The 72089-nt window shown below is 38.2% G+C and overlaps 1 protein-coding gene and 2 pseudogenes across 1 annotated transcript; 2 read left to right on the forward strand and 1 right to left on the reverse strand.

The window, feature by feature from the left end:
* The first annotated feature begins 8097 nt into the window (after nucleotides 1-8097).
* LOC148942477 (uncharacterized) lies at nucleotides 8098-15643 on the forward strand. The gene is made up of 2 exons (XM_089102719.1): nucleotides 8098-10057; nucleotides 15603-15643. The coding sequence occupies exons 1-2, from the start codon at nucleotides 8098-8100 to the stop codon at nucleotides 15641-15643; spliced, it is 2001 nt and encodes a 666-aa protein (XP_088958845.1).
* A 187-nt stretch (nucleotides 15644-15830) lies between these two features.
* On the forward strand, nucleotides 15831-16880 carry LOC148942478 (uncharacterized; annotated as a pseudogene).
* Nucleotides 16881-46766: 29886 nt separating this feature from the next.
* Nucleotides 46767-47810, reverse strand: LOC148942479 (uncharacterized; annotated as a pseudogene).
* Nucleotides 47811-72089: the final 24279 nt, after the last annotated feature.

Raw genomic sequence — 72089 nt, forward strand, 5'->3', positions numbered from 1 at the left:
ATATATTTGCAATAATGAGTGGAATGTTTACCATATTAGAAGCTGATAGTGGAGTTGGTAGGAGTAGCAATGGTACAAGAGCACTAAACATTGCGGTGGAAATCGCGAGAGGATCACGGCTTCGTCTTGAATGGGATGAAGTATATGCAAGATACGTGCTATCATTGAGCAAATTCAAAATGGAGGACCTTAGATCCTATTGTCTGCCCTCGGACTTCCTTAGAAAAATTCGAAGTGCCAACAATACCCTAATCATTGTTAATAGCAGTCCGTCGACTGTGAATACCGGCCATTGGTTGTGCATCTTTCAAACAATGAAGACGATTGAATTTTTTGATCCTCTCCGCCTACCCTATACATTCTACACTCCATACATTAGCAACTATATTTAGAGCAGTGAGAAAACTATTATTCAAAATCGGAAGAGAGTGCAGGATCTGACGACTAAAAGTTGCGGTTTCCATGTGCTACTATATTTCATGTTCAATTGTCGCGGCTATACTTACAAGCAGTTTCTCAACATTTACGTAGACAATCCACGTCTGAACGACTTTATGGTGGAAAATATCCTCTCAGACCTGTAAAATATTGATTTTAGTGCCCCACGAATAATGCGCTTAAAAAATGTATACGAATTTGTTTATTAATAAAGAAAAATATATATACAACAATGTTTTTATTCTTCAATTTAGATTTCTTCTTCTTCGGTGTATAGGCAACTGTCGAGAACCACTAATGCTGGTAGATCATTTGAATCCACTCTATATTGATCTTGATTGGCTGCAAAGTTGGGGTCACATTTTCTACAGTACAATGTAACTTCACTCTTGTCGTGTCCCTATGTATAGTCAATGATACTATTTGCATTCTTATTGTGAAATTCACGTGTTTCAATTTGTCTATTTGAAGCAATAAAACATACAGTGGTTTCAAATGGTGAATCACATTCGGTAACTGCCAAATAAAAATCACTAGGTTTATAGTCATAATAGGCAGTGTTGTCACAACGATGACGTAGAAACCAAATTATCTTGTTACCCCAACAGTTGAATCGTAGACCTGATTCTTCCACCCAAAATAATTTAAAACCACGACGATACCAATCTCGTAGAAATAATTTAGGGTTCTTTCTAATCATACCAGGATAAGTATGTTCCCACTGATCACATTTGTTATAGTGGCAATTGGAGCATAGTTGCGCTCTAGGGTGAGAGTCAAAAATCTCTTCAAGACATGAATTACATCCTATAATTTGTACTGTGCATATCCTCTATGTAATTTACATGGATTCTGCACTTTTCATTATATTCATCAATAACTGTACAATTCTTACATGATGACCAACTGCCAAGGGTGTACATACATAGTGGACATGTATAGAAAAGTTTTTGGTTTCCGGTGTCAACTCTCTCACAGCTAAAAAGAAACTGATCCAAGTTTGATAAATTCAGAGGGGGATGAGAGAGGAGTAACTTTGTGACGTTGCATAACCCCTTTCGAAGGGGGAGCCATCTAAATAAAATATAAGGCAATGTTATTAAAAGTATATCCATGATATTACCCTCCTTTGTTTCAATTAATATGTCAATAAATTGAGTAAAAGCATTTGAGCCATGTCATAAAAGCTTCATACAATAGTCCAACGGGGGAGAATCCTTCCCTATTATATTGTCAAGTGTTCCCTGAGAAAATATCTTCTGTTGAAGAGATAACTCAAGAAAATCGTCATCCAAAATCAAAGGTTTTTCCGTAATCACAAGATTCAACCTAATTCTATCTTTCTCAATTTTATCCATTTTTAATCCTAACACTCTCACTGCTGACTCTAGACTAACCACGATTCGTTCTACTTCAAGAATATTCGATAACCTATGAAAATCTAACAAAAAGAAAGGGAATGTTTTCGACTTCGAAACAATTTTATTGTGCGTGATCATACAACAGTAATATATTACACATATACAATTACCGATATAAATTATTGTCCTCTATATGCTTCACTATTAGTGGAGGAAAAATACGGTTTGACCTCGGGGAAATTGCAACAGAATATTTTTTCACACCAAAATGTTCAGAAAAATCAGCTTAATCACACAAAAAAAATCCCCCCGAATCCCCCTAGCTCAATTACCCGAAATCCCCCTTGAAGGGGGAAAATAAGGGGGGGGGGAATCAGAATTTCTATTTGGACGTATTTTTGGGTTTAAGTGGTCGTTTTCTATCAAATTAAGCATGAAGAATCCGAATCCGACGTGAGAAATCACGTTTTCCGTACCCCAGTATCAATTTTCACCTTCACGAAACGGGGGGGGGGGGGTAAAGTACCCAGATCAATATTTGCCGGAGTCCTGCGGCTAAAGGATAATTTTATATCAAAAAAAGTACCGTATTTCCAAAAATGAGGTCAAAAATTAGTTTTTTTTTACTATTTACCTCATTTCCACCTTTAAGGGGCCTGTAATATGAGGGGTTTCTGAGTATAATATCTTGAAAAACCAATTCTTTAATCGAGGTCAAAACTTCAGATCAATCAGTTACAAAAACAAACGTTTAGAGCTCAGGTAAATTAATCACAAAAATATTTTGATTTTAAAGCACAGCTTAAAGCTAATTCTTCTTCCTGCTCGTCTTCGTTATCGTCCTCATCCTGTCTTGCTGCACCGTTAGTGCATAACGCCCCTTTACATTCCCCTCAGGCAAAGCTGCAGGGCAAACCGTTCCGACGGCAGGTGCATCTGAGCGACTCGCACCCGCCGGTGCACTGGCACCAAACCATCTTCAGTAGGCTCTCCGGTGCTGGTAAAGCATCTGTCATAATGGGAAGATACATATTCCGTGACGAAGAGAGGCGCCAACCCCACTATTCAGGCTTGCCACTGCCAACCCCACACGTGTCTTGCCACTTCATTATTTGAAAATAGCACCTGCAAAAGGGATACTTTGTGATAGCCAAAGTCGGTTGAAGCCGTTCTGCTCGAACAAAAGTATTTGTACTTGCAACCCGGATTGTGAATGCTTCCACCCAGACCTCCTTCAGGGTCTTCTCATTGCTTTTCCCTTTGCATATGCGGAGCACAGCCTTCTTTCCAGCTTCGACACTCTTCTGGTGTTTGGATCTTGGTGTCGTAAAGATCTTGCAAGCATCCTTAAAAACCCCATCTTTATGTGACAAGGAAACCACTGCTGGTTTCCCTACGCCGTGAAGTCTAAATGCTGAATCGCAGCCAGACATTGCTTCGCAAACGAGTAGATTTTCTGCTGCTTCGGTTCCTAGTTTGTTCTTGATCCTTTTTATGTCGTACACTGATCCATTATTTTCATGTTTGTCTGTCTGTATAAAGATATCACATGCATCAAGCTTGGCATGGTACAGCAGAAGGACTAATAGGTCGGTATCATTCCCAATAAAAGTGGTCGATGAAGTTTCAGCGCAACTCACTTAAGTTTGTACAACTAACGCATCGGCATCATCCTGAGCATGAAGAACTTTGCATCCTAAGTTTACCAGCCTTTCAGCAAGTAGGTCAATGAAACGCTTTTTATTTTTGGGATTTCTCTGTAATTCATCCTTACTTTTGGTGATGCTCATGTTAGGAGATAATTCAAGCGTGGCACACGAAAAACCTGTGGTTCTCTTTAACTGTGTGCAATTTTTGGTCGTCAGTATATCAGTGTAAGAGTCAAAAACTACCACTGTCTGGCCAAGATGTCTTGTGACATAATCTACGTAAGATCATGTCACCTCAGAATATGTGGATACGGCAGTCCACGGGATTTTATAGACTAGCCAGCCACTGTCCAAAACTCTCTGGGAGGATGACAGTGTCATTCGACCCTTAAGTCCCTCAGTTTTCATCGGTGCATTTGTTAGAGAGGCTTTGTCGGCTGTCCTCATCACCTCGAACGAACTAAAGAGCGATGGTGGAAAAGTACAGAGCTCGAACGACAGAACCTCATTCAAGTCAGAACCATTGTTGCTAGCCACTCCAGCTAGGCGTTGAAAGATTAGAGCGGGGTCGACCATTACCCTCTCGCTATTTATCACCACAGATGACTTCTCAGCCATATTTACAGCTTTCTCCTTTCTCCTGAAAACATATTTGTCAATGTCTTTCGCTTCCATATCCTTCAGAATCGTTTCTCCCACAGATTTGGCATCGTCTGTGTTTACAGATGATGAAGCACGGACAACAGTAACCACGTTCAACAGCAGTGATTCCTGCCTGAAGGGTTATAGGGGCTCAATGTGTCGAACTATCTTTTCGATGTCCGCCATGTCTCTAGCTCTCCTCGAAGATATCCCTTCTGCATGATTTTCAATAGTCAACTCCACGAGGCCAGTCAGTTTCTGCATGCGTTCGTTAACTAGAACCAAAGTAGGCATAGCAGATGCCCAAATTGTCTGCTGTAATTCAGTCATGCCTCTATCTCTCGTCAGGCCTCCACTCGTGTTCATACTTCTCACTAACGTCTGTTCGATCACCAAATCAGGAGAAAGTGCTGCCCAGTAGTTGTCAGTTCTTCGGATGAACAGGTATTCCTGAACGTTCTGTACTGCCCTGGATTGTCTTTCCTCAACTGAACCATCGACTGCACTAACAGCAATGTAGACGTCGTGTAAAGTTTGTGGCCGGAAGCAGAAAAGTAAGGAAGCAATTCCAACAACGACTGTAGATAAAGCTCAAGGTTGCCACTTCGTTCACCTCTCAGGTTCTTTCTCAGGATTCCAAGTAGGTCCATATACTGAAACCAAAGACAGGCAGTTCTGGACTCGGATAATCATTCTTTTGCACTTTGAACTATTTCATAGATAAGCTCTGCTGCTTCCGATACCTGCACTTTTTCGATATCATCTCCTTCAAGGAGAGACTCGTACGCCGTTTCGCTCTGGTAGCATGCCATTGCCATCAAACGCTCTGTTTCCAGCTCTGATGATAAAAGGTTCACATAAAGGGCTACCTCCAAGAGACCATGGCCTCTCACTGCACGAGATTCAGGTTTGCCTTGTAACATACTACGCCCAGTATTAGGTGCGTATACTTGAATTATGATTTCCAAAAGTCCCGAGTCAGCTATAAGGAAGCCAATGGCTCCTAGGAAACTCATGCGTGTCTGAAATTCACCTAGAACAACAAGAACATTTCTTAAAGCACTTTTGGCAGGATCTGCATCGACGATACACTTCGCCTTCCAGTAAAGCGGTGGGTCAAAGATAATGACAAGAGTTTTTTCCAGCTCGATTAGCGCGCTCGTTAGCAGGTATAAGTGTAGAATAAACACAGGAGATATCGCTTGGGTTGTGGTTAATCCTTGGCAAAAAACGAATTTTGGAGTCCCGGATGAGGTAGCTTTTGGTGTATTGACCATATAAAGGCGGACCAGCTCATGTATGAGATTTGAAAAAGCCAGAGATGCGCCAGAGCGTTTCAACCTCCATTCATTGTCATAAGTGTCACCATTTTTTGTCAAGCAAACAAAAGTCCTTGGTTGCGACTTGGCGGGTTTTTGGTAAGTGTAGAATGGCATGGTGCCGATTGACTTCATCTCATCTCCACTTACTTCTTTTATTGGCACTGAAAGCTCCGTTGCCGGAAACTCAGGTGTAGACACTTCAATAAGACCCATTCCATGAAAGGTATTCAGGCCGTCGATAGTAACAATATCATAATTGACGTTGTCTCCTACATACTGAAAAAAAAATGTGCTTTCTCTTTGGACTCTTCCAACAACGTTTGATATACTGCTCCACATCTCTCAAATCTTTTTACCTCTGAGTACGAAGAGCAGAAGCCGAGATTGTGCAGTTTGTCAATTAAAAATCGCAGATCCCAGTTTATTCTTTTGTCTTTTTTTTGCGGAAGTAAGAAAAAAAAACGGTACAAACATTGTATATAGCCTCGAACACGCCAGTCTTCTATCAAGTACTATGGTAGATGTCTTCACTGACTATAAAGAATGACACTAAGGAATGGAATCCGCAAACTGAGGGGGAGTGGAAGGGGATTCTGGAATACTAGTTTGAAATTAAACTGTTCGAGACTAGTATTCTAAGGTGCCATTCCTAGCTTGATAGGAAATGGTGAATCAACCGACAAATGATTAAAATAACTAGTTCATGTTGGTGAACTTTCACAGCCGTTTTAGGTAAGATGAGGTACTTGACCACGTAAAATCAAGTTTTTAACTTCATTTTGGAATTCGGCGCCATTGATTTCATAGGGAACGACTAAATAATCCAGCAGCCTCATAATTTCAAGTTTTACCCCACCACCATCCGCCCTTTATGGGTGGAAATGGGCATTAGGGTACTGAAAAATTAAAATCTGAATTCATATTTGGATTCAGCATGCTTGATTTGATAGGAAACAACTATTTAAACTCCAAAATATTTATAACCCCAAAAATCGATTTCCCCAAACATTTTCCCCCCTCAAGGGCGAATTTGGGATACTTTTGCAGGGGGATTCGGGGGGATTTTTTTTTTGTATGATTAAGCTGATTTCTCCGAACATTGTGGTGTAAATAAAAAATTCTGTTGCAATTTCCCCGAGGTTTGACCATTTTTTTCCGTATCTTTCCTCCACTATATTGCATTTAAAGCACTTTGAAGTCTATTCACATGTGCTATATCAACTTTTGCAGCGAAGCATAATTGGTCCTCTAATTAAATTTACTCAATGATAACACATCTATTCTGCTATTTTCATATAGCGCCATCTTTGTTGCCATCACTGTTTCTTCTGAATAAGTGAAGTTACATAGTTGCCAAATATTGCATAGCTGCCAAATTTAGACAGCATATTTTGCCCTTTTCGGCGATATAATTCGATCTGCATTTTTCGGAGATAGCCTGTGCAGAAGTGAGCAACAACGAACATTCAAGAGGCCGTACAGTACTAGCGGGATTTTTTATCCTTAAACTGCTGGGATAAGGTGATTCGTGTGTTGCACTTCCCACGGGTCTTATCTACCGCTAAATCTTTAAAGCCTTAATTGCTCTTGGATTGCGTAATAATCATTCCGTAGCAAAATGGCGAGCGTGAAGCTTGTGTTAAATGCTGTACTGAACTTTGTTGAGCGGGCGATGAAGGCTGGAAACCCGATAGACATTATTGTCAAAAGTGCGGTTTCACATTTCTCCGATGCGGATATATTGGAAGCGAAAAAGGTGATTTGGGATGAAGCCGAATATGCGACGAGAGTGACTGCAAGAGACAACAGTTCGGATAATGTCATTGACATAATGAAAGTTTTTAAGATGTGTGACGAAAAAAACATTTCGCTCCCGTGGTTCGTATTACACCAACCTGATGACGTACCGATTATTCCAGGCGAAATAAGTGCAACTTTGACGAGAAAAGTGGGAGAGCTATGCCGAAAGTTCGACAGTTTCGTCGAGTCTGAGTACCAGCTGCGCAATCCCTATCACTCACGCAAGAACAACGGAAAGCATAAACAGACTTACGCCGTAGTTCTCAAGAATCCGCCCCAAGGACTGACTGATCCCGAATCACGGAAAGACTATTTAAATTGACTTTGCGGACAGACAAGCAGTGACATCGTCGAACTGAGGCCTCGTAAGAGTGCTTGGAGCGTTCTCGTGAAAGACAAAGCGACCGCCGATTCCATTGCAGAGGCTATTACCAGTACCGATAATTCCGTTGTCGCGAGAGTAAAAAGCCCCTCTTTCTTCGGGATAATTCGCCACGTCCCTGCTAGTATTTCAGAAGAGGACTTACGCAGTTTAGTGTCGAAATGTGTCGAAGCTTCTGGAATAGGCAAAACCAGGTCATTCAAACTGAAGTTTGATTCGCGTGAAGACCTAGAGAGTGTAATCAAGTCTCCCCCCGTGATTGGGTATGAGCGGCTGCCGATTCATGAATACAAATTTATGCCATTCCAGTGCTACAAGTGTCAATGCTTCGGCCACGCAGCAAAGACATATCCAAATCCGCCAAAGTGCTCCCGTTGCGCTGGGAAACACTCCAGCTCAAAGGACAATCCCTGCCAGAACCCCCTCAAATGTGCTCTATGTGGTTCGGCAAACCATCCCTGTTACAGTTTTAAATGCCCTGAAGCACAGAAAGCGTTAAAACAATGAATAATCTTGAACTTAAACTTGTATCATGGAACATGAATGGTGGAATTCTGGCTAAACTACCTCTGGTTGAGCAATTAGTACAAGAATATGACGTAGTCTGTCTACATGAGCACTTTCTTAAAGCAGAAGGACTTCAGCTTCTTGAGGTCAATGACTGTTTCAGCGTATTCAGTGTTCCTGCAAAGCGTTCTGGCAGAGGTATACCCTCTGGTGGTATTTCAATACTGGTACGCAGAAGTCTTAAACCTTCCGTGTACAAGCAGTCTGAATTCTTCGTCGGTGTCCGAATTGCTGATACAGCCCTATTCTGTGTCTATATGCCCACGGATTCTCGTGACGATGAATCTGATGCAAGATTCAATGTTGCTTGTGGACAGATTTGTGGAGCAGTTGACGGATGTGTTACGCAAAAACTGTCATGCATTATAACCGGAGACATGAACTGTAACCTGTGCGACAACAGCCCGAGAACTCAGGTTCTGGTTGCTGCCTGTGAAAGTCTCCGTGTACTTGAAAATGACCTGGACTACACGTATGTACATAACTCTGGCTCTGTATCCTCCCTTGACTCAATGCTGTGCTCTGCAGATGTGAAGACAAACGGAAAATGTAGGGTAAAATTAAGCATCTGTGCTTCCGACCACCTACCCATCTCGAATGTGTTCTGTGTCACTAATAAACCTATTCAGCCCGATGAATGTCACCGTAAATGGGTGGTAAAATCTGAGTGGGGAAAAGCCGACTCTGCGCTTTTCAAGTCCGTGTATGATAATATACTTGAAAAGACAAAGGTCCCATTTCAACTGCTTCAACAAGGTTTGCCCGTTCCCGATAATGAGAAGCAGATACTCCTGAAAAATTACTGTGCAGAAATTACACATGCCCTAAACTGTGCCGAAAAGGCTGCAGTTCCGACACGAAAAGTTCGAATCGGAAGTGAAAATCCACAGTGGTCTCAGAATGTACAGTTGTCCGAGTCTTGTAGTCGATCTAAATTCTGGTATACACTATGGAACGAGTGCGGGCGCCCTCGTCAAGATGTCTTGAATGATATCAGGCTATATACTAAGCGAATGTTCGCCAAGACCCTTGCTAAACACCGAACCGACTTAATGGACCAGAATTGCAAAGTGTTTGAAGGTGACCCAAATGCAGTCTGGAAGTATATTAAAAAGAAAAGGAATCCGAAATCTCGCAAAGAAGAAATTTCGCCAAGTGAAAGTGATTGGAATAAATATTTCACCGACGAATTCTCACCGCCGAACAAGGCTCTCGAGGAAGAGTTCGAAAAAGAGCTCGACTCCCTCCTAGCGTCAAATGAACGAAGTGTCGGGTTCGTTGTGACTGTCTCTAGTATCCGTCATATGCTATCTAAACTGAAAAAGAAGTATTCTCGAGGTGATGATAATATTTGTGGAATGCATCTGGCTATTGGGGGTGACAGTGTGTTAAATCACGTTGCTCTTATGTACCAGATGATCTTTAACTGCGGTCTTGTCCCCGATCTTTTCTGTGTTGGCGTCGTTACACCAGGTCCCAAAAAAAGGAATGATACCAGGAACTGTTCATCATACCGCCCCATAACTGTTGCGCCAGTATTCTGCAAACTCATGGAAATGCTTGTTTTTGGTGACCTAAGTGAAGTTTGTTATACTCCCGATTCGCAATTCGGGTTTAAGAGTGGTACTAGTCGCGAGCATGCTCATTCGTTGATAGCTAATCTTTTGCTCAGTGCTCACGATAATAATGATACACTTGTTCTAGCAAGCCCCGTTGTGCGTAGAGCATTCGACTCCGGTATCCACGTACAAATACTTAGTTCTGCTTGTAAACGCGGAGCTGACCGTTCGGTTGTCGTTGCATGGAGGAGCATTTATAGGAGACTGAGAGTGAAGATTAAAGTCCCCACTCATCGTGGTATGGTGGTATCCACCGTAGTTATACCTGTCCATAAAGGTATCCGGCAAGGCTCCATTACTTCCCCTCCTCTATACAACAACAGTATTATCGTCCCTCAAGAATCTGCCAAAACGTGCTGCATGTATCTAGGTATAGACGTGTCGCTCATCAATTACGCTGATGATATGCTTAACGCACGTAGGTCTGTTTCAAGGGTTGAGGATAACTACAATATATTGAGTGATGAATATGCTAAGATTGGGCTAGCTTTTAACGCTGCCAAAAGTGAAATAGTTGTTTTTCGTCGCAACGCGAAAGATTCGACCCCGATTAGCGTGCTCCTAGGTGATACTGCGGTGAGCTCAAAGCCATCTATCACTTACCTTGGACTGCCGATCGCTTCAGATCTGCGGTCTACTCGTGAAGCACTGGTTGAGCATTTTTCAGAAAAGGCACGCAAAGCATACGGACTACTCCTACCCTGCAAACGTATGTATAACCACCATATACTCGGAAGGCTTTATTCTGTGTTCGTTATCCCGCATGTTCTGTCACTCTTGCCATTTTGGTCTCTTTTCATCGAAACAGATAAGCACTCAGTCTGTTAGGGTTAATATAAATATGCAAAATATATGTTAAGTGTTGCGCCCGGGAAGGGAAAATAAAGAGTTTCGAAAAATTACAGCGTTGCGGACCCGACTACAGCAGCTACTGAGCGAATCGTCCGATTTCGGCGGTCGCTCAATCCAGATCATTATATGTACCGAGCTATCGTAGGATAGTTTGATTACGAGTTTAGTATGCTGTATATAGATTGTTATTGAAGTCTTGTTGTTTCTCTTATTGCGTTTTATTTTTCTCTTTTTTTTTTCTTTTTTTCATTACTCCGTTGTGTAACCTTGTGTTATTTATGATGGGAAATAAAAACCATTCATTCATTGCTGCTGCTGCCAACTCCACTATCAAATTCTAATAGTGTAAACATTCTACTCATTATTGCAAATATATCTCAATGAATAAATAAACGAGTAAAGTCAAACTGTTCTCACTCCTTGAATTCTATTCTCACACTAATATGAACTATACTGAAAATCTTTCCTTATATTCACTACATAACTTTCCCGTTATTATTTCTAAGTCCCTGATTGGCTTAGAAAGAGGATGTGGTCTTGTACGTACAGGGATTATAGGCCTCTGATTGGCTGTAATCTTGTACGTACAGCGCTGGCACTCCTTCTACTACTGGTAACTTCTATAAATTACCCATACTCTTTGGGTTGGACCAAAAAACATAAACGTGCGGGGGGGGGGGATGAAAGAAAAGAATATAACAGTAAATGGATTTTTTTTGTTTACTAGAAAGAAAAAAGGACAGAACGGCTTGATTTATTAAGATCCATAACCATGCTGTTGAATAAGGATATACCCTTATATATTTATTCACAACGAAACAAAAACAGTCAAACCGACACATTATACAGAGAACAGTTGAAGGTCGACAAAGTTGTGATTAGTTAGTGAAATTTTTTGACAAAGGCAGTATATGGCACACCTACACAAAATTATTTTCTTGGAAAATTTATATTTTAGCAAGAGGAAAATTGGGAGAGAGAAAGAATTGCTTTCTTTTTTTACATCAGTAAAATCGTACACTTGAATGAGGGCAGACCCATGGGCGCCCACAGGCTGAATTTTAAGGGAAGGGACCTTTCCTGGTCTAATCGGCACTTCCAATGCTGTATAATAGAAATATAAAAACAAAATATCATAGGCAGCATGATAGTGCTGGGCATAATATATTATCTATTTTTACTTTGTTTAGATCAGGGTACTTCCTAAAGGAAGAAATGTCATAGAAACTTCAAAAAGGGTCCATGGAAGGCAGCCAGCCCCCCCCCTCCTCCACGGCAATCATTTCCCCAAACACACCCAATCAAAACTTTGATATAACCATCTTATTCTGCGTAATTTAAAGGTCCGAAAATTATGAATTTAAGGATGACACCCCCCTCCTACAACCATCAGAGCAAGGGTTGTAAGTTATGCCCTGGGGGGATATAAGGTTGTGCATAGAAAGGGAGGTCGTATAAACCTCGGAGGGGGTTCATTTTATTAATAATCAGAAGTTCTACTGGCCTTATTAACAGTAAAAAGTGATTGGAGGTCATCCAGACCCCCCCCCCCCTACACCAATCAATTCCCCAAACACATCCGATAAGAATTTTTGAGATACCAATTTTGTTCAACGTAGTTGAAAGGTCCAGAAATTATGTCTTTGAGGATGACCCCCCCCCCCCGTAGCCCTCAGGGCAAGGGTTGTAATATACGCCGTAGGACATATAAGGTTTTTATAGAAATGGCGGTCGTATAAACTTTGGAGAGGGCTCATTGGATTGGTAATGAGAAGTTATAGTGCTCTTTTTAATAGTAAAAGTGATCAGAGGGCACATACCCCTCCCCCCACACACAAGCACACACACACACGTCGTATTTTCCCGAAACACATCTGATAGTAATTTTAAGATGGCCATCTTTTGTCGTAGAAACTTCGAAAAGAGTTTATTCGGTTGGAAATTGAAGGGTGCCCTCTTTAATAGTAAAAAGCGATTGGAGGGCAACCATTCCCCCACGCCCATCATTACCCCAAACACTTCCAATCAAAATTTCGAGATAGTTATTTGTTTGAAGTAGTTTAAAAGTCCAAAAATTATGTTCCCCCCTCCACAGTCCTTAGGGCAAGGGTTGTAAGTTATGCCCCGAGGGCATATAGGGTTTTTACGGAAACGGTGGTCGTATAAACTTCCAAGGGGCTCATTGGATTGGAAATCGGAAGTTTAAGTGCCATTTTTAAGAGTAAAATTTATCGGAAGGCAGCTATACCCCCCCCCCCCATCATATTTTCCCAAATGTGTCCGATAGAAATTTTGAGATAGCCATGTGTTCAAAATAGTGTAAAAATCATATAAGACAGCATTTGGGGTTGACGCAACCCCCCAGAGTATGTAGGGGTAGGGGTGGTCTTGTGAACTTTAGAGGAGACCCATTTGATTAGAAATGTATCGTTCTAGTTCAATTTTAAGAGTCAAACATGATGGAGAGAAAATAGCCCCCACCTCCCTGATATCCTCTTTTTCCTATTTCCCCAAACACATTCGATCAAAATTGTGAGATAGCCATTTTGTAACCAATAGTCCAAAGAGAATATAACAATGTCTTCAGTAATCAAATATAAGAAATATTTAAGCGGAAGTTGAACTAAATCAAAACAAACTATGAGCATGTGGACTTTCAAAAAGGTGACAAAGCAATATCTCAAAAACAACTGATATTATTAAGCTACTACAACTACTACTAACGACTCACCGCAGCACCAAGCCGCCCGAGGCCAACACAGCTACGCACGCTCCTCCTCCATCCCAATCTATTCAAAGCCTCCCTTTTTATACCATTCCACGAAGTTCCCACTTCCTTTAAATCTTTATTTATGACATCCTCCCACCCCAGACGAGGACGGCCGGTTTTCCGTTTAGCCCTAGAGGGTTGGCCGAAAAGAACAATTTTCGGCAATCTGTCATTCTTCATCCCAACAACGTGCCCTAGTCATCTCAACCTTTCTTTCATTATAGCCCTAGAGAGCGGTATTGAACCACATTTTTCGTATAGCCTATCGTTTGAAATACGGTCAGTCAGCCGAGTACCCAGAACAATCCTCAAGCATTTTCTCTGGAAAATATCTAGCAAATCTTCATCGGCTTTTCGGAGCGCCCATGCTTCACAGCCATATTTGACCTCTGTCATCAATGTAGCTTCTAATATTCTAATCTTGGTTCGCGGACTTATCTTCCTCTTCTTCCAAACTTTTTTTTTAACTGTGAAAAAACTCCCTGAGCCTTGGCTATTCTACTTTTGACATCTTCACTGCTCCAACCGTCTTTACTAATAATACTACCAAGGTAAGTGAATATGTCCACCTGATCAATCTTTTCATTACTCAGCTTCACCTTTTCATCTTCACTTATTCCTAGCCTTAGTGACTTAGTCTTCTTAACATTAGCCAGAAGGCACTATGTGTATACTTTTAATGCTACCACGACAGTTACTGTAACTAATGACACTAAGAATATCAAGATGGAACTTTTAGGAGGCGTTTAGGGGGAGTTCCAAATAAGCAAAAAACAGTATGCATTCAGGTTTTCAAAAAGGCCTATAAGAAATATCATAGGCAGCACCACTCTTTAATAGCTAGAAATATCATCCAAACATTTAAAGAAGCTAATTCGATTCAAAATTAAAAGTCATCGTGTCCTTTCTAAGGGTAAAAAGAAGTTGAAGGGCAATCAGCCCGTCGCTCAAGCCGATTTATTTCCCAAACGCATCCAGTCAAAATTTTGAGACAAGTATTTTGTTCAGCATAGTAGAACGGTCCAGCAAGTATGCCTTTAGGGATTGGGCATGTAGACCCCCCCACAATTATGCAATAGGCCCATTATGCTATGTAAATATATGCTACTTTAAAACTAAATCAAAAGGCATTGCGTTTGCGGTTGCCAATAAGACACTTCAGCAATATATCGAGAACGACTGGGGGTATTAAGTTGAAGCTTTCGGGGCTACTACCACTACTTCTGTTCTTACAATTTAAATAAATAAATAGAGTGTAAGTGTATCCAGGTTTTCAAAGACCATAAATAAAATCTTTTGGGAAGGGTATTAAGTTTTTTTTTCAAGTAACTTGAGGAGGTAAAAATTAAATTAAAAATACTATTTATGTCAGGATAAAGAACTGTTGAAAAATTTTCTCCCAACATAAAAATAGCAAGCCAAACTATAGATTCTTATAGAAAAAAAAAACAAAAAAATATAATTTTTTTTCATGGAAATGACAATGTGAATAAAAAACAAACAGAAATTAATTAAAAAAACTTTGCCCCAAACAAGTTTTGCAAGTAAAAGTAAAGAGCTCAATCAAGCCAAAATGGACTGAAATAAAGTCAAATAATCATCCAAGCTTAAAACTACCACAAATCACTATCAATAAATAAATGAAACCCAAAACGAAGAGAAATTAGACTAAATAGCCAAGTCAAACTCGAAACAAGCAAAATTTACCATTAGTTGGGCTGATAACCCCCATACCGTCTCAAGACCAGAACATAATTTGCGCATTACTAAAACAAAATACGTTCAATTTTTTTTTTTTTTACTTAAATAAATACAAAAAATTTAAGACTGTAAGGAATAAATATCCGTATAGGCATATTAAACTGACAATCCACGGTCATTTTTTTTTCAGTAAAGATTAACTTATGTTCTGGTCTTGAGAAGGAATGGGGGTTGTCATTCCGTTTATTGTAATTTCTGTTCGCTTTGAGTTTCATTTATTTGTTGGTAGTAATTTGTGGTAGTTTTACGTTTGGAAGATTATTTGACTTTATTTCTGCCCATTTTTGGCTTAATGGAGCTCTTTTTCAGTACCAATTCAGTCTCTGAACTGGAAAGAACTAGTTTTTTGAAGCCAATCGGATTTACTTTTATGTTTTGTTATATTGCGCAATTGCGATTGAGTTCATCCCAATAAATCAGCTGTTTATTGTATTGATAGCTGATAACTTGGATTTTTGGATTGTTATTGACTATATTTGATTAGTTTATCTTATTTCGAAGGACTATTTTAGTGTAAAATTGGCAGTTTTAAGGCCTGTGCGTTAACCGACTTCACACAGGTTGGATTTGAAATCCACTCGGATGCATTAGTGAGGCTCGGCCCTCACTTAAAGATAAGTCTTTTTGTCTTGTTTATCGGCTCATTTCAAACAGATTTTTCATAATTATGCAGCGTTTTGAGCAGTTTGATGTTGCGCTGGCTAAATTCAAGAACTACCCCCTTTGGCCAGTAAGAGTTATTCAGAATGGAAAGGACTCAAAAGGGAAGCCTACGTACCTCGTTTTTTGCTACGAAGTCACGATGAATTCAGGCTCATTGATGTGAATCTTCAAAAATACGACCCTAAAACGACTGATTCTTCCTCACCTGCTGTTAAAAAAGTATTTGCCGAGCTTGCAAATACTCCTGAAATTTATCAGGTTCTTTCAAAGACATTTTTAGCCCTGAAAGCTAGAGGTAAAGTAGGGTCCACCTTGGTTTCTTCCAGCGTTGCCCCAATTTATGAGCAATTAGTTGCAATTAGAAGCCCAGCTAGAGAAGACAAAAAGTGATTTGCTTGAAAATATAACTCGGAAAGGGACTGAAATATTTAATGATGCAAGGTCAACGAAAGACCCTGCTTAGCTAATAATCAGCCAGGTTTATGAAGCAATCACACTCGAGTTTAATCCGAAGTTTGCAGAAATTGAGCAGGCCTTAAAAGGTCTGAGAACTCAAATTGAGAACCTCGAGGACAGAATATTTCAATTTGAAACAAAGCTGAATGATTTTTATCAGGAGTTCCTACTCGACAGGCTTGTATTTCATGGGGTCAAACAGTTACCCAGTGTGGAAAGCCGCAAGGTAATCCTTCAAATTCTGAACTGCAAAATGTCTCTGACTGAACTGTCGCCTTCTGATCTGATCAATGTGTACCGTCTTCGCCTGAATAAACAGGCCCTACAGACTGAAGAAAGTTCTACTAGAGTTGCTGCGGTCATTGTTAAATTTTCAAGCAAAGATGTAGCCCGAAGAGTGTTTAAAGCAAAAACTAGACTTGCATCTACTGGTATTTTTATATCGGAATCTCTAACAAAGCGTCGCCGGGACATTTTGAATGCGGCTAAAGACATTTACGGTCCGCGTAATGCGTGGTCAGATCAGGTTCAGATATTGGCAAAGCCTAGTGCAGGGTCAGCAATAAAGAAAATAGGGTCTATTGCTGATTGCATTTAGTATTAGAAGTTATGTTTTGTTTGTTTGTTTTCGTTTTTTTTTTGTTTTTTTTTTATATAAGCTGTTTTTTGTGTGTGTGCGTTTTCTTTTTTTTTAGGTATGTTTAGTATCTTGCAGTAGTGCAGTATTAGTATGATTGTTGTGCTTTATTTACTTATTTTTATTTTTTGTTTTTATTTATAGCCTCTTTGTTATTTTTTATTTGTTTTATTCTGTGTGTTTTGCAATGCAGGTTTGATACATAATCTCCGTAAGTTATATGAATTTTTCTAACTCAGGCTCTGGGGATTTTTACTCCCTTGATGGGCGTTTACTTCAATTACAAAGAAACCCCTTAGATGTTTTGAATTAATAATTCTATTGGTCAATTTAAAAGAAATTCCCTAAATATTTCCCAATCAATTAATAGTAGGTATATTTCTGATTTAAAGTGAGCTACTAGACGAGGTAATCATTTTTCGGTCCCTCAGCTCATTATTCAGGATTTATGCTCATGGATTTATCAGTTGAAGGAGATAGTGTTTTGCGATCGACCCAATGTTATCGGATTATGTGAACCTTTTCTGAATTTTAGCAATGAAATTCTTTTAGATATACCCGGTTACAAAATGGAGCGACTAAATTGCAGAAGGATGGCAAAGGGTGGATTAGTAATGTACGAGGCATGTTTTTTGAGTAAGTACCGTTGTGTGATTCCGCCGCCGCAGCGCTACGGTGGGCGTTCTGCATATGCGCGCTGGTTACCTACATCTCTTGCCTACGCACTGAAGCCATTACAGTCTGATTTTTCATTGTATACGTTGTTTACTGAGTGTTTAAGATGCCTCCGACAATCGTGAATCCCGCCGATTGTGAAGTACGGGCTGTTATACGATTTCTTAGCGCTAAAGGCGTAAAACTGATCGATCTTCATTGTGAGATCTGAGAAATTTACGGACAAAACATTATGAGTGACATGGGTGGCCTTCGTCACACCAGAATCAAAACAACAATCCATGGAATGGTGACATTCATCATCACCCAAAAAAGTGAAGTTTGAGCAAACAATTTCTGCCCGGAAAATCATGTGCACAGTAATTTGGGACAAAAAAAGGAGTATTGCTAGTGGATTTTCTGCCTCGTAATGAGACAATCAATGCAGCGTCTTATTGTGAGACATTGAAGTCGTGCAATCCAGAACAAAAGACGTGGCAAGTTGAGTAAGGGTGTCGTTTTGCCGCATGACAATGCCCGTCCACATATGGCTAATCGGACCAAAGAGCTCATCAAACCTTTTCAATGGGAAACTCTGGATCATCCACCATACAGCCCTGATCTGGTGCCCAGCGACTACCATTTTTTCCTGCACTTGAAGAAACACCTGGGTGGTCAGCGCGTTCAAGACGATAACGAACTCAAAACAGTTGTGATACAAATCAGGCGGCAGGATTTGATAAGGAGGGTATTGAAAAACTGGTGCCACGTTATGACAAGTGCCTCAATATTCACATAAATTAATTAGAAAAGTAGATTAAGGTACAGGCTTTCATGTAAAAATAAAATTATTGCAATATCTTTGCACGTCTTTTTTTAATTCCAAAACGGTACTTACTTAAAAAACATGCCTCGTATATTTCCGACATTTTCCCCTATACTGTTCTAAGTGATCTGTCAAGGAATGATGAAGGGATTATTGAATCCCGGTTTTTTGAAATTAATTAAAAAAATAAGGTTTTGATAATTGATGATGTTTATTGATCTCCCAGTGGATCAGTCCATTCTTTTCTTCAGGTCCTTGATGAGGTCTTGTCATTAATAGACAGATGTCCTGTTGAAACTATAATAATAGGATACTTTAATTGGAATTTAACTGGCAAGATGTCTCTTTCTAAAGTAGAGTTTTTATCAAATATATTTGCTGCTGGTGTTTTATCAAGAATCTGTACTCCGACACGTGCAATTGATGCACCAGTGTTTTTAATTAATAACCCTTTCTTGTCTCTTAATTTGTTCCAAAAATATGTTGTAGTGAGTGATATTTCAGACCATTTTCCTGTATTTTCCAATTTTATCCTTGAAAAAACAATGAATAGGGACACTCAAGCATCTGCTTCAGCTTCTTTTAGGTTTGGTTTGAATGAATTGATGCGTCTTAGATCTCATTTAGCTGAGAAAACATGGAATATTTTTGGTGAGGATAATGATTTTTGTTCAAATTATGAGTCATTTTATGAATCAGTAGAGGAGTCTATTTTTGACGTATGTGCTCTGTCTCCCTCTACTTCAAGGTCAAAAATATCCATTCATCTTAAACTACGGATGACCCCTGGTGTTCTAAATAGTTGGAGAAGAAAAAATAATCTTTGGAAAGCTTTTAAGTGAGCAAAGCCATCTGAGTACTGCACGTCATCAGCAATTTAAACTCTGCAGGAATGTTTTCAATTCTTTATGCCAAAAGGCTAAATTCCTTTATTATTCCAAAAAGTTCTCGGAGTGTGAGAAAGATATTCAAAAAGCATGGCAAGTGATCAATTCCATCCTCAAACGTTCTTCTCAGGCTCCTTCTATCCCTCCAAGTCTTGTAGTTGGTGATGTGGTTGTTGAGGGTATTTCATCTGTTCAAGAAGCATTTACATCTTATTTTGGCAATATTGGGAAAACCACTGCTTCTTCAGTCAGGTCTTCACAGTCACAACCAGATTACAAATCTTATCTTGGTCTACATTGTCTCAAATTAATAGTGTTTTATCCTGCTTCTATTATTGAAGTAGCCAGGATTCTAAACTGCTTGAGAGGTTCTTCATCGTCTTGCCCTGTCTGTATTCCAACTATGGTAGTTAAATTCTTTCTTCCTTCAATGATTTCTCCATTGACAAAGCTTATAAATCTTTATTTTGAAAATGGGATTTTCCCCAGTACTCTTAAGCGAGCGAGAGTAACTGTTCTGTATAAATGTAAACCTAAAAATTATCCAGCTAATTATCGTCCTACATCTGTGCTGTCTGTTCTTAGCATATGTCTTGAAAATTTCGTGCTTCCCCGTCTACTAAATTTTCTGGAGACTAGCATATTTTTTCATTAACTTCCGTTTGACGTCCAAGCGAAACATTCTAACGAGGATGCGTGTGTAACTCTTTTAAATTTTCTCCACACCGCGCTTGACTCTGGTTTGATTCCTGCAGCTATATTCCTAGATGTTCGTAAGGCTTTTGACTCTTTAACTCATGAGATTCTGCTGTAGAACTTATCACACAATGGTGCAAGAGGACACACTTACGCTTGGTTTAATTCCTGTTTGTCAGTCAAAACTATCTCCCTAGACTTCGTTTCCCGCTTTTCATCGGAAGTTGAGATTAGTGTTATTTCAAGGTCTATTCTTGGGCCATTTCTGCTTCTGATTTACGTTAATCACCTTATAATTGTGGTTACGAATCAAAAACCTAAACTATGCTGTCGCCTATATCATCTTGATTCTTTCTATGCTAAAAAAAATCCATCGTCTCAGGATGTGGACACTCTCGTTGCTTTTGCTGATGACAGTACCATTGCTTTGCGTAAAATATGTTGCTAAATGAAGTGACATTATTCAGTTCCAGGTTGTAAAAGTGGTTTTATTCAAATCGGAAATAAAAAAAGGCTTCTCTATTAAAAACTTATGTTTGGATAAGACAGCGTTAGAATAAGTCAATAATTTTAATTCAATTTAGTGTGAAAGTGTTTTTTTTTTGTGCTTTTAGATAACAGCGTTCCGCCTGGGAAATTCGACCAGCTGGTCAATTTGCCATTTTCCATAACAGTGGGTGACATACAAATTAGTTGACGAAGATAAATGCTTCTGTTGTTCATGCCCTTATTCTCATAAAAAGTGATATTTTTGAAGCTGGAAAATATTACAATATTTTAGTAATTTGTTCCACTACCATAAATTTATGTTTAAATTCAGCATTTATTAAAAACCACAAAAAGTGGATATATTGATGTCATTACGTTATGCCCCGGAGTCACATCACTGTTGTGCATGCGTTTGAGTTGCATATTTGGCGCATCAAAAACGTATTTGCTTTCACACCAGCCAATATATTCCTACAACAGTATTCAATGTTGAAATGCTGAGCTGAATAGAAAAGTATTTTTTATAAAACGTATAATTTTTCTTGGATATCCTTGACAATGCGTTTGTGACCTCCTTAGAAACTAGACTTTTGAGATTAAATTAAAAAAAAACATCAAAATTTCACATAATGAAAACTATGCCTTTGATCGGTCCCGGGGCTAAAAACTAGACATAAACTTGTTCTCTGATCATTGTTGGATGTCAAAATTGACGCTAGAGTTTGTGATTTTTATCCGAACAACCTCTCTCTCTCGATATCTTACAGTCACTGGCTCGACACGATCGCTAATGAAAAAAGCAAATAAATTCATATACAGAACCATCTTTCTCGGAAAAAAGAGCAAAATTTTGTGTTTTTTGTAAAGAAGGGCTTGAAATCTCTGGTTTGGGGCTCATAAAGACGCTCAATTTGCTGACGCAACCTTTATCAAGACCTCCTCCTCCTTTGGGGTTGTTTTCCCCGTTTTCTGAAACTTGAAAACATTTCTTTCGCTAATAACTTTTGATAGGCTTCTAATTTTTTAAAACCCATTCACTGTTGGAAACCCATGTAGTTACCAAAATTCTGTTTATTTGAGTTCAGGTTTAGCATTGGCATGAGTCACTCTTAACATAAAGTTTGCTACCACGAACCGTTTAATTTATTTTCCAATTTATTTTATGTTTCAAATTTGCTTTTGAGTAATTTTTCGCAAAAAATTCCTTTTTTAGAGTTTTCTCTTATTGGGACTGAAAGACCAAAAGTGACTTTTCATCTTGTAATTTTTCAGTTCTTTAGGAGAGGGATACAACCTCTCCCCAGTCTTTCTACGTCTGTGTTGGTAAGGAAACGAAGAAAACTCTTTATACCACATTTAAAATATTGCTGCAATAAGAGGGGAGCTGGTACCCCCTCAGTATTCATGTTGCACGCTTAATTTAGGGTGTTATTTTCATAGGCCCTATTGATAAGTATTATATTCATAGGTATTTTCATAGTCATATATTCATATACGCATTATATTCATAGGCACATTTTCAAGGCAATATTGACACACACTACGTAAATTATCACTGTAGTATTTGTCTAATTACTTTCCAAAATAACTTTGAATCTATTCAGAAGCCCCACAATAAAGGAATTCGTTTTATTGACTCTTTTGTTGTCAGATTTAGCAGCAGGATAGAAGAAATCATTACAGAAAAAAAAACACGGCTGATACAATTTCCTCAATCAGTTTGATTTCTATTTAGTACTGAAATTAATTCCGTTTCTTTGTTTTAATTAATTTCTTTTATTTGATTTCCATTGCTGATTCACTGCTTGGAAATAATTTTATACCACGCAACGCATCGCCACAGATAACGCGCTACTTGCTGCAAAAGTTTTTTACACATTACAAAAACTTGCGTTTTGCATGAACTTACTTTCTTCTAGGATTAATAAAAGTATAAGTATCGTAAATAAAAACAAAACTTTCATCGGCCTTTTCTAGAATGCACATATGTCAAAAAAGTTTATTTACAAGCTATTAACGGATCTGAGATTTTTATTCACTTCTGAAATAGCTGCCACAAGCTGTTTGCTAAGGTGTTGTCAAAGGGATGATAAGCAGGAGGAGGAATCACAAGCAGGAATCACACCAGGAGGATCAAAATCCCTCCTTGTACATCCTTTCAGAACAGTTTAGCAAACACTTTTTGAGAATTATTGCGAAAGCGTGAAAATGTCCAAAATACATATGATCATGACTCCCCATTTAGCAGAAAACATGCGCATAATCACAATGAATCCAACAGAAGAAACTTTACGTATGACCATGGCGACTCCTATAGAAGAAAACAGGCGGATATAGAGAGAGAGATGCCGATGTTAGAGAAAGTGGTACAATGTACAATGAGTTTGCAGATGGAGAAAAAATTTCAAATATAAAACTATGAAGAGTGATTACTAATACGTATTACATGAAGATTCCTGTAGCAAATATATGTTATACGACAACTCCTATATGAAGTGCAAGGAGTCCTATGGGAAAAACGTCTGACAACAAATTCTGATTACAAATTTCGACGAAAAATTCTTCCGTGTACAACCTTTAAAGGCAACAGCTACGATGCAGCTAAGTATGTTGGAATTTTGGCAACATTGGAGGGACTTCGTTTTATTCACACCATTATGGCAGTATACCAATAAATTAGGCCCGAATATAAAATAAATTGTGAGGGGAGGGGCCAAATCTCAAATAGATTTTGATGTACCAATTAAATAATTTTGGTGTTCTCTTACGATTTCGGTTAAATAAAAGACAACAATTATGAACGTCCGTTTGACCATCAATTTTAAAATATTTTTCACAAAAGTAAGGAGCAAGGTTAAAAAAAAAAAAGGAAAAAGTAGAGCAGCCAAGGCCCGGGGTGTTTTGACGCAAGTCTTGAAGAATAGGAAGGTAAGGGAAAAATGAGTCTGCGAACCCTGACTATTTGGAAGTTGCAGCAGAAGCTACTAAGATGAAGAATAGGAAGGTAAGTGAAAGATAAGTATGCAAAGCCTGACTATTTGGAAGCTACAGCAGAGGCTACTAAGATGAAGAATAGGAAGGTAATTCAAAGATAAGTATGCGAACCCTGACTATTTGGAAGTTACAGCAGAAGCTACTAAGATGAAGAATAGGAAGGTAAGTGAAAGATAAGTATGTGAACGCTGCCTATTTAGAAGCTACAGCAGAGGCTACTAAGTTGAAAAATAGGAAGGTAAGTGAAAGATAAGTATGAGAACCCTGACTATTTGGAAGTTGCAGCAGAAGCTACTAAGATGAAGAATAGGAAGGTAAGTGAAAGATAAGTATGCAAAGCCTGACTATTTGGAAGCTACAGCAGAGGCTACTAAGATGAAGAATAGGAAGGTAATTCAAAGATAAGTATGCGAACCCTGACTATTTGGAAGTTACAGCAGAAGCTACTAAGATGAAGAATAGGAAGGTAAGTGAAAGATAAGTATGTGAACGCTGCCTATTTAGAAGCTACAGCAGAGGCTACTAAGTTGAAAAATAGGAAGGTAAGTGAAAGATAAGTATGTGAACCCTGACTATTTGGAAGTTGCAGCAGAAGCTACTAAGATGAAGAATAGGAAGGTAAGTGAAAGATAAGTATGCGAACCCTGACTATTTAGAAGCTACAGCAGAGGCTACTAAGATGAAGAATAGGAAGGTAAGTGAAAGAAAAGTATGCGAACCCTGACTATTTGGAAGCTACAGCAGAAGCTACTAAGATGAAGAATAGGAAGGTAAGTAAAAGATAAGTATACGAACCCAGACTATTTGGAAGCTACAGCAGAGGCTACTAAGATGAAGAATAGGAAGGTAAGTGAAAGATAAGTATGCGAACCCTGACTATTTAGAAGCTACAGCAGAAGCTACTAAGATGAAGAATAAAAGGCAAGTGAAAGATAAGTCTGCGAACCATGGCTATTTGGAAGCTACAGTGATGACAGTGATCAAGTACGGTTTTGAAGGGTGGACATTTCTAAGACTACTACTACTACTACTACTAACAACTCACCGCAGCACCAAGCCACCTGAGGCCAACACAGCTACGCACGCCCCTTCTCCACCCAATCTATTCAAAGCCTTCCTTTTTACACCCGCCCACGAAGTTCCCATTTCCTTTAAATCTTTCTTTATGACGTCCTCCCACCCCAGACGAGGACGACCTGCTTTCCGTTTAGCCCTAGACGGTTGGCCAAAAAGAACAATCTTCGGCAATCTGTTACCCTTCATCCGCACAACGTGCCCTAGCCATCAAAACCTTTCTTTTATTATGGCCCTAGAAAGCGGTATTGAACCACATTTTTCGTATAGCCTATTGTTTGAAATACGGTCAGTCAGCCGTTTACCCAGAACAATCCTTAAGCAATTTCTCTGGAAAACATCTAGCAAATCTTCATCCGCTTTTCGGAGCTTCCATGCTTCAGAGCCATATTTGACCACTGTCGTCACTGTAGCTTCTAATATTCTAATCTTGGTTTGCAGACTTATCTTCCTATTCTTCCAGACTTTTTTTTAACTGTGAAAAAACACCCTGAGCCTTGGCTATTCTACTTTTAACATCTTCACTACTCCTACCATCTTTACTTATAATACTACCAAGGTAAGTGAAGCTGCCCACTTGATCAATCTTGTCATTACCCAACGTCACCTTTTCATCTAAAATTTATTCCTAGCCTTAGTGACTTAGTCTTCCTAACATTAATTTTCAAACACATTCTATCACCCTGAACTCACAAAACCTCTAAAACTTCATTCATTTTGCTCACACTTTCCTCTAGGATGCTTAAATCATAAGCATAATCCAAGTCCAGGAGACTTTTTCCTCCCCATTTGATTCCGTGGTCTCCCATTTCCTTTCATGGGCTCCTTAAAACAAAGTCCATCAAAATAATCCATATAAAGGGGAATAGAACATAACCCTGGCCAACTCCTGATTTAATACAAAACCAGCTACTAACCTCATTTCCTACCTTACCCGCAGCAGTGTTATACTCGCACATAGCACTAATCACTTTAATGTATTTGTCTGGTATACCATACAAGGATAAAAACTTTACTAAAGCTCTTCTATCAGCTTAATCGAACGCTTGCTCACAATCTATAATACTGAGGACTAATGGTGTCTGAAAACCCTGGTACTTCTAAATTATAAACTTAAGAGTGAAAATTTGGCCGGCACATCCTTTGCCTTTTCTAAGACAACAGTGTTCTTCCCTTAAAAGTTTGTCTGTAGCATCTTACAGTCGAAAAAGTATCAGATGACTAAGTAATTTACTACCTACAGAGACCAGACTAATGCCTCGATAATTACCACACTCACTTTTATCACCTTTCTTATAAAGTGGCTTAATTAAGGTTTTCCTAAAATCGTTAGGTATTCACCTAACCTCAGCGCCACCATATTTAAGAAACTCATTTACCACCCTATATTCATCTAGACTCTTATTATTTTCTAATCCTTTCGGTACTATCTTTAATTTCTCCTCGCAAAATAAATCTTCATGCAGGTACAAGGTATTCCAAACTTTTTCAGTTCATTTTATATTTTACCCTGTAGCTGTTTCTCGGTTTACCAAATTCTTACAGCATTCGGCCCATCTCTCTTAAGTTTTTTCCTTATCGCTAATTGCAGCTCCATTTCTATCTTTAATTGGGCCAGGTACGGATTGACTATTCCCTCTCAATTTATTAACGTGCCAGTACAATATTTTACTATTATGCCGTCTAGCTGCATCTTCCAGATCCTCGGTAATTTTATCGATAGCTTCCCCTTCACACCTCCTTACTTCATATTTTAATGCTTTCTCCACTTTCTTTACATTCTTTTTGTTTTCATATGATCCATCACTCAGATAATTCTTGTACAAGTCCTTTCGCCATTCTATTAAACATAAAGCTTTTTCACTAATATTCTTAGCTGCAGTTCTAGCTTTCTTCCCCAATACACCTTCAGCAACTTCACAAATTATTTTTCTAAAATTATTCCAACCATCTTCCAAAGTGTCAAAATTTAAACTATAAAGATTAGTATTCAACTGTTCCTGGAAAGTTTCTCTCAAATTATCATCCTAGAGTCCACCAACATCATAACTTCCCGGGTGGTAATTACGCCTCCGATATTTCAGCTTTAAATTATCCCTAGACGCTACTAGATGGTGATCTTTACTTTTAACATCAATAACGGCACTCCTATGTACCCTAGTATCTTGTATTGATCCTTCGGTTTACTATCTTCGGTTTACTATAAGTCTTCGGTTTACCATAACGTAATCAATAAGGTTGGCTGTCTTACCATCATGTGAATACCATGTTAACTTATGAGCCATTTTATGACCAAACACCGTATTGGTTATAACTAAATTGTTATACCTACAAAATTGCAAAAGTCTGTATCCATTACTGTTTTCTTTTCCTGCACCAAATTTACCTAGCTTGGATACCATCTATCCCTATTTCTATCAACCTGGGCGTTACAATATCCCAGTAATAACATCATATTTCTACCTGGGACCTTGTATATTTGCTCCTGAAACTGTAAGTAAAATTCATCTGAGTCACTAGTCAGTCGGTTCTACAGGGGAGTATACTACTATAACTGATACCCTGAACTTTTTAGTCATAAAATGAGCAACTAGTATTCTATTGTTAATACCTTCCCAGCCTAAACAAGACTTAGCAGCTTCCTTGTTCATCATGAGCCCTACTCCCTGTCTGTGTACCCCATCCTTCCTGCCTGAGTAAACAAATTCTATATCACCTAATTTCATGCTTCCTACTCCTGGGATATGAGTTTCTGAAACTCCTAATAAATCCAGTTCGAATCGTCTGAATTCGTCAGTCAAAATGTCGATACGATAGTCATTTTTTAATGTCGTAACATTCCATGTTTTAATTTTCATGTTCTTTAAATCATTGAAATTATTTTCGCCTCAGGAAAAGCAATGATCCCGGATACTAGTGCAGGACGGAGATCACATACCTTCTCAAGTCTACACCGAAGTGCTTAAGCCGGCTTAGAACCGGACAACATGAAGTCCCTGGGACCTCCATGAATGGAGGCTTTGTGCAATCCTGGGCCCATATTGGTCACAACATGGTTTTCAGCACTTGGCGATGCTCTTCTATCAACAAGAGTCGAAATCCTGCACATACAGTCTCAAGCCTATTATCTCCGACTCATTATATATTCATGCCCACAAATATTATGCTGTTACGGGGAGGCAGCCTATAATAGATAAATTAGCTAGGAAGAGGTTTTTCAGCTCGAAGACGCCCATCAAAACATAGCAAGCCCAGTAGAATTGTTCATTAGTCAGAATCCCTTGCAAATGCTGTGTCGTTTACTAGGCTATAATTTCCTCGAGGGGCGCCACCCCTCAAGTGGGAATACAGTTGACCGCAAGGTCCCCAGTCTTGTAAGTACCCCGAAAGGGTGGAGGCAGCCCTTTGCAGAGGCCGTTGTCCATAGACCTGGATCTTACGCCCTGCTGCAGTTGTCCTCCTATAGAGGATCCTCCCGCGATGGTGTTCTGGGTCACCATGCAATTTAACCCATTACTGGGAGAATGTTTGTAACTCATGGGACTTCTGGACAAACCAGTCGGCCCTTTTGAGTGTAATTTTGAGGGGCCTTCTTCCCCCTCCGCCTGTATTTATGACCCCGGGCGAGGGTGCCCCAGTATCTATTATGAACCCCGAGGGACAAGGCCCCCCCCCTTGGTCCGTTCCTTCTATGGAGGTACCCTACATATCTGTAGAGCGTTCCCCTATCGCCACCTGGGGACACGCTGAATGGCCTGGGGGAGGCAAGGTTATCATAATTGTTTAATATTGCAATTTTGTTTTGTACTGAGCTTTTATTCTCTTTTCATTTTGATAAAATTATAAATAGAAAAAAAATATTTTTCATAAAATAAATTTTATGATATATATATATATGCATTTTCATAGAATGCATATAGATACCAAATTTAGGCTCAGAAACTGACTTTTAACAAACTTGGAAAATTTTAGCGCTTGTGAATAGGATTTTGAGCATTCATTTTAATTTTAGGATCAATATACTCATCTTTAAAAGAATCTGTTATCTTTATGTTCGACAAGATTATTTATTTTAATTTATGTTTGTTCTAGATTTCATGGTCGACAATTTGTTAGAGGTTTTCCACAGGAATTATCTACGGATAGTTTCGGGCACTCTTTTGACTGACCGTATATTAACCAACAAACAGTAAGAAAAAAGTGATTCTATCCTTCTAGGGCTATAATGAAGAAAAGGTTGAAATGGCTAGAACACACTTCGTGGATGAAGGATGACAGATTGCCAAAGATCACTCTTGTCGGCTGCCTGTCTAGAGCCAAAAAAAGCAGGTCATTGCTTGTGGGAAAAGGTCATAAGAAAAGATTTAAAGTAAACTGGAGCTTCTTGGGAAGGGCTAAAAATTGAAGCTTTCAATAGATAGGTTGATAAGGAGCGTGAGCATCCGCTTTGGTCTCATGCGACCTGGTGCTGCAGTGAATTGTTTGTAGTAGCAGTAGTGGAAGTTAAAACCTGACACAAGCAAAAATAAAGTTATACAAAAATGTAAACTCAAAACGAACAGAAACCACCAAAAATAGGAATGGCACTGTTCACCCCTCAAAGTCCTCTATATTGTATTGTTAGCCTACTATTTAACTTTTAATTGTGGCAAAGATTGGTCTTGTTATTTCTGTAAAGATTTTTGTTTATGTTAAAAACTGATTTTTTTTTTAATGAATAATGTTACCTTATTCTGCCTTTGGTTTTCTCTGGTGATTGGGTTCCTAACCCTTTCTTCCTCTTTTTCTAGACTTGTTTCTAGACTCTTTTACTTTTTCTAGAGTACTGTTACGAATGTTCCATTTTAGTGTCAATGACAAAAATAATGCCTATTCCAGTCCGACTGTATTCACTTCTTTGAGGATGAATGTGGTAACAGAACTAACTGATTAGTATCTGTATTCCTATTATAATAGTAATTCCACAACACCTTTCTGAAAAAGCAATCTGCTAGAGTTCCGCCATAGAGTAATAGAGAGTTTACTAGTAAAATTGTTGTTGCTCAAATACCTTCGTTCTTTTTACTGGTTTGGAATTGCATACAAAAGAACCAGTCAGCTTTTGCGTTCTTTTTCTGGCTCAGAGCAGGACATAGCAGCAGCGGGTAAAAAATGAGGGGCTCTATGGCTTTCCTTTCCAACATAAGTTTAAAGAATAATCAATTTGGCTAAAAGAAATTCGCCACAAATATAAACATACAAATAAACAGCAAGAATTAAAGCAAAGTTTTTAACACGAAAGTCTAGGATTGTATTTTATCTTCTTTTCTTTGGTTTTGCCATGTATTAAAGCGTGCGCAGTGTAATGGACAATCTCTGTAAAGAAGCTATTCCACCAATCTCTGTAAAGAAGCTGAACCACCAGGCAATTGAACCATCGCCTAACTGAACTCCGTGTAACTTAACCCTGTGCAACTGAACCGTCGTGCTGAGCTGCAAATGGGTTGAGTTGCATGTAAGTCAAGTCAAATGGGGTTCAGTTACACGGTCGTTCAGCTAAATGGAGTTGAATCACATGGAGGTTAAGTTGCATGAGAATTCAGTTAAATTGGGTACAGTTTCACGACCCACATGCAACTCAGCGCACTTGCAACTTACCAGGAGGGTTCAGTTAGGAGAGATTTCAGTTATGCGGGAGTTCAGCTCCACGGGGTTCAGTTGCAACTGCGGTGAGATGCACGAAGATTCAGTTACATGGGATGAGTTGCTTGGACCTTAGTTACACGAGGTCTCACTTACATGCATATTCTTTAGAACTATCCGTATCGTATTTCATTTTAATGAAATTACTGTTCCAATTTTTCCTCTGAATTTACCCTCAGTGGCGTAATTGTGTTAAAATTCTGGAGGGGTGGGGGCAAAATTGGAACCAATTTTCCCAAGTTAAGTGAAAATAAGAGCAAAAATGTTAAATGAGCCATATAGTACCATAAAAGCAAATGCAAACTAAAGAAAACTGATTTGTTTTTGTGGATGCTTGAATTATGTCAGCCTATATTAGTGTTGACCAGATGTTTTAAGACGCTAAATTTGAGCTGGGAGGAACTGGGATATAGAGGGGGAAATCGGGGTATGGGGGTAGTTACCCCAACCCTATAGCAAGTTACGCCCTCGTTCCCCCTTTCGCAATAGAATAAAAAGTAAAAATCAAAAGCACAAAAATGAAATGTTCATACCCTATATAATTCCAAGATGTTGATCTGATTTAATTATGTTTACCTTTGACTTCTGTTGAATTTGTGAAATCCCATTAGTTGCGCATAAAGCACTAATTTCACTTACGATTTTACGGCTTCTTTTTTATGCGCCCTCTGACCCCATACTATCGATAACGATAGTAAAAAGGTTTTCACTTATTACACTTGGGTTCCCATTTAGATAAACCCATATTTGTCACGGCACTTCATAGGGCTGTGAGAAATTTTTTTTTTTTGTATTTTCGTTCTGCAGTAAGAGCCTAACTTACATTTGGAAGAAAAAGCCCTTTTTTGATTGATCGTCTTCAAGTAAAAGGCAGTTTGATGGTAAAATGGCTCGTATGTTTTTTTTCCTTTTGTTTTAATCTCATACAGTTCACATTATTGCCATAAACTTGTATTAAACAGTCTATTAGCTTGATTAAATAAAAGAAAACAAGTTTTTTTAACCGAAAGTAAGGAGCGACATTAAAACTTAAAACGAACATAAATTATTCCGTGTGTGAAAGGGGCTGTCCCCTCCTCGACGCCTTTCTCTTTACGCTAAAATTCTTTATTATTTTAAAAAATAGAGTTGTGAGAAAGAGTCAAGCTTTAGCGTAAAGAGCGAGGCGCTGAGGAGGGAACAGCCCCTTTCATATAGGGAATAGTTCCATTATGGAATAATTTCTGTTCGTTTTAAGTTTTAATGTCGCTCCTTACTTTCAGTTAAAAAATCTTTTGTTTTAATTTAATATCTGAACGTTTTTCAACTAATGCAGGCTCAAATTTGGCTCACCGTACATGAACAATTAAAATGGAATTTGCATATTAATTTTGGCAAAGTATACCCCCGTGTAAAATTTCTTCTGGAAAGTTTTCCTCCAGGAGCTACCCTCCCACTGTGAAAATCTTATCGTATAACACAAAAATATTTATTATGTTTATGAGGGGGCTGTCTCCTCATGCAATTCCAGGAAATATGGCTCCTCCCTCCATAGAAAATTCCTTCCCCTCACGGAAAATCACTCCATATAAAGCTTTTCCCACATAAAATACCCCCCCCCCCACCAGGAAAATTCCCCCAGACAATTCCATTCTAGGTAAAAATTAGCCCTGGAAAATCTCTTGCGGATGACCCCGGCTGAAAATTTTTTCTTAGCCCACTTTTATTTGAGAAAGACTCTAATTTGTGATTTTTTTTTTTAATTATGCCAGGAATACCCCTCCGTGGAAATTTCTTCTCCCAAATACCCTCACCCCCTAGTAGAAAGGTGCTCTCGCAGAAAATTCTCCCTGGAGAATTTATCCTGTGGAAAACTCCCCCATAGGTAATTTCTCTCGTGGAAAATCCCTTCACCTACGAAAAGATATTCTAGACGCTTCCAACCCGGTTAGTATTACCCCGGAAAATTCCCCTTAATATCTCCACAGGTAAAATTGAGTCGGCAAACAAAAAGTAAGACAAATAAAAAGAAATTTTGTATTGGAATCTTGGCAAATTCTCCCAATGTAAAACTTCCCCTGGAAGGTTCACCCCCGGGAACTTCCCTCCCAACGGAAAATGATCCCCGTAGAAAACCTCCAGCAGAAATTGATCCCCCCTCCCAAGTAAATGTCTGTATACTTCCCAATACGAAATTTTAAACGTAAACATTGGGCAAACTTCCTGACTTACAAACCTTTCCCTAGGGGATGTGTGGGGGGAGGATCTATTATCCTGAAAGACATAGTTACTGGGCTTTTCAACCATGCTGAACAATGTGGCTATCTCAAAATTTTGATCGGATGACTTTTAGGAAAAAAGGCTGATGGAAGGGGAGCCAGTTGCCCTCCAATCTTTCGGTCACTTCAAAAGGGCACTATAACTTTTATTTTCGTTCAATTGAGTCCTTCTTCGATATTCTAGGACTATTGGTTCGATTTGATTACCCCTGGACAAAAAAAGACAAAAAAACAACAAATAAACACGCCTCCGTGATTTTTCTTCTGGCAAAAATACTAAATTCCACATTTTTGTAGATGGAAGCTTGAAACTTCTACATCAAGGTTCTTGGATACCCTGAATCTGATGTTTTGATTTTCATTAAGATTCCTTGACTTTTATGGGATATTTCACCCCTTTTTCGAAAATCAGGCAAAGTTTCTGATGCTCTTAGTATTTCACGCTTAACACTAAACTTAAAGAATCTTATATATTTGGAATTAAAATGAAAAGCCAATTCTTTTGATGCATCTATTGATATCAGAATTCCGTTTTTTGGAGTTTCGGCTATTATTGAGCCGCATCGCTCCTTATTTACAGTTCGTTACCACGAACTGTTTGATTCAGACAAACGCTCAAATACAATGTATGAAATATACTATTTTGTTTTAGGACAATCACGGCTCATTCAAAATCAGTTTAAAGCGATCCTTGGACGATTATGAGTCGGAAGGGGTCAAAAGCTGAAAAAAGAGTTGATATAATTTTCTTTGGTTACGGAAAAGGTGCTAATTTTATTGCGAATATGGGCATAGGGAACAGCTACGCCTGTTCATCATTTGCTTTGTGTTTGTTGGGGGGGGGGGGCAAAAATTAAAATTCAAAATGACAAAGTATTTGAACAGCATAATTAAGAAAAAAACCATGATTTCACGGAGGCATGGGTGGAAGTCCTATCCTTTCGCAAGTTCTTTGATGGGCCAAACCTTTAATTAGGAGAATTCCTTTGCATTTTACTAGTACCCTCATCGATAAACACTTCAATCTAATCCAACAATCAGTTTCTCTTTTTTGGAAACTAGTTTTTTACATTTATATTTCACCAAATTTGAAAGCCACAGGGTGAACTTCCAAACTCTCCGAAAAAAAAAACATCAAAAAGGAAGAACGTAGAAAAAGTAACACCAATATCTTTCAGTTATATTATTCTGTATAAAATGGGATCAAATCAGGAGACTAAAAACCACATAGATAATGTACAAATCATAGATACATTCCTATATATTGTTTTAGTTATAACTTCTACATTGAATTCAATAAAAAAAGTTTTTTTTTCAACTGAAATTAAGATATAAGATTGAAACTTAAAATAAACAGAAATTATTCCTTATATGACAGGGGCTGCTCCTTACTCAACCCTTCCTCTTTGCGTTAAATCTTGAAGTTCTTGACAAATACATCTCATTCATATTCAACGGCCCTTGTGTATGAGCAGTTTTTCTTAAAGAATTGTGACAAAAATGTCTAAATTCTTCTTCTTTACTTTCAGTTAAAAAAAAAAACTTGTCTTTCTATTTAGTTTCTGACAGTTTTTCAAATCATGCCAGGAAATCCCCTCCCTCCCAGTGTAAAACTTCTCCTGGAGAATTTCTTAGGAAATTTTATCCCCATAAAAAATTATGCCCTTAGAAAATCTCCCTGCAGCAAAAAATTACCCCTCGCCCCACCGCCAAAAAATTAAAATTTTTCTGATATACTGGATCTGATGGTGTGATTTTCTTGTAGGTCACTTGACTTTGTACGGTTTTCTACCCTCTTTTTTGAAAATGAGGCAAATTTTCTTAAGCTTCTAGCTTTTGATAAGTAACATTAAACTCAACTTTATTTCCGCCCATTTTTGGCTTAATGAAGCTCTTAAGTTTTTTTTTGAAAAAATTGTTTTGTGGATTTTTTTTTAATTAATACAAATATAAGGCAGCATTTTTCAGCCAGGGGGGCTCCAGCCCCCCTGGCAAAATTCTATATGCTTGGGATCAGTATAAAACGCTAATTCTTTTGAGGATTCTACTATTATCAATGTTCAACTTTTTAGAGTTTTAGCTGCTATTGGGCCATGTCGCTCCTATGTTCAATTTGCTTCACTTTGGCAACTTGCTCCTCTAAAATCTGAAGTACTCATACAATAACCTTGAAATCGGAAACATAAAATTGACCTTGAAACACCGAATTTGTATTTTGAATTACTATGACCATTAGGCTACTTAGTTTCACAAGTATTAGCAGATAAATTCCTCACAACATTTAGAAAGCGACAATAAAACAATCTTCAAATTCACCTTAAAAAGTCATTACTGAATTCCTTGTCGGATTAAAGTCAGTCAAGAGATTACTTCGAAACCTAACGACAATATCAAGGACTCAGATTTTCTGCTGATTAACAGTCAAGTGGTAAATCAATAATAAGTCAAAGGTATACAATTTGATGAACTATCCGTAAAGGCCAAGAAACCGTAACGATTTAATATTAATACTCTTTAATTGTATTTATGGGCATCGTTGGGAACGGTGCGAAAAATGTGGTTCAATACTGCTTTATAGAGCTATTAAATAAAACAAAAACTTTCTCAACTGAAAGTAAGGAGCAATATTAAAACTTAAAACGAACAGAAATTTTTACGTATATGAGGAAAACCCCCCTCCTCAACACCTCGCTCTTCACACTAAAGTTTTTTGTTTCCTCTAAAAAAGCTTCTTATTATTCTAATTAAACGGCCCTTGTGTTTCAGGAGTCGTTCTTAAGGAATTGGGACAAAATTCGAACTTTAGTGTAAAGAGCAAGGTGTTGAAGAGAGGAGTACCCCACCTCATATACTTACTAATTTCTGCTTGTTTTAAGTTTTAATATTGCTCCTCACTTTCAATTGAAAAACTTGTTTTTTCTTAATTTAATTTCTGATCGTTTTTAAAATAATGCCAAGAAATCTGGCTCCACTTCCATGAAAAAGTCCCCCTCCCCATGAAAATATCCTCTAAACCCTTTAATACCGGTGGAAATTTACCCCGGACAATTATCCTTAGCATCGCTACGCGTAAAATTGAGTCGACAAAGAGAAAGCTACACATAAAAAATTAATTTCGCATAGGAATTCTGGCAAATTCCTCCAGTGTAAAATTTCCCCTGAAAAGTTCAACCCCTGTAAACTTTCCTCCCAATCAACATTCTCCCCGTGGAATATCCCCCCCCCCTCTTAGGAGAAAATTCGTCCCCCCCACCCCAAAAATGTATGCCTAATTCCCAAAAACAAATTCTAAACGTAAACAATGGGCACATTTCATAACTTAAAAACCTTTCCCCAGGGGATGTGGGGGTTATGTTATCTGCAAAGAAAAGTTTTTGGGATTTTCAACTATGTTGAACAAAATGGCTATCTCAGTGTTTTGATCGGACGATTTTGGGAAAATGGGGCATGGGAGGGCGCCAGTTGCAATTTTGGTCACTTAGAAAGAACACTAGAACATTTAATTTGCGTTCAAATGAGCCATCCCCCAATATTCTTGGACCGCTAGGTATGTATGATCACCCCTGGAAAAAACGAAAAAAAACGCAAATAAATAACTTATGTGCTAAATATGTGCTAAATAATTAGCACAGTTTTGCACATAGGAGCTTGAAACTTCTAGAGTAGAGTTTTCTGATACGCTGAATCTGATGGTGTGATTTCTATTAAGATAATTTAATTTGAAGGGGCGTTTCCCTCCTTTTTTGGAAACCAGACAAATTTTCTCATGTTTGTAGCATTTGATGGGTAGCATTACACTTAATGAAATTTATAAATTTAGAATCAGCATAATAAGCCAATTAGTTGATATTTTTTTCAAAGACCACACTTTCTTTTCTATGACGAAACAAATAAGAGTTCCAAATAGGGACAAGTCATTTTATTAGACAGTGAAACAAAACTATATACAAGAGCTCTATATATTTTAATGACATAGTCGGTCATCATCATCTGAGTTACTCACTAACTCTACTGATGCTACTGTTCAGTAACTCTACTGAACAGTTCCTCAAGTGGTCTGTTGCGACAATCGTAGTTTAATATTGGTGGTGGCTTTTTTATGGATTTTAGTTTATTTTAGTTTTTTAATCTTTGTTTCTTTTACGCTGAAGACGCCTTGTTTTAACAGGCGAAATATCCGCTTCGTTTTGGTTTTTGTCTTTTTGTGACTGGCCGAAGTCCCGTTTTGTCTTTTTTCTCCATTGAGTTTTCTCTCTTTGCTTCTTTGTCATGGCTGGCCAGTTTGGCTTAAGATCTTTGATTCGTCAAAGAGTGAAGCTTATAATAGATTGATATGGAAGAGGAGCGTGCACATCTGTGTTGGCCTTAGGTGGCTTGGTGCTGGGGTGGGTTGTTAGGAGTCGTACCATCCATAATAGTTACACAGTATCTTAAAAATAAGGAAGTTTATAACTTTAAATGCATAGCTTAATGTTTTTTGTCATTATTTTTGGCAAAACTGTGGACTGCATTGCCTCAAAGGGTTCAAAACTGTGATTTTCCTTAGGAAAAATTCTAGTTTTCTAAATCATTCCATCACATGCAGATAGAAGTAATTGATTTTTTTCTATAATGAGTGAATCAAGTTCTTTTATTGCTAAACACACTCAAACCTAAAAATAGTGTTTCGACTAAAACAACAAAAAAGAAAAATTATTTGGTTCTATGTCCATAATTCTTATTTTAGTTTTTTGTCTTTTTTTTTAATGTTCTGAATGTGTTTCAAATGGTTCGTAACTCTTTTTTTTCTTCGGGCAGCTCCAGTTGTTTCCATTGCTCTTTTACTGACAGAAAGAAGTAACTCATTTGTTTTCTTTTTTTTGGTCTATTGATTTGAATAAAATCTTGCATTACTGAAAACATTTACCAAAGAGAAGCAAAGATACATATTAAAACCTAAAAGAGTAGAAATAAAGTCCTATGATAATAAAAGATTCTGCTCTGGGTGAATAGATGAATTCTAAAACGAAAAGAAATTAAAACAAATAGTCAAGTTAAACTTCAATCGAACAGGAGTTACCACAAATAAGAGTCAGGCTACCAGCCTGATTAGCCCTCGAAGGGTGAGGGCTGGATTTTCTGGGACCAATGCCTTTAAACTATATTTTTTTTTGTGCACAAGGGTCCCCTTAGCCCAGGAACTTGAGTCTTTAATTTTCAAACCGATGAAAAAATGGGTTCTCGGCCCTTTGTATTGCCCTGTTTCCTGGGGGGATCTTTTTCCTTCTGCATTTGGGCCTTGTTAGCCCCAAAGCTTAAGGACATAAGTTTTGAGCCGATCATAAAAAAAAGCTTGCTTTTCAATTTTTGGGACTCCTAATACCTCTTTTGCTATAATGCGTGATCCTCTTGATCCCGAGAGTGATCCCTGAAACGTTTCAGCTAATCAGACGCCCAAGATCAAGCATGTTCTTCTTTTATGTCATAAAACCAATCTGTAAGCAATTGACAATTGATAGACCTTGCCCAAGCGGCTTCAGGAGCTATTTCATCTTTGAAGGTATATATATTAGAGCTATTTAAACAAAGGGCTGTCTTAAGACATCAATCCAAAATCATATGGGATTACAGGGGCCATGCACAAAAAAAGAGCAGCGGCGGGGGGGGGGGTGCCCTCCGGTTGCTTTTAACCCGTGAAAATGACATTATAACTTCCCAGTTATATACGGCAGAGCCCACAAAATTTTCACGACCACCTCTTCTTTACAAAGTGGCCAGAGGGGGGGGGGGACAAGGAAAAATTAACACATTGCAAGTTCTTTACTATAGCAACGCCAGAGAGCTTATATTAGATAGGGTGCACACTCATTTTTGCAAGTTCAGTTTTTTGTTAAATCAAAATTTATATTCTTTGTCCGAACTGAGTTTGAAAATCATGAATGAACAAATCACAAAGCCATTCACTGATTCTAGATGCCCACAAAACCGCAGTTTTTCGAACAGTAAAATGGTTTCCTCAATTCTCACAGCACTGATTTATTTTCTCGAAGGTGAATGCATCTTTACTAGCGGTTGATTAGCCAAGTGTGCATTTTCCAAATCATAAAATAAAACAAATTGGACGATAAAAACTAAAAAGTAAGCAAGTATTTAAAGCACAAACGAAAATGGATTTGGCAATGTGGTGTATCTTGCGATTGACATACATCTTTAAAAAAAGAGAATATTATAATTGTCAAACTGTAAACCTGTTATTCGTTTTGAATCTCATGGTACATTAACTAGGGTATCAGATAAGACTGATGTTATCAGGAATTAACAATTATGTCAACCCTTCAGGTCTCTATACCTCGTCTAAATTCCTCACAACCGAAATGTAATGTTTTGTTTTAGCCAGTTGATTTTCACTACCTTTTTTGCTGCCTCTTCCTGTAGAACTTTCATATCATCAGTTAATTTGTCAATTGACTCGGCAACGAGAGCAGGATTATCTACAAAGTTGGCATCCATCAGAAGGCGATATCCAGACTGCAGACTGAAACAAAGGTAACTCGTAGTTCGTGTCATCATATAGTCTATGCCCTTTATGAAGTTTCTACGACAACACTTTCTATAAAAACCTTATATGCCCCAGGACATAACAAACAGCCCTTGACCTGAGGGCTGTTAGGGGGCTGTCATCCTCAAAGACATACTTTCCGGATCTTTCAACTACGTTGAACAAAATGACTATCTAAAAATTTTGATTGGATGTGTTTGGGGAAATGGTGTGTGTGATAGGGGGGTTACTTGCACCCCAATCATTTTTAATTATTAGAAAGGGCACTAGCCGTTTCAATTTCCTATCGAATGATGCCTTTTTGAAATTTTTGCGACAACACTTTTTACAAAAAAAAAACGTTATATACCCCCAGGGCATAACTTCCAACCCTTGCCATAAGTGCTGTGGGGGGGGGGGGGGTTGTCCTCAAAGAAATAATTTCCAGAATTTTTAACAAGGTCAAACAAAATGGCTATCTGCAAATTTTGATTGGATGTGTTTGGGAAAATGGTGGGTGTGAGAGGGATGTTAGTTATCCTCCAATTACTTTTGACTATTCAAAAGGACACATACCCTTCTGATTTTCAATCGAATGCTCTCTTTTTGAAGTTTTTACAACATCACTATCTATAAAAACCTTATATGCCCCCAAGGCATAACTTACAACCCTTGCCCTGAGGGCTCTGAGGGTGTTATCATCCTCAAAGACCTAATTTCTAAAACTTTTAACTATGTTGAACAAAATGGATTTCTAAATTTTATTATTGGATGTGTTTGGGGAAAAGGTGGACGTGAGAGACGAGTTAATTGCCCTCAAATCGCTTTCGACTATTAAAAAGGGCACTAGCCCTTTGAATTTCCAATTAAATGAGCCCTTTTTCAAGTTTCTACAACAAAGATTTCAATAAAAACCTAATATGCCCCCAAGGCATAACCTACAACCCTTACCCTGAGGGCTGTGGGGGGGACTGTCATCCTCTTAGATATAATTTGCGGACCTTTCAACCACTTTGAACAAAATGGCTATCTCAACATTTTGATTGGATTCGCTTGGATAAATGGTGGGCGTGGAAGGGGTGTTAGTTGCATTTCAGTCACTTTCGACTATTAAAAAGAGCACTAGCCATTTCAATTTCCAATCAAATGAGCCCTTTTTAAAGTTTCTAAGACAACGCTTTCTATAAAAAACCTTATATGCCTCAAGGGCATAACTTACAACCATTGCCTTGACGGTTGTGGGGGGGGGGGGTGGGTTGTCATCCTCAGATACCTAATTTCCAGAACTTTCAACTATGTTGAACAAAATGGCTTTCTTAAAATTTTGATTGGATGTGTTTGGGGAAAAGGTGGGCGTGAGAGGTTAGTTGCCCTCCAATCACTTTCGACTATTAAAAAGGGCATTAGCTCTTTGAATTTCCAATCGAACAAGCCCGTTTTGAAGTTTCTACGACAACACTTTCTATAAAAAACATTATATGCCCCTAGGGCATAACTTACAACCCTTGCGCTGAGGGCTGTGGAGGAGTGTCCTCCTCAAAAACATAATTTCCAGAACTTTCAACTAGGTTGAACAAAAAGACTATCTCAAAACTTTGATTGTAAGTGTTTGGGGAAAAGGTGGTTGTGAGAGGGTGGTTAGTTGCCCTCCAATCACTTTCGGCTATTAAAAAGGGCACTAGCCCTTTGAATTTCCAATCGAACAAGCGTTTTTTGAAGTCTCTACGACAATGCTTTCTATAAAAACCTTATATGCCCCCAGGGCACAACTTACAACCCTCGCCCTGAGGGCTGTGGGGGAGTGTCCTCCTTAAATACATAATTTCTATCTGGAAATTAACTACGCTGAACAAAATGGCTATCTCATAATTTTGATTGGATGTGTTTGGTGCCTTTTCGAAGTTTCTACGACAACTTCTTCGATACGAAGTGCCGTGGTCTAAGACCGAGAAAATAAATAAATAAATAATACATTGGGCCAACATCGTTCTTTACTTAGGCAGCGCTATTGCGCTGCCTATGATTAAAGTAATACACATAAATATAGAGAGCGACTTCCTACTTTAGATAATGAGGCTAGGCTTCCATATGACCTCAAATGCCTCATTTATTTTCTACAAGAAAACCAAGTTGATTGATATAGCTACGTTGGCCATTTCCGACAAATTGAAGGCATATAATTTGCATCTCAACTAAAGATTTAAAGATTGGATCGACTGCGTAATTACATACCATGGTTTGAGTTTTTTGTCCTCCATAATAACAAACCAAATGATTAATGAGGTGTTTGTATTCTGCCGCCAATGTGGATTATTAGATGGTAATTTTTCACTACTAAGGTACTTTACCCGAACTAGCCTCATAGAGACTAATCAAACAGTTCGTGGTAACGAACTGTAAGTAAGGAGTGATCCGGCTCAATAGTAACCAAAACTCTAAAAAACAGAATCTTGATACCAATAGATATATCAAAAGAATTGGATTTTTATGCTGATATCAAACGCATAAATTTGATTAACTTTAGTCTTACCCATCGAAGGTTATGAGTTTGAGAAAATTTTCCTGATTTTTGATAAAAGGGGGAAACATCCCTCAAAAGTCAAGTGATCTAAACGAAAATCCTACCATCAGATACAGCGTATCAGAGAACCCTATTGTATAGGTTTCAAGCTCCTAAAATGTGGGATTTTGTACTTTTTGCCAGAAGAAAGATCACGGATGCGTGTTTTTTTTGTTTGTTTGTTTTTTTTTTGCTTGTTTTCCCCAGGGGTGATCGAATTGACCCAGTGCTCCAAGAATATTTGAAGAGGGCTCAGTCTAACGGAAATTAAAAGTTATAATGCTCTTTTTACGTGACCAGAAAAATTGGAGGGCAACTAGGCCCCCTTCCCCGTCCCTTTTTCCCAAATTCGTCCGATCAAAATTTTGAGATAGTCATTTTGTTCATCATAGCTGAAAGGCCTAATTACTATGTCCTTGGGTATAAAATGACCCCCCACAGCCCCATGGGAAAGGTCTTTAAGTTATAAAATTTGTCCATTGTTTGCGCGTTGTATTTGTTATTGGGATGTAGGCATATATTTTCGGGAGGGGGGGCGACATATCTTCTGCTTGGGTTTTTTCTACGGGGGAATTTCCATGGGGAGGGAAGTTCCAAGGGATTTAACTTGTCAGGGGAAATTATACACTAGGGGAATTTGCCAGAATTCCTATTAAAAATTATTTTTATATGTCTTGCTTTCTCTTTTCCGTCTCAAGTTTACGTGCGGAGTGGTTAAGAGTAATTATTTGGGGCAAGTTTTTCACCGGGATTGAAATTTCAAGAGGATATTTCTTTGGGGATGGGGTTTCTCCGTTGAGGTGGGGCCGGATTTCCTGGCATAATTTAAAAAAACGGTCAGAAATTAAATAAAAAACAAATTTTTTCAACTGATAGTAAGGAGCAACATTAAAACTTAAAACGAACAGAAACTATTACGTATATAAAAGGGGCTGCCCCCTCCTCAGCATCTCACTCTTTACGCTAAAGTTTGAATTTTGTCACAATTGTTTAATAATGACTCCTGAAACACAAGGGTCGTTTAATTAGAACAATAAGACGCTTTTTTTAAAGTATTAAAAACTTTAGTGTAAAGAGCGTGGTCTTGAGGAGGGGAAAAACCCCCTTTATTTACATAATAATTTCTGTTCGTTTTAAGTTTTAATGTTGCTTCTTGCTTTCAGTTGGAAAAAAAACTGTTTTTTGTTTAATAACTCGTAAAGACTGACAGTCCCTTACCGGAATTCTTGGGTTCAGTTGCGATTTAGATTTAGGAGATACTCAACCACCAAATTAACAAACAATGTGAAAAGACTAAAAGACGAATACGGATATACATGTGTCATGACGTCATGACTACACTCATGTGTAGTCATGACGAATACAAATAATATCCACATGACTTGAGAGTAGGCTAATATATCGACAATCAACACTGCTGAGAAATTGTCAATAAAATAATCTATATCAATTTAAGTTTCAAACTCATTTAAAGTGGGATTAACAGGCACATAGCAGCATTCAAATGTTATTTTTTTTTAAATACCTACACAAATAAAGGGGGAGGAGGCTCTATTAAGACTGGCCCAGTAGGTTCTATAACGAAAATAAAAAAAAAGGTGTCTGACTATCCTACAAAGATTAAGATCTGTGTGCGTTTTGGAAGATATTCCGGTGTACTATACTTCAGTTAAAAAATGTTGCGATGGAACCAAATTCCAAATTCTTAACATGTTTAGTTATTTCAGTGGCAGTTCTGGCCTCTCTTGCACCGGGGTAAAATCTTGATTAGCCCTGTCTCCCAAAAAAATTGCTGGTCAAATTTTAACATGATTTTTGTTTATTAACGGAATTTATCAAGGAAATTTTACATTTATTTACGTCTGAATTTTTTGACTTTGGCCTCTGCAAAACTATTAAATTCGGTCTACTCAATTCTATTTTCAAAGGATGGTGATGAAAATATAGGGAAAATGAAAATTTCAGATTTAATTTGCTTATAATTACTGCCAACTGCGCCCTCTACTTTATTTTAGCAGAAATAAAGTTTCAAAGATTACAAAATGAATATAACCATTTTGTACCTCTATCTTGAAGCTTAGATTATATTTTGAAATTTTGTGCCCCTGAAATTTCTACAACCGGGGCAATGTACCCTCTGCCCTCCCGCTAAAACCACATCTGATTTATTCCCCATTATATATCAATCAATTTTATTCAATCAATAAACTCAACAAAATACACTTCAATATAAACTCCCCCGTGAGGCTCTATGGCCAGGAAAAAAAAAACAGGGGAGAAAAAAAAATGAAACAAATGCTTAAAACACTAAAACATTTTCAATATCATACATTCACACATTTAAGAGTCCCAACACAAGAGAAATCGTATGATAAAAAAATTATAAGATACAAAGATCAAATGTAAAAAAAAAATAACTATTACTTGCTAGAAAATCCCTAACATAATTTTTTAACATACCAAACGAGTGGCAGCTTCGTGCAGACACAGAGAGCGTGTTCCAAATCCTGTTGCAAGTTGTCAGAGGGTTGAATTCAGACCTCACTGATGGAGTATGAAGAATCTGTAAATTGTTGGAAGTGCGGAGATGATAAGTCGATTGATCAGAAACAAAATATATATTTTTACATAGGGCAGCAGGAAAATGGCCATGCAACTGTAAAAAACGAAAGAAAAACAAGAAAGAAAATAGATAGATTTCAAATCAAGCAAGGGTTTAAGTGAAGATCGGTTAGTTTCCTTAATAAGAGTCCAAAACAAAAACAAAACAAAATATGTATTATTGGATATGCCAGTATAGAAGTAACTGAACGACCATAAAAAGATGGGGATAGGACAAGCAAGAAAATAGGGGCAGATCAAATTAATTAAGGGTTTAAGTGGAGATCTGGTATTTTTCTAAATAAGAGTCCAAGTTGTATCATTAAGCTCTAAAAAAAGCGGCAGAGACGAGCAGAACCTTTACATCCAAATATCAGTACGATATGAAACATAAGACTGAACTAGGCTGTAGAACAAGATTCTAAGAATTGACCATGGAAATATGTGTTTAAGCTTTCTAAGGATTCCAAGACTCCTGGAAACTTTCATTTTAATCAGGTCAATATGATGCTTGTACGAAAGATTTTCGTCAAGCAAGATGCCTAGGAGTCGAACGCAACGATCCCTAGGTTTACTTGGAGAACATCTTGATACGAGTATTTCATTTAAGTCAGGGCAAGTCTTTGAAACTCTGGAGAAAATGAGAAAAAATGACTTCCCGACATTTAAGGCAAGATAATTTACATCAAACCATTGGATAACTCTTTCAAAAAGGGCATTTATCTTTGAACGAAGATCAGACTCAGTTCTACCAGCTGTGCCAAGAGTAATGTCATCAGCAAAAGCATTAAGTGCATCCGGTAAGAACGAACTCCTGTCACAACTAGTGACGGATACTGGTTGACAAAGACGACAGCAAATGGTAGGTTTTAAATTTTGAACCGCATTAATAAGGTCATTGACATAGAATAAAAAGAGTATCGGCCCAATAACAGATCCTTGTGAAACGCCAAACTGTATTCCCGAAGGGTTCGAAAATTGCGGATCAACCGAGATGACTCGACCAGATAAATATGATAGAAACCAAGAATGAGGACTACCTCTGATACCAATAAGGAACAATTTCCGAAGAAGAATCTTGTGTGCTAATGAGTCGAGTGCTTTTCGTACATCGAGAAATAGAATAGCAGGCATCAGACCAGAGTCAAGAACTGAATGTAAATAATTCAAAAGAGTTGCGCATGCATGCTCAGTTGAGTGTTTCGCCCTAAAACCAAACTGAAAATCATGAAAAAAGTTTTTAGAATTAAGAAAATTAAAAAGTCGAGAAGGCATAGCCTTTTTAAATATCTTACTAAACACTGATAAAAGGGATATGGGACGATAATTTGCAGGATCATTCCTTGATCCACCCTTTAAAAAGAATAATAACGCGAGCACGCTTTAAAGCAATTGGGAAAACACCGTTTTCAAAGGAATGATTGATAAGTCTCGTGAGGGCAGAAATGATGATAGAATGAACTTTACAATCTTAGTCGGAATACGGTCTGGGCCAGAAGAGGAAGAATCCCTCAAACCATTGACAATCCTGGATATTTCAGCTTCAGAGGTAGGTTCCAATGCCATTGATTTAGGACAAGGTGGTCCAAGGTAAGACCTAAAGTCAGCCAGAGAAGAAGAAGGACCTACAGAAGAGGCTGTAGTTTTGCAGATATTAGCAAAATAGGAAGTAAACGCGTCTTGAACTTATAGTTCACCCTCTACATTTTCGCCTTCCATCACAATACTTGAAGGAGCAGAAGGAGACAGAGAAGATCCGGTCACACAAATTAAGGTTAAAGTCACCCATAACGACAAGTTCACAAGAATGAAGTTGGATTGTTTCCAAAACCTCATCAAGATTCTGAAGGAAAGAGGGAACAGACCCACTAGGAAACCTGTGTATATTAGCAACAATCAAATTTTCAGTTTGGGTTTTAATCTCAATAAATATGGATTCAAAAATTCCTTCTTCATTTCTTGACAGGTCACGTCTAACAGAGTTCGGAAGACATTCCGAAACATAAATAGCAAGGACCCCTCTAGCCATCCTACTTCGATTTAGATATTCCATCTTGTACCCCGAGAGATGCAATAGAGATTCATTTTTTAAATCAAGGAAAGTCTCACAAAGACCAATAATATCAGGGTGGCCACTACGCACTATTTTTTTCAACGCATCAAATGAAGAACAAAGGCCCTGTACATTAAGCTGAAGCACAGAGAAACTACCATCTCTTTTGGATACTCGATCTAAATCCGATACATATTTACTGCTAACTGAAAAATGGGGACTTGATGGTGATTTATTAGACTGACCTACTGAAGTATTAATCAAGCTAAGAAAGTCTATTGGATTATTTACAAATTGAAGCAGTCGCTCACCCAAGGAGGAGATGTCACCCGAACTAGAATAAAACAAATTCAAATTCAAAGAAATAAACTAATAAAGCCAAAACAATTAAATCTGAAATAAGGAATAGTGGAGAGGGAAAAAAAGTACATAAAAAAAGAAAAAAAAAGCAGGGACACAAAGGGAAAAAAAATGAAAATTAAGTAGAGACAGAAGAATAAAAAAAATGAAAAACAAGAAAAACGAAAACAAAAAACAAACAAACAAATTACAACTTCTAATACAAAATGCAATCAGCAATAGACCTTATTTTCTTTATTGCTGACCCTACATTAGGCTTTGCCAATATCTGACCCTGATCTGACCACGCATTACGCCGCATTTAGCCGCATTCAAAATGTCCCGGCGACGCTTTGTTAGGGACTCCGATATAAAAATACCAGTAGATGCAAGTCTAGTTTTTGCTTTAAACACTTTTCGGGCTACATCTTTGCTAGAAAATTTAACAATGATCAGAGCAACTCTAGTAGAATTTTCTTCCGTCTGTATGGTCTGATTATTCAGGTGGAGACGGTACACATTGATGAGATTAAAAGGCGAGAGTTCAGTCAGACATTTTGCTGTTCAGAATTTGAAGTATTGCCGTGCGACTTTCCACATTGGGTAACTGTTTGGCCCCATGAAATACAAGGCTGTCGAGTAGGGTTTCCTGATTAAAATCATCCAGCTTTGTTTCAATTCGAATGATTCTGTCCTCGAGATTCTCAATTTTAGTTCTCAGACCCTTTAATGTCTGCTTAATTTTCGCAAACTTCGGATTAAACTATAGTGTGATTGCATCATAAACCTGGCTGATTATTAGTTCAGCAGGCTCTTTCATTGACCTTGCATCATTAAACTTTTCAGTCACTTTCTGCGTTATATTTCCAAGCAAATCACTTTTTGTCTTCTCTAGCTGGGCTTCAGTAGCAACTAATTGCTCATAAATTGGGGCAACACTGGAAGAAACCAAGGTGGACCCAACTTTACCTCTAGCTTTCAGGGCTAAAAATGTCTTCGAAAGAGTCTGATAAATTTCAGGAGTATTTGCAAGCTCGGCAAATGCTTTTTTAACAGCAAACGTGGATGAATCAGTCGTTTTAGGGTCGTATTTACGAAGATTCGCATCAATGAGCCTGAATTCATCGTGACTTCCGTAGCAAAAAACGATGTATGTAGGCTTCCCTTTTGAGTCCTTACCAGGCTGAATAAATCTTATTGGCCAAAGAGGATAGTTCTTGAATTTAACCAGCGCAAAATCAGACTGCTTGAAAAGCTGCATAATTATTAAAAGTCTGATTAGAATGAGCCGATAAACAAGACAAAAAGACTTATCTTCGAGTGAGGGCCGAGCCTCACTAATGCATCCGAGTGGATTTCAAATCCAATCTGTGTGAAGTCGGCTCACCTGCCTTTCCTGCACGGCACTGAACAGTGCACGTTAACGTACAGGCCCTAAAACTGCCAATTTTACACTAAAATAGTCCTTCGAAATAAGATAATCTAATCAAATACAGTCAATAATAATCCAAAAATCCAAGTTATCAGCTATCCATACAATAAACAGCTTATCCAAATGATTTATCGTGATGCACTCAATCGCAATTACGCAATATAACAAAGCATAAAAGTTAATCCGATTGGCTTCAAAAACTAGTCCTTTCAAACAGTTCGTGGTAACGAACTGTAAGTAAGGAGCGACCCGGCTCAATGGTAACCGAAACTCTAGAAAACGGGTTTTTGATACCAATAGATATATCAAAAGAATCAGATTTCAATGCTGATTTCAAATATATAATTTTCATCAAGTTTAGTGCTACCCATCAAAAGTTACGCGCCTGAGGAAATTTGGCTGATTTTCAAAAAAAGGGGGAAAGACCCCCTAAAATTTATAGAACCCTTATGAAAATCACACCATCATATTCAGCGTATCAGAGAACCCTACTGTAGAGGTTTCAAGCTCCTATCTACGAAAATGTGGAATTTTACATTTTTTGCCAGAAGAAAGATCACGGATACGTGTTTATTTGTTTGTTTTTTTTTTCCCCAGGGGTGATCGTTTTGAACCAGTGGTCCTAAAATAACGTAGGAGGGCTGATTGGAACGAAAAGTAAAAGTTATAGTGCCCTTTTTAAGTGTCCAAAAAAAAGGAGGGCAACTAGGCCCCCTCCCACGTTTATTTTTTTCCCAAAGTCACCCGATCAAAATTTTGAGATAGCCATTTTGTTCGGCATGGTCGAAAATATGATAAATATGTCTTTTAGGATGACTTAACCCCCCGAAGTTCCCAGAGGGAGGGCTAAATTTTTTGAAGTTTACCAAATTTTAAAATATTGTTTTGGTTATGGGTATGTTAAAAGATGTTTTATGGTGTTTTTTTGGCTGGTTGGGGGGGGTATGGGGGGGTCAGGGGTTATGTTGGAGGATCTGTTAATGATGGAAGTTTTCAGGGGGGAAGGGAAATTGCCATGAAGGGGGCTCCGGACTTGCCAGAATTATTTATTGGTTATTGGGAAGTATAAAACCATATTAAGGAAGGATTTTTTATGGTGGGGGGGGGCTAGAAGAGGGGGTTACTCTGGAGAATATTTCCGTGGAGGATGTTTCTTTGGGGTAAGGGACATTTCGATGAAGGGGGCGCCGGATTTCCAAGAATAATTTAAAAAACGATCAGAAATTAAAAAAAACAACAAGTTTTTTCAACTGAAATGTAAGAAGGAATATTAGAACTTAAAACGAATAGAAATTATAACGTATGTGAGGGGGTTCTCCCCCAAGTCAATACCTCGCTCTTTACGCTACATTTTTTTTTAGTGATTTCAAAAGAGCTATCTATTCTAATTAAACGGCCTTTGTTATTCTGGGTTTTTTTAATAAATTTTTTTTTTTAATTTAACCGTACAGAGGTTCTAAGTGCATCCGCCGACAACACCATCATATGCGTAATAACATAGACGTAATAAAAAAAAAACAATAAAAAAACAAGCGATACGGCTCAATAGTGATCGAAACTTTTAAAAACGGAATTTTGATGTCAATAAATGTATCAAAAGAATTTGATTATAATGCTGATTCTAAATATATAAATTTTATTAAGTTTAGTATTACTCATCAAAGGCTACGAGCCTGAGAAAATTTACTCGATTTTTTAAAGAGGGGCCAAACATCCCCTACAAGTGAAGAAATTTTAATGAAAATCACACCGTCAGATTCAGCGTATCAGAAAACCCTATTACATAGGTTTCAAGCTCATATCTGCAAAAATCTGCAACTTTGTATTTTTTGCCAGAAGAAAAATATACGAATATAGAAGTTAGTTACGTAAGTTAATTTGTAAAGACATCCATTTAGCAAAAGAAAAGTAAAATTTTTATGCAAATAAAAGCTGCATTAACTAAAAAACGATCAGAAATTAAATAAAAAAAAACAAGTTTTTTAAACTGAAAGTATGGAGCGACATTAAAACTTAAAACGAACAGAAATTATTCCGTATATGAAAGGGGCTGTCCCCTCCTCAACGCCTCGCTCTTTACGCTAAAGTTTGACCCTGTCTCACAACTTTATATTTTAAAACAATAAAAAACTTTAGCGTAAAGAGCGTAAAATTTAGTATTACCCATAAAAAGATACGAGCCTGAGAAAATTTGTCTGATTTTCGAAAAATGGTGGGTACAGCCACTAAAATTCAAGAAATGATAGATAAACAAAGTCAAAATGATACCAGCAGATTCAGCATACCAGAGAACCCTACTGCAGAGGTTTCAAGCTTCAATCTACAAAAATGCTGAATTTTGCATTTTCTGCCATAAGAAACATCACGGATGCTTACTTGTTTTTTTTGTTTTTTTTTGCTTGTTTTCCCCAGGGGTGATCGTATCGAACCAGTGGTCCACGGAAGATCGACAGAGGGCTTATTCAAATGTAAAGTAAATTTCTAGTGCTCTTTTTAAGTGACCAAAAGGATTAGAGGTCAACTAGCCCCCGTCCTCCAAAACCTCCTTATCCCAAAGTCGTCCGATCACAGTTTTGAGACAGCCACTTTGTTCAGAATAGTTGAAAGGTTCAATAGATATACTTCTGGTGGGGACCTGGCCCCCCACAGCCCCTGGGGAAAGGACAGTAAGTTACGCAATTATGGTGCTACAGCGAGCAAACAAATAATATTCAGGAAAATTTAAGAAAATTTAAGAGAGAAAAACGGGTTTAATTCAAATCAAGAAGTGAATAAAACGTACGAAAAACGTACTTAAAAACGAACACAACGAAAAAACATTAATTAATAAGAAATCAGGGGCGGATCCAGGATTTGTTTAGAGGGGGGGGGGTCGCAAAATAGGTTGATCGGATAGACTTGCGTTAGAAGCAAGTTTAATTAACCCAAACTTGAGTTAATTGAGTAAATTACACTACTTTAGACTACGTTAGAGGGGGGCACTCCCTCGCCCCCCTCCTCTCTGGGTCCGCCACTGTAAGAAATTCTGAATATTTTAACTTCGCATCCGGGAGCCTTTATCAACGGAAAAAAAGAGAGAAAACAAAAACAATTTAAATCATTAAAAAACACACAAAAAACAGCACAACAAGAAAGAGAAAAAAAAAAGGAACACAAGACAAATAAAAAAAACAAACTTACATTTTAGTAAAAGTTCCTCAATACTGCTTTACTGTACACAGAACAGAAACCCCAAAATATCTAGATATTTTTCCTATATAGGATCAGATTGGCAAATGGGGTCTGTATTTTAATAAAAGTTCCTCAAGACTGCATAACTGTACTCTGTACACAGAACAGGAACACTAAAATCTCTAGATATTTCCCTCTTTATTTCTTTCATAAATTTTCTCAGATTCTCTTAAATGGGAAAGCAGGGTGGTCTAAGAAATTATCAAATTAATATTCAATTATTAGCCCTGTTGGTTGTTGGAAATATATAATTTTTTTTTAAGGATAGGATTTTCGCAAGGATAGAAGGATTTTTCACGGGAAGAGTTTTCCATGAGAAGCAAAGTTCTGGGGGAACTTTTCAGGATAAATTTTGCACAGAGGAAAGGGGGATTTCCTGGCATTATTTAAAAACCCCTCACAAATCAAATAAAAACAAAAAATCAACTGGAACCAAGGAGCAACATGAAAGCTTAAAACGAATAGAAGTTATTCCATATGAGGGTCTACTACCCCCCCCCCCTCACCTGGGAGAAAATCATGGCAGTGTTGCTTCTACATTAGATGTATTTATATTTTTTCGCAAATCAGAGGGCAAAAGCTGAGTATCTTCTTTATTACAGCAGTAGAGGGGGAGGTGCTACTCCCGCGATTCACCCCTGCTGCCACCTACAACTTTTTTGCACTCCAAATAAGGGCATAGCCTCCCTAGGGAGAATGATTGCGTAATCGGTCAATGACCTCTTTTTCCAAGGTCGATTTATTTGATGTTTCTATGTGTAATAAATCCTGGACGAAGGTTGCACATGCGCATTGAATTCTAACGGGAACAATGTTATTGATCTAGGACTCGAGGGGGAAGTGAATTTCCGAGAACTTGATTGCGTAATCGATCGTGAATGTCATGGTGTCCAGAAATAGAATTTGTTGTTGTTGCTCTAGGCAATGTTATGAGTTTCCCGGAAACAGTTAGATCACGTGTTTCCTTCTCAGCCAGTCAGCGAGTCGGATACATCCTCCTTCTCAGCCAATCAGAGGGCTGGTTACATAGTAGTGACGGAGGGAATATAAGGAACGGGTTTTTTGCTATAGTTTTATTAGTCTGTGAATAGAATTCAAGGAGTGAGAAGAAGAACAGTTTTGACTTTACTCATTTCGATATATAATTGTAATAATGAGTGGAATGTTTACCCTATTAGAAGTTGATAGTGGAGTTGATGATAATAGTACAAGAGCACAAACATTGCGGTGGAAATTACGAAAGGATCGCGGCTTTGTCTGGAATGGGATGCAGTATATGCGAGATATGTGATATCCTTGAGCAAATTTAAAATGGAGGATCAATTATGTTTCGCCGCTAAAGTTGATATAGCACATGTGAATAGACTTCAATGTGCTTTAAGTGCATTGGTGAAACATATTGAAGACAATAAACAGTATCGCTAATTGTACATGCTCTGTATTATTGATGTTGATGTTGTAATTATTCAATAAAATTGTTTCGAAATCGAAAATGTTCCCTTTCTTTTCTGGTTAGGGCTAACGAATCAGGCTCAGTCTAGAGTCAGCAGTCAGAGTGAAAGGATTGAAAAATGAATAAATTTGAGAAAGAGAGAATTAGATCAAATCTAGTGTTTATGGAAAAACATTTGATTTTGGATGATGTTTTTCTCGAGTTATCTCTTAAACGCAGGATATTCTCTTGTCAGGGAACACTTGACAATATAATGAGGAGTGATTCTCCCCCATTGGACTATTGTATGAAACTTTTAAAATTTGATTCAAATGCTTATACTCAATTTATTGATATATTAATTGGAACAAGACAGAATCATATTGTGGATATACTTTTGAAAAAATTGCCAATGGATTCAATGTAGATGGCTCCCCCATCATTCGAAAGAGGTAACGTTACAGAGTTACTCCTCTCTCCCCCATTTCCCTCTCGTTGAATTTATCGAACGAAGAGGATCAGTTTCGTTTTAGCTGTGAGTGAGTTGACATCGGAAACCGAAAAATGTTCTATATACGCCCATTGTGCATGTACACTCGTGGCAGTTGGACTCAAAGCGAGACATATACAATGATTCATGAGTATAGTGAAAGGTGCAGATTATGGAATCCTTGTAAATTACCTAGAGGCTATGCAGTACAAATTAAGGGATGTAATTCATGTCTTGAAGAGGTGTGTGACTCTCATCCTAGAGGGCACCTGTGCTCCAATTGTCACTATGATAAATGTGATCAGTGGGAGAATGCTTACCCCGCTATGATTGGAAAAAATCCCAAACGTGATTTTAGTTTATTTCTACGAGATTGGTATCGTCGCGGATTTAAATTATTCTGGGAAGAGGAATCTGGTCTACGATTCAACTGTTGGGGTAACAAGACAATCTGGTTTCTACGTCATCGTTGTGATGACACCACCTACTATGACTATAAACCAAGTGATTTTTATTTGATTCTGACGGAATGTGATTCACCATTTGAAAACATTGTATGTGATATTGCTTCAAATAGACAGATTGAAACTCGTGAATTTCATGATATGAATGCAAATAGTATCATTGACTATACAAAGAGATATGACAAGAGTGAAGTTACATTATACTGTAGAAAATATGACCCTGACTTTGCAGTCAATCAAGATCAATATACAGTGAATCCAACTGATTTACCAGCATTAGTGGTTCACGACAGTTGCCTAGTAGATGAAGAAATCTAAAGTGAAGATTTAAAGACATTGTTGTATATATGCATTTTATTAATAAACAAATTCACAAACATTTTTTAATCACTTTACTCTTAGGACACTGAAATCGATACCGGCTAGTCTTCAGGGGGTATTACCCACGTGAAATTAGTTTAGGCTTGGCTTGCGAATTAGACTTTGACAAATCAGATAGTAAGTATATACACAAATTTAGAACACACAAACTGTTAGTTCCTTTACGCTAAGGAATGTAGTTGACAGATCCTGAACCCTCTTCCGATTTTGAACTATAGTTTTCCCACTGCTCTCAATATAGTTGCTGATGTGAGGCGTGTAGAATGTATAGGGTAGACCAAGAGGATCAAAAAATTCAATCGTACTTACTGTTAGAAAATGCTCAACCAATGACCCGTCAGCACAGTCGATGGACTGCTATTAACAATAATTAAGGTATTGTTGACACTTTGAATTTTTCCATGAAAGTCCGAAGGCAGACAATAGGAGTTGTACTGGGACATGTAGGGGTCCATATTAAATACATTGAATATTTGACTGGTGTTCATGGCGCCAAGTCTAGTAGAACACTGCCTTCGGGAGTGATTTCCCAATAGGTTTCATATTGGTTTAGTGAGATTAGGGCAATACTCTCAGCCAATGGGTCGGTAAATGTACACTCTAAACGTACACTCCCCGTACGTACTATACTCATATCCTGTGTACCCGACAAATCCAGTACAATGATACCATGTGTTTTAGCAAACATATCTTTGGTTATACCATTTTCGAATAGTTGCAAATCATTATCTAGGGTTTGAATGGTCAACTCGTACAGTGTTCTATAGGATTTATCAAAGGATAGATTATAGAGTGGAATGCCATTTACTTTGCGCACAAGAGATAAAAGACCAAACATCTCGAATTTCTGTGGGCATTCAGTCCATGATCCTATTGCACTGGCGCTTTTTACAAATGCCAAAGCCAATTTCGAGGGAATTTCACCATTGATAAAGGATGAATCGGTGAAGGTGCGTGAGCCCATTGCAATATGACGCTGATTGGTGATTGTATGAGGAACAATTTAATATTGTTGCCATTGGCTCTCAGTTTTTCCACGGCCAAAGCAACAGAACTCATAACCTGTTGTTTGCGTACATGAAGTATTGCCGAGGTGAGGGAGAGACTTACATCAGGATTGGTAGCAATTTCTTTTCTCAAAATGAAATTGGAGGGTGCAAGCGTTAGTTTTATATCCACTTTAACATTGGGTGGCAGCCATTGGGGTATATTAAATATTTCATGATATATTTTTCCAACTAGATGTAATTCACTAGTTGCAGCATTTTTAAGTGCATCTGTACTATCAGTATTAGTAATATATTCATATCCATTGGAGGTGCCTCTCAATTCCTTGTATGACTTGGGTGTCATCAGCATGAATTGCATATAGTTTGTATGATTTGAGAGATTGTTGCTTGTGCTCACCAGTGTGCCATTGTTATAGCCACTAATTTGACGAAATAAATTATGTAGTATACAATTTTCATAGAATATTCCATCGCCCCGAATTGGCATTGTATTATCAGATTTCAGGACTTTCATTTTCAAATCTATAAATGTTGAAGACATGTCCATAAAGTAGTCTTCATTGGAATAAATTTGAAAGTGGATATTATCAGAGAGGGCTTGTAGTGGATAAAATTGTTCAGAGTATCCATGCTTGACACTCACATCGACATTTTCAGTATTGAATAGATTCAATGAGGCGGTGCTTGAAGGTTGGGAATCCTTATGCGGCAGGTAGTACATTTTTAGGAGAAGAAATCTAGTTTCGATCTGACAATTTTTTTCCTGGGACTTCTTCTTCTTCTACTGTTTACAGCACTTGTCGGCTTTTTCCTTCTTTTCTTTGACAAGAGGGATGATGTCTTTCGTTTCCGACCTGAGTGGAGACTGATGAGGGATGCATTGTTTCTTGACCTTTTTAAGCCTTTTCCATTTTGTTTTAATCTCTCGCCAAGGGTTCGCACACTGGACCTAATATTTTCCAAAGCACTTTTTTTAAAATCCTTGCCGGAGCCCCAATCGTACAGAGTAGAGGATGCAAAATCTGTCACAGTCGGTACAAGATATTTTCTAGCGAGTGGTAGTGAAGAGCGAAACAGCTTAGCAAACCAAATGCCAAGACCATAGCCAGACATTGACGAGCAACCTTTGTAATAGTCCATTCCATTGCCCTGTTGTCTCGGGACAAGAGTATTAACAGAGCAATCAATATCTTGGCAAGTGAATACCACTTTTTTATGAGGCATCTTGTTGTTGAATAACTTGTAAAAAATGGCAAGTAATCAGAGTTGAATCCTTTGTATTTGCTCTTTTATTTCCTATTTTAGTTCTTAGTGTTAACTGACTGAGGTCCAAATAGGTAGTTTTTATGTGGACATATTAAAGATGCTGTCTCTTGTAATGGTGAATGTGTTCCTGATTGCTTTTTTGTTCAAGACCTCGTAGAAGGGGAACGTTTGAATTAACAACCCAGGATGTTTCCACAAATGAAGCGTAGAGAAATATACTGGTGTTCGTGGAGAAGCCAGGCGGATATTCAGAAAAAATGAAGTTAGTGTTTCCGGCACTTTTACCATTGATTATATTGAGCTTAAAGCCAAGAACATCCTTTAGATTATCGTTGAGAATAACCTTTTCACTGGCAATAGGTGAACTAATTTAGATCTTGCCCTCCTCCTTTGAATAGTTGAAATGAAAAGCCCCCTTTTTACGAGCGGAAATTCTTTTATTAATAGAACGACATAAATCATTCATACAGGTGAGTTCCTCATAGGGTAATTCAATATATGGATAATCCATCCAATTGATTTTTTGAATTTGTTCTTGATCACCTGTCGGTGGCGGCGGCCAATCATAGGGTCTAATTCTTATTTCATATTTACGATCCTTTCTCAGGATGTCATAGATATTTTTGAGAATACAGTCAACAAGAGCTACTTCATACTTTCCGTCGTCGTCGAATTTGATGGTGGGGGAGAGTTTTGTCCAAAAATCACTTGTTCTATTCAAGTCATTGTAGAGAGGATCAGAAACATTGGACATGAAAGTCACATAGAAATCATTGGGCATTGTCAATATCTTCAGCACTGACCCAAGAATCAAAATCTGAGTTGTATCCTAGCCAGCGAACAAGTAACTGTCTCTTGCCATGGCGTGTACGACTCTTTAATATCTTTTCAATTTGATAAATTTCACTAGTGTTTCTAACTTTTTGCAGTTCATATTCATAAAAACCGCAGAGCATCTCATCATCTTTGGTGTCTCGCAGTCGATAGGTCGTGGGTTCAGTGTCTATGATTTTGGACATAAAAAGTTCGGTGCTCCATAAATAATTCCCCGTTGCAAAAATATTGCTGGCTCTATTAATTCGAACAGTATCACCAACATTGAACTTCTTCTTCTTTTTCTTCTTCTCATTGACATTGGAGTATTGCTTTAGAAAAGCATCAAATGTATTCTCATTGTAGTGAGCATCCGTTGGTGTTGATTTGGACAGAGATCGATGGGGTCGTTGACTATAAATAAACATGATTTTATCTAAATCATGAATAAAAGCCGGTGTATTTTTCAATGTGCAATATCTTGAAATTAATAGACGAAACGTTTTTATTAATCGTTCAGCCCATGCAGCCTTTATCGGACAGTGACTATGATAAAGTGTTGTATTATATTTCAAAAGAACGTTTTGCATATGGGGATTAACAAATTCACTGCCACGATCCAATTGAATTTTTCTATACGAATCCTGTTCAAGAATACTTTCAATGGCCCGAGCAACTTCAACACCTCTCTTTGAACGTAGTGGAATGGCATAGGCATAGCGATTAAAGAGACTGATTGCCACCAGAATATATTTGTAGGGTATATTGTGACGTTGTTGAAGTAAGTCTAGAGTTAAAATATCCATTTGCATTATATTCCGTGGGAAAAATGCTTTAGTTTGTCGATAGTGTTTGCCGCGATGCATTTGATTTCGATGCAGTGTGTAACTCGATACATTCTCTAGGTACTTTTTTGAATTTTTCAATGTGGTGGTGCCGAAGACTTTGGAAAGAGTTTTGGGGGAACTTAAACTCCTCACCCCACCAATATTTTCATAGACACCTTTCAGAACTTCATCAATTTTGAACGTAAACAAGTAGTGTAATGTCCACTCCCCTTTTGCACACTGGCGGGCGAATCAATTCGTCCTCGCCTTTGAATAGCAGCCACAAGTGTTGTAAAATCAATACTACTGCTGATAGTATCTTCAAATATTGAATCTTCTTCTTTTTTAAATGGTGTTGGTGGAGGACTATATTCTCTTAGTTTCTTTAGAATTTGCTTATTGCCAATAAGACTTTTGGGAAAGTTTGATACATACAGAAAGGTGTATAGATTATTGTCAACAGATAAAAGTCCTTTACGATTCGTCACCATATCACAAATTAAATCAACTAGATTATAACTTTTTCCCTGAATTATAATTCGTTTCCCTGTGCTCTCGACTTGAACTTGATCGCCAGTTTCCAACATGAGATAAGATAATACTCTTTTACTCTGTTCTCGATAAGTCAATGGCAATAGGTTTCCAATTTTCAATACGATCGAATTCAATTCCTTCTCCTTTGGTGCTGCTGCAGAATCTTGAGGAGATGTTTCCTGTTTAGGGGGATCGGTGGCGAGTCTCTCACGATAAGGTGTATATTTGTCCACACGTCGCAATGCATCTTGAAGTAAAAGCAGTTTTTTGTCATCGGCAATATTCTCATCGTTAATGAATTTGCTTAGATTGTCTTCAAAATGTTTGATGGGCGAGAGGACAAGTTCAAATGGTGTCAATTTATAGGGTTTTGCCATTCTCACTAGAGAAAACTGTTTACAAGTCCTGCAATTATCGGTCGTAAAAGTGTGAAAAAGCTACTGCCCGCCTGAAGGAGCCGTGTTAATTTAAATTTTTTTACCATGTTTTTAAAAGCCAATGCGGGGACACTGGAACTATGTTTCGTTGTATGTTGTCTAAAACCATCTTGCAGTTGAACATTGCCCTCAGTTAAATTTAAACAAAGTTCAGATATTAGATTAATGAAATCATTGTCAACCCCATGTTTGAGTATAGCCTTCCTAAGCAATGGTTTTGAAGTAATTAAAACGGAAAACAGATGTCGTTGTTCGTGTAGTTTCTTAAGTGTCATAATGGTGACTAATAGTCTTTTCTACTGTTCACATGAAGATATACTGTAATTTCATTGTCGAAAATGTCGGTGACTACGCGAAGATCCTCGGGCGTTCTCTGATTAAGATCCAACAAAATGTACCCATAGTGATTGCTCGTCACCTGGGTGTCTGCTGGCACTCGCAAGGGAGGGGTTCCAGGATCTATCTGTTTCTTGTGCGTTATGAGCGAGCTAGACTCACGAACGACTCGATAGATAATATAAACGGTGCAATTCAATGCAAGGGTTCGCATACATTTGCTCTGATGAAACAGATTGTGTAGAACTAGAGTAACGTAAATGTGTTCATGATTGGAGAAAACTGTGAACAGTTGTATCATTTCCTGTGATAAATTTTCAATTGATTCATCCAAATCATCAATAATCAACCACGATTTCGATTCAATACTATTGAAAACATCAAGTCCTCTTATAAATTGTATTTGTATGGATGTGACAATAGCTTTTATTTTATCATAGGACTCCTGCCAAATACTATAGCACTAGTAGATTTTTTTCGGCTTCTTCAAAAACATTTTATCGCAATTTTGAATTATTCTAGCTAAAAGCGTTGTTTTCCCCGACATTGAGGGACCACACAGAAACGATCTGAAGGGTGTTTTAAATTGATACATGCTGCTGCTGTTGGGGACAACAGTCGGACTGCAACTAACTGTAAATCATATGTGCTCAATGAATAAGTAGTAATTTCCCCCATAGATCTATCTATTCAAGAACAGCAAAAACAATATTTCATGGCAGCATTTATTTCGGCACTGCATGAAAACAAATATTTGCAGTCAACATGAACAACGATAAAAATAATAACACTTGTTCAACAAGAAGAATTGACAAAATTTCATGGTGGTCAAAATGAAAACTCTATTTGTTCAACATGTACACAGGGCAATGATAACACTTTATAAATAAGCACTTATTGTTTTTAAAAACACTTTTCTGTACAACACTTTATCTACAATAAAAAACACTTTTTGCCCATCATCAACACTTTTCTGTACAACACTTATTGTCCATCATCAACACTTTTCTATACAACACTTTTTGTACAACAGAAAATACACACACGGGAACTAGCAGCAGCAGCACAGTTGAACTTGATTACGGTGAATTTAAAGGTGTGGCCCCCCCAGGGGGCCGCGGGGCCGAAGGCCGGTCGGCCGCGGGCGGGGCCCCCCCCCCCCCCCCGGGGACCGCGGGTCCGAAGGCCGGCCGGCCGCGGGCGGGGACCCCCACCCCCACCCCCCTGGGCGGCCGCGGGAAGGGATCCCCCCCCCCCCCCGGCAGCGGCGGTGGAAAAAGAATAGTTGTCGTCACGGCTATGGGTTAGTGGATGGGTTAGTGGTGGTGGTGGTTAGTGCTTGGGTTAGATGGATAGTTGGTTAGGTTAATTTATGAAAGGTTGAGTGGTTAGTCAGATTAGGTTAATTTATCCAGACCAAGTTGATTGCGATAGTCTATGCATTCAACTCGATCTGAAATACGGTAGTGGCCGTGGGGTAGGACAGTCACACCATTCTCGAGCACATAGACTTTGTCGGATATACACGACATTGCATTCTTTTCCACTCTCACAGTATAATTTCTATACTGTAGAGAGTGAATTGCAAGCACTTGTGCTCTTGGCACTAAGCTACTTTCTACACAGTCTCTATACACGCTCATGTTGAAATTGCTCTTTACAAAATGTGTAGGCACCCCTTTACATGCCTTCTTTACATCACCACTATGTGTTTCCACGCGATAGACTTTGGAATCCGGGAACACCCCCCGGGATATCAAATCACTCTCCGTCTCTGATTTTAACATTAATAGTTGGTTGGGGGCTTGACGTTTCACCAGTTTGGGGTAGAGGGATGGATTCCAGTTGGTGAAATCCATCCGCGAGCTGATGTGTTCCCCCTTTTGCAAATCACCCAATAAATCCAATTCAGTCCCATTTACCTTTAACAGCAGAGAATCTGTATCACCATAGTAAACTTGAACCTCCCCCTCCCGTGGCCGTTGCACCTTGCACACATTGTAAAAGAACGACAACATGAGCTTTTTGGAAATTTCCAGTACTGAACTGCCGCCTGCAATATTCTTGTTCAGTACCACATTTCGCTTTCGCCTGTGTAGAAGAACCATGCCGGTCTCTATGCTCCTGAACGATGTAAAATTTGAATCGGAAATAATTCGTGCACACTCTAGAGGGTCAGTCATGACATCGCAGCGAGATCCATTACGAACGTTTTGACACATTTTGTCAAACGCTGAATTTATAATGAGCTTATACATTTCCTTCTCCACCTTTGAGTTTGCCTTAGAGCGTTTATCGACAAAGGTGTCGATAAACGTTTTCAAGTAGGGTCGCTGATTGAACTGCAGGACCCTCTGTATTTTGGTGATCTTGAAACCGTTGCTCACAATCCAGTGCAAAAGCACATAGTGAACAACAATATTCTCTTTAGGGCCCAAATCAGCAATCAGTTTCTGTTTAGAGGGAGTCCAATGCATCCCCATATCCTCAACCAATGAACAATTGTAGGGGCTCAGAGAGTCCCTGCTCACGAGCCGATTGATACAGGGAAAGACAAAATCTTTGACTGAGTCGTGAAGCGCCAGCGGAATGTGACCATCAACTTCAAAGAACCATCCTTGTGGCCCATTGTCCTCGACGGTGGTAATTTCGGAGAACTCACAAGGATTCTCAAGCCATTGATAGTTCCCACACGGCAAAGAGTAGTTGGACAGTGCCGAGGGGTACAATGAGTTCATGTCCAAGAACACTGAATTTGACTTTGCACCGGTGTTTTGCCCGCTCGGATCGGTTGACAAGACACGGTCCCAATGAAAAACATACCCTCCCCTCATTGAACGCTCTACAAAAAGGTGTTGGTCTACATCCGTGATTAGGCCTAGTTCCTCCCAGCTAATTTTTAAAATTAAATCCATCACTAGATGGGGTGTGGAAAAATAATAGCCTATATCAAACCCGAACTCCGAATAGATCTGGTCTGTGTTCTTACAGACTATATCCAACAGAGTTAGAGCGTCACTGGCCAAGTACAGTCTACAATAATCCCACCCATTTTTACAATCCCCCTTGGACCACACCTTCTTGGCAAACTCATACTCCTCGGCTGTGCATTCACTGTTAGTCAGTGAATTGTGAAAAGTTTCAATTGGAGATAGTTTCACCTCACTTAAGCGAGTGCCGGAACAGTAATAGTCATGTGCGTATATACCTTTGCATGTCAACAGATCATACATTTCACTGTCTGGAAAGTGCTGTTTAAGCAAGGGAAAGCTATCAAAATTGTCACTTTTTTGCACTTGAATCAATTGACTCAATGCCTTGGGAAAAAAACTAAAGGAATCTAAAAAACTGATTCTATTCCAGCACGTATGTCCATTATCCACTGCCTGCTATTTCAGTTCGAGAAGCAATAACTTCTCGGCTGATTTGGGAATAATGTTGTAGATAAATAAACTATTTACCCATGGACAATTTACTCCCCCTCCCTCTCTCTGCATAAGTGCCAGTGCCGGTCAAATAAATATTAATTCATAATTTGAGTTATGAATAAAAACAGGGATAAAAAACTGTTGGATAACATTTAAATTACACGATTGATGCGCACCCCCTCTCAAAGTACTCCCCCCCGAGAGTCGTTCCGGTCACCCTTGGTCCTGATCTCTGCCTTTCCCCCTCCCCCCTCTTTTCCCTTTAGTCCCCTTATCCCCCTCTACAAAATCCCCCTTGCAAACCCAACATATTTTTTGATTTTTAATCTCGAGACGATCCTCTGCAGACAACACCATTGGATAATGAGTATTTCTCAAACGAGAATTAGCAATATTAGCCGTTCCAATCAGTTTATTCAATGCCTTAACGATGCACTCGGGTCCCTCATCTAATGTTTCAATTATTTCTAACAACTACATGGTGTTAGAATTGTCTCTTTGCGCGTGGGCGTAGGACAATGCAATAGCCAGATGTTCTTTGACTCGGTTTGGAAATTGGGGGTCATTCATCTCCACCAACTTAGCCTCACAGTCCAAAGATATTTTGTTGCACTGGAGAAGGGTGTTTTGAAAATTTTTAAAACGTAGAATTGCCCTATCCCCTGAAACCGTTTCCACTGTCTGGTAGCCATGCTGTCTACAATGCTTCATATGATCCCGTAGTTTCATATCACGACGGAATTGTGATATGCATGTTGGACAGTAGAAACGTTCCCCCTATGCTTACCACCCCCCAGAACTCTACTAATGTCAGTGATAGGGTTAAAATGGCCGATTGCGTTCGGTTCACTAGGCGGCGTGTATAACAACCAAACCCAGTGTTTAACCAAATAAACTGACGGACCCCTTACGGGGAAGACCACCCCCTTCTTTTTAGAACGAGTTCCATCTTCAAATTCTGTTTCATACTGAACCACAGTAACGCCGATATTTAAGTGGGCATTAGCCCTTTCAAACATGTCTATGGATCTAAGCGTCACTGGATATTTCCCTTCTAGACATGAGAAATCTACAACTGGGAAAGCGGACCCCTCCTTCCCGTGCATAGCCCAAACGTCTAAAGTTTTCTTGGAAGAGTCTTCTGTTAGAATCTGAAATGCTCAGATGATGATTGAATACCTGACCCAAATATATCCTATTTAAAAATGAATCCGCTGGACAAAACGACACCCCACAAGATCTTGTTTGTATTTTACAACTTTCTCCCTTTCCTACCCACCTGCCCCCCCTCTTACTAGAAAATATTTCTTAATGTTACAAATAGTAAAACTTAATTTTTCAATAAAAAGAACTAGAGAGCCACTTCCGTTTTCATTAAAGTTCTCAAGATGCGCTATAATTTGATCGACCCAATCTATGAAAGCTCCCTCAAAACTTTCTAAATTTGGATAAACCAAACGCATCTCGGAATGTACATAATGATAATAAACTTCACTTTTCCCCTCATTTAAATAGAATACCTTTAAACCAATAGACATCTTAATTGAATCCCTACCCCCCCACAACTGAATTTGATTCTCCAGTCGTGCACGAATTTTGTCTAGTTATGCATGCACAATGTCTACAGGGTCAAAAACAAATTTTCCCCCCATTAGTGAATTAAAGGGATCACCAAACGTTGCAGTGAAAACAACTATATTATTTAACATTCTGTTGGATAGCTGAAAGTCTGGGAATGGTGTACCCCCCTCCCCCGCTTGTATATTACACCCTCCCCCAAGTTGTTCAACAATATCTGAGGAATGCTCCACTTCAGTTGTTCGAAGTGGAGTCGTTAGGGTATCGGAGGTTTGAGGGTTCCCTGTTAATTACCGTGTAAGATCGTCTAAAATTTGCAAGGTATTCGGACTTAGCAAAGGTAAGTCCCCCACTTCAACTGTGCTACTATCTAAATTAGTTAAAAAATCATCTAAAAACTCGTCAATATTAAAAGGTACTTCAATGCTATCGTCCCATGTTTCATTGTTGGGGGACTCCACGTGTGCCTCCTCTTCTTCCTCTTCTTCACTGGACGGAGAGTAGGGGACCAATGCAATCTATAAATGAAAAAATAGCTTATTTTCAAAGTGTTCAAATCAGCCCTACTGTTACAATTTGGATTATTATTGCTTAATAACATATGGTTAATTCAAATGAAAGAAAATCTAAGATATGACATAGAAGGCGACAATTTGTTCGTTTATTTTCAAAGTGTTAAAAATTGTTTTTTTTTTCGGCGCTTTTCGGAGCCACAGCGCATCCCTGACCCGCGGCGCTTCCTCCAACGCTTCCCTGACCCGTGGTGCATCCCCCGGTGCTTCCCTAACCTTGCCCCCACAGCACTTCCCGGTGCATTCCGGGCTCCGCGGCCCCCGGTCATTTACATAATGTCCCAAAAAAGTTGAAATATTCGCTTAGACTGCATACAGGTTCGGTGAACTCTTCATTAGCTCACAATTATTGTAAGCCGCCGCGCCAGTTTTCCGATTTCCAAGACCGAACTTCAGACGAGAAAACAGTACAAATAACTGCTGTAAATCTTTAACTCGGTATATCTTCAACACTATGTCCCGATCACTACATGCTTGGAAATTTGTTTCACTATTGAATTCTCTTATAAAAATATTAGTCAACAAATGATTTTATCCCTGTTTGAAATATATATACATGGTTCGAATCTCTCTCTCTCAGTTAATACTATTAAATATGTTTTATATAAAATAGTGAAATAGATTAGATTTAGAGTTACAAATGTTGAGCTTTAATTGACATGAAATTACAAATTGCAAATATTCGCTTATGAGATAGCGGCGAAGAGATAGGGGGAATGAATATAAAATAGCAAAAATTAGAAAAAATAGCATTTAGATTTTCAAAGGCAGTGATTATTAATTGAAATTACCTAAAAATATTCACTTATGAAATATCGAATTGATAGCAAAGATTAGAAAAGAGTGGTTTCTTTTCAAAAAAAAAAATACATTTAGATATGTAATATGAGGTTAATATCTCACAGAGATAAGTTTATATTGGGATTGAAAAGGACTAAAAATTGGAAGACATAGAAAGGTAGGAAAAAATGCTTACATTTGCATAATCCCTCTGGGCTTGTGCACTCGAAGGACCAGGTAGTGTGTGTTGGAAGGTGGACGGGGTGGTGTCGCTATGTTCTTGCGCGACTGGGCCGGCTATTTCACGATCTTGCATAGATGAGCCGGCAGGGCTCACCATATTATAAGAAGCCGCCCATTCTCTTTTCGGTTTTTGACCGGACTGTATGGTGGCTGCCTCGTCATCTTTGGCTTTCTTGGAAGGAGGGGGCACGCATTCTTCATAATTGGCCTTAAAAAGAAGAGAAAAAATTTGTATCTAAATAATTTGCCCCTTTTTTACAGAAAGAAAGTTATTAACTACAATTTTGTTTAGAAAAGTATTGCATTTTAGTAAAGCAAAAAACCCATATTCTTTCCCCCTAAATTTAGGAAAATTAACCCACCCTAAGTCTACCCTCTCATTGAGTTAATCATGTGTTTTTATTCAAGCGAAAGGCATATCTTACTACCTTTTATTCAAATGTTATAGCTAAAATCACTAAATGACGAAGAAGCAATTAAGGTAAGAAACAATTATCTTTTCTATTTTGTCACTATTAAAAGTGCTAACCCCCTCCCCAGCAAAAAATCCTGGATTCACGCTCCCCTCCTGGGAATATAAAAGAAACTTTATCGAAAGAAAGCTTGAAAATAATCTGTTTCTCTTCTCCAAAATAGCACATTGCGTCTGCGCATAATTATTAGAATTGCCTCAAAGTGTTTTAATTTTGACGGAGAAACAGTTCCTTTTGACTTTGGCTGCTGCGTTCGTAAACACAGAGAGGAAAGGGTGACAGCTAATTATAGGCCTCGCACTGGAGAGCCTTGTGTCGAAACCAGAGCGGTATTTTCATTAAAAATTGACAGAAGTCAGTGATCGCTTTAGCTGGAAATATAGAAGGAAGAAATTTAACGAAATGGTATTTCTTTTTGTGAGAATTTTATTGTAAAACAATGGTGGGGGGGCGAAGGATTTGAGGGTAAAAGAAAATATTTTATGTATTTAATTTTGACGGAGAAACAGTTCCTTTTGACTTTGGCTGCCGCGCTCGTAAACACATAGGAAAAAGGGTCAGAGCTAATTATATGCCTCGCGCCGGAGAGCCTTGTGTCAAACCAGAGTGGGTTAATAACAACAGTGACGGAAGTCAGTGGACACTTTAAATCACAATAGAGAAAGGCTATAATTTTTCGAAAGAAAATTATTTCTTTTTGCTAGAATTTTGGTTATAAAACAATGGGGGATGGGGTTAGGTTTTGAGGGTAAAAGAATATATTTTATGTTGTCCTTGTGAGTATACAGATTGTAAAGTGATGTTTGTATTGTATGTGGGGGGGGGCTTACTCGAATATACTAGAGGGTGACCAATGAAAATAATTTTATTTTGAAAATAAAAATAATGAAAACAGAACTTACATGGTAAATTGAAGTTGCCAAGGCTTCAAGTTCATCAATAATTTCATGTGTTCTATCCATTGTGTCACAATACTTTCTGATAATTTAATCACATTGCATGTCCGTTATATACGAAATCTCAAGGGCAAATTGTTATGTAACGGGGAAAATCATATGTAACAAGCCCTCTGATTGGTTGAGAAGGAGGATATAACCGACTCACTGATTGGCTGAGAAGGAAACACGTGATCTAACTGTTTCCGGGAAACTCATAACATTGCCTAGAGCAACAACAACAAATTCTATTTCTGGACACCATGACATTCGCGATCCATTACGCAATCAAGTTCTCTGAAATTCACTTCCCCCTCGAGTCCTAGATCAATAACATTGGCCCCGTTAGAATTCAATGCGTAGGTGCAACCTTCGTTCCGGAGTTATTACACATAGAAACATCAAATAACTCGACCTTGGAAAAATAGGTCATTGACCGATTACGCAATCATTCTCACTGGGGAGGCTATGCCCTTATTTGGAGTGCAACAGAGTTATAGGTGGCAGCAGGGGTGAGTCGTGGGAGTAGCACCTCCCCTTCTACTTACAACAACAACAGTAATCTTATCATGGATTTCCCGTCATTATTTGAAAAACTACCAGAAACTAAATTAAAGCAACAATTTTATTCAACCGAAAGTAAAGAGCAACACTAAAACTTTAAACGAACAGAAACTATTCCCTATATGTGGGGGGGGGTCCCGTCCTCAATACCTCGCTCTTTACGGTAAAGTTTGACTATTTTTCTCAATTTTTTAAGAACGACTCCTGAAACACGAGGGCCGTTTTATTAGAATAATAAGAAGCTCTTTGAAAGTAACAACAAACTTTAGCGTAAAGAGCGAGGTGTTGAGGAGGGGAAAACCCCCTCATATACGGAATAATTTGGTGTTTGTTTTAAGTTTTTATTTGCTCTTCACTTTCAGTTGAAAAAACTTGTTTTTTTATTTACTAACTTAAAAGGAATGATGACAAATTCAAAAATTTCAGCATCAAATAATAGGAAGGTTAATGCCAATATTCAACAGAGAATATAAAATCTGAAAGTGGAAAATTGAAAAAACGTGACAGCTGAAAGTATAATCAAAAACCTTTGAAAAGAGTGAAACGGAAATTTTTTAACGAAAAGTATCTTGTAGAAATGAAAAATGTATTCAGTGAGAATGCCTCTCAGGGAATTTCCAGAATAGTTGCAGATGGAATTTAGTGAGCTATTTAAATGATATGAAATTTATATCACTTTTCAATTGTTAGAGGAGGGGATCTTTTGTACTGCCGTTGAGCTGAAAATATAGACGTGGATTTGATGATGTAAATTTTGCAGACCGAAAGAATTTTTGGACCGAACGACTTCCTTGTGCACGTTTCCGCCTCTAGCTGATGCTAGAAACTTGATACTAAATCAGTCCTGAACTGCACCGTTGGTTACCACCGTATGACCAATGCAAAAAAATAAAAAAAATGATAAAACTGCAATCTAGCAGCTTTGGAGAATTCAGGAAGCTGTCATGCTAGTTGAATGAAATGTTTCAGGAATTGATATACAAGCAGGTCTAGGAAGGTGTTTTTCCAATCTTTTACCTTCGCCACTTCCTTTCTTGTAAAGCTTTAAAAGTCGTTTTCTTGAGCTTGGATTAGAGTATGTTTTTCTTTAGCTGTGGCCCACAACAAGTAGTTCCTTTGACTTGAACTCTAAGCGAAATTTGACTAGTTTTAACTTTAAAAAGAAATATTCGCCTTCAGAGTCTACTTTTTTGGACCCTAGGCTTTGGTAAAGGATTTCCAGGAAAAAAAAACAAATTCTAAGCCAAATCAGATTTTGTCCTTGGTTCGGATAGATGTCTATGGAATATTTCAAACCTTACAAGAATAGAGCGAGTAGATGCGTGCAATTACAATATTTTCAGAGCCCCTTGTTTGACTGTATGTCTGTTCCTGAAATTTTCAGTCACATAGCTCAACAATTTTTTGAATTGCCGAAAAGCCGCTATGCTGAAGTTTTACCGTTTTCGGGTTTGAATCACCCGATACTGACATTGAATCGTGCGTAGCAGAATTCACGTATTACATTTTATAGAATCACCTAGTGAGAGAAGTGAACACAGATTATACCCTTCTTCTCTCGACTACCCGCCCACTCCCGCAAAAACCTCCAAACTCTTACAGAAAATTCAACATTCTCCCATGTTTGTACGTAAAATTTTATTTTTAGGAGAAAGTACTTCACCACTTTTGAATTACGAGCATCTTGCCAGTCAACTAACTCACTAATAGCGAAAAGTGTGAAAGACTTGGAGAGACAAAGGGATATGTCTGCCCTAAATACTAGTAAATCTATAACTATTTGTACATTAAAATATTACTTTTATGCCACTAATCTATGAAAGGTCTAAGAACCCTTCTCATCGCAACCGTCCAAGTAATGGCATCCTAAAGCAATATTTACTTGAGCAATATCTGTCACAAAAGATGAGCGAATGTGCCAGTGTTCTTCGCACATCACCGTTTGAAAAGCTCCTGAGCTTTTAATGCCAATTACCATGTCCCTAATTTCATTGGTTTAAGCCCATGCCCTTCTGTAAGCCCTGCATATGGTAAGCTACCTAAGAGATACCTAAGATACTAAGCGGTCATATTCATTTAAAAGAATCTCCTTGACGGTCCCTCGCTTGGGAGGGTCAATATGTTTCTTAACCACTGTAAGCTACGGTTATTATTGGAAAAGCTGGTACAAATTGCAAGTTTTCAGTGTCACAAGGTATTTTGTCCCGGCGGTATCAACACGACCTAATAAATAACTTATATTCAAGTTTATCTGTCGTAAGAACGACCATCTAGTTGGTAGCTAGCGCTGGTGAACAAAACGGCGAGAAGAAAAAGGAGACGACAGTGCTATTTGCCACAATATGGGTTTTATCAACGGGTTTGTGATGGTAGCTGCATCGACTTTTTTTTTGTATCTGATACCATTTTTGAAGTGTTTTGGGACTCCTTTTCAAAACATTGAAACTTTTTTTCTGATTTAGAAATATTACCAACTCGAATCCCGGCAAAAGTTACCACTTGTAAATTTGTGAATCTGATTAGATAAGCAGTTCCCTAATTTGACAGGACTCTGACCCATATAACAAAAATTCCCAATCTTGGGACCCACGTTTTTGCTGTCTTAGAGAAAAGAGATAGTAAATACTAAACTCTACAACTCGATGAGCCTATCGAGTGCAAGACCTCCAATTTTTGTGCGTTATATATGGCAGAACGACGCACATGAAGATATCTTACTCTGAAAGCCAATGAGTTGTGGAACTGCTGAGGTAATTTTCCATACAACTGATTCCCATATGAAAGAAAAAGCTTTACGGTGAAAGAACCGTATCGGTATATTGCACTGAAGGTGTAGTAGATACCTATCTAAAGGTCCGATCCCTCACCCCTGCTGCCATCTACAATTTAGTTTAATACCGACGGGGGTCCATATATGGGCATAGAGTCCCTAGGGAGATGGTTTTTGTCAGTGAGAATGATAAAACAAGATTTTACTCACTTGAAAAAACATGATTTTTCTCAATTTGATGGATGTTTCTTTGATAGTTATGTGTGTTGGTCAATTTATTTGATGTTTTTCATGGGTGTCAACATCAATTTATGTCTGTTTTATGGTTTCTGTCAGTGAGAATGAAAAAACATGATTTTTCTCACTTTGATGGATGTTTCTTGGACGCTTATGAGTGTTAGTTAATTGAAAGAGGTGACGTCACAGAGCTACTCCCCCATTCCTCTACCTTCAATTTATCCGTCTACAGGAACGATCAGTTTCGTTTTAGCTGTGAGACAGTTGACATCGGAAACCAAAAAAAAATGTTCTATACATGTCCATTGTACATGTACACTCTTGGCAGTTGGACTCACTGTGAGAATTGCCAAATTATTGATGACTTTAGTGAAAAGTGTAAATTATTTAATCCTTGTGAATCACATAGAGGCTATGCAGTACCAACTAAAGGATATAATTCATGTCTTGAGAATATTTATGACTCTCACCCTAGAGGGTATCAGTGCTCCAATTGTCACTATGATAAATATGATCAGTGGGAGAATACTTACCCCGCCACGATTGGAAAGAATCCCAAACGTGATTTTAGTTTATTTCTACGAGATTGGTATCGTCGTGGATTTAAATTATTCTGGGAGGAAGAATCAGGTCTACGATTCAACTGTTGGGGTAACAAGACAATTTGGTTTATACGTCATCGTTGTGACGACACTGCCTATTATGACTATAAACCAAGTGATTTTTATTTGGCAGTTACCTAATGTGATTCACCATTTGAAAACACTTTATGTGATATTGCTTCAAATAGACAAATTGAAACACATGAATTTCACAAAATGAATGGAAATAGTATCATTAACTATACAAAGAGATATGATAAGAGTGAACATACATTATACTGTAAAAAATGTGACCCTGACTTTGCAGCCAATCAAGATCAATATACGGTGAATACAAATGATTTACCAGCATTAGTGGTTCACGACAGTTGCCTATACACCGAAGAAGAAGAAATCTAAATTGAAGATTTAAAGATATTTTTGTATATATATATATATATATGCATTTTATTAATAAACAAATTTACAAACATTTTTTAAGCACTTTACTCGTAGGGCACTGAAATCAATATTATATAGGTCTGAGAGGATATTTTCCACTAGAAATTCGTTCAGACGTGGATTGTCACTATAAATGTGGAGAAACTGCTTGTAATTATAGCCGCGACATCGGAACACAAAATATAGTAGTGCATGGAAGCCACAGCTTTTAGTCGTTAGATCCTGCACCCTCTTCCGGTTTTGAATAATAGTTTTCCCACTGCT

The sequence above is a fragment of the Artemia sp. Qi Xiang Cuo genome, chromosome 16 (genome assembly GCF_049724085.1).
Source record: "Artemia sp. Qi Xiang Cuo chromosome 16, ASM4972408v1, whole genome shotgun sequence".
NCBI classification, from domain to species: domain Eukaryota; kingdom Metazoa; phylum Arthropoda; class Branchiopoda; order Anostraca; family Artemiidae; genus Artemia; species Artemia sp. Qi Xiang Cuo.

Coding starts and splice junctions, on each gene's coding strand:
- LOC148942477 (XM_089102719.1), top strand. CDS start 8,098: ATGAATAATCTTGAACTTAAACTTGTATCATGGAACATGAATGGTGGA. Junction 10,058..15,602: donor AGTTATACCTGTCCATAAAG/GTATCCGGCAAG, acceptor TTGTATTGATAG/CTGATAACTTGGATTTTTGG.